Source organism: Ylistrum balloti, unplaced genomic scaffold (assembly GCF_031769215.1).
Source record: "Ylistrum balloti isolate Yb309-2 unplaced genomic scaffold, AGI_CSIRO_Ybal_v1 Utg370122, whole genome shotgun sequence".
In the NCBI taxonomy this organism is placed as follows: Eukaryota; Metazoa; Mollusca; class Bivalvia; order Pectinida; family Pectinidae; genus Ylistrum; species Ylistrum balloti.
In genome coordinates this window covers 569505-641593 of record NW_026782138.1, presented here as the reverse complement: position 1 = coordinate 641593, position 72089 = coordinate 569505, and the positions used below count along the sequence as shown (strand labels likewise).

Here is a 72089-nt window from a genome sequence, read left to right as displayed (position 1 = left end):
ATTGTTCATGTTGAATAGGTATTAAGGGGGTCAGTGATTGTCAAAGAAAGAAATTGTTTGAAGAAAGAAATGCTTTGTTACTCATTGAAATATGTGGTCGCTAACTACCATTCGATTTATGACTTTTAAGTCTGTTCAACTTTTCGTAACGCCATGTTCTTGGGCTCAGACTTGCATAGCATGATAGGCCTAGCTTAGCATAAGAGGTTTTAGTCCGCCTGATTGCATTAGTGGATCTGATCTGTGACATATGGCGCCTGCCAAAGGTTTCTTGTCGTGTTGAACATCTAATATTGTTTAATTAATATTGGTCCCACGCTTTGCTGAATGCTCTATAACCCGTGAGGCACAGGAGCAGAATTTCGAGGCGAACATGAATTATGTGTCGCCTTATACGTAGCAGAAACACCATAACTCTTCAATTTTGTCTCTGGTGTTATCATGTTGGTCACATTGTATTTATAATGATTACTGTGAGCATTGGTGATGGAGAATTTGGAAGACAAGTCCATATGCATATGTGTACCAAACTATTATGGTGCAAACAGAAAGAAAAGTTTTCAAATTTCCATTTGAAAATACCATTAATTAGTGAACCAAGTTTTGGTAAGCATACAAATACTGAAGAAGTCCGGATTCATCTGCAGTTAAGCAGCATCCAGTTAAATGTAATGTAGATTATCATGGACATCCTATTTACTGCTGATGATTATTACAGCCAATAGAAGTGCCCAAATTAATGTCCAAAAATGTGAACATGGAATAAAATGTTCAGAAGGTAATATTGATCAAAACATTATTTACACATAATAAATATTAATGAATTTTTAATCTCTTGTTTTATTCAGGTGTTCGATCAATACAGTCAGGAGATCAACAAACTAGCTTTATTATTGTTAAAATCACCAAATCCAGAGTATACTACAACTTTTAAAAGATGTGGGCCAATCCTTGGCCAGCTGCTCAGATGCAGCAAGTATTCCAAGGGGTTCCCCATGAACAGGGTAAGACAAAGTACCAGAGCATGTCTCTCTTTTGAGGGCACATTTTCATACATATCGATATTAAGGATATTTAAAGAGACTTAGTTAGGAGTAACGTGTTAATGTTAAATGGAATTAGATAATACCAATACTTTATGAAATTTCTTTTCAAAGTCTCAACCAAGGAAATCATGAACATTGTGCATGTGTAATAGTGAACAAATTAAGATATTGATATATCTGTATCATCCACTTGGAAATTTTATTTTGAAATTGTGATGGAATGCTTTTCAGTTGACTGGGCAGCACTAGCTAAACAATGGATACAACAGAAGGAAGCTGTTGGCACAGATAACACCTCTGTACCTCCTCCGCCAATACAACATGGAGGCATGCCACAGCAACCTCCCATACCAAGCATGATGATGCATGTGCACTCTGGTCCTCCGCCACCTCCACCTGTAGGACCTTCCAATGGAGGAGGTGGTGATGATATGGAGTTAGATGAAGGGGATCATGAAAATGGACCCAACCAAGCCAGTAATTTTAATAGTAAGCTTTACTTACATCGTTTTCTGGCTTTACTTCAATCTTAAACTGTAATATTTTAGTGATATTTTACTTCTGAAAGGTGTTGCAAATAAAATTTATGGCATGCTTGTTGTGCATATCAAGTAATCTTGATACACTTTAAGAAATTATTTTAATAGACATAGCTGAAGTATTTAGTGGAAAAAAACAGATAAGAGAGTACTATAATTTTGTTTCCATATAAGGAACATTGGAGAATTTTACAACTTATTTTTTGTTAAATTTTGTCAGATTTTGGTGGACAAGGAAGTCAGCCTCAAGGCTGGGAATGGGGATTACAACAGAATTGGAGTGTGCCCCCACCTAACTGGAACATGCCACAACCACCTGTTGAAGATGGAAAAATTGTAAGCAAAAAATACACATTTGTATTGATTCATTAAAGATTTGATAAAAAAGTAAGCTCTTCAGAAAAACTGATGACTATTGACAACAATAACCAGAATCCTGTAAATAGAATCTTCTTATCTTTTAGTGTCAGAATACAAAACAGGCCACATCATACAGATAAATGATTTGTGTTGATTAAAACGCACAACAAATCATTTGATATTTAAAGACTGATGTTAATATATTTCACTTAAGGAATCGCAGACCTATGAGTACAGTCATGGTGGTGGGTTCCAGCAGTCGTTTGATTACAATCATGGGGAGGAAAACTACGACTATCAACAAGTAAGTCTTTACAAATTAAACTTATCCTGTTGGAAGGAACAAATCATCTTACTGAGAATGTCCATTCCATTGTATGATCTTGTAGGGTATAGAGACCATACTTGTAAACTATGGTTTTGTTTATTAGGGCCATGTATCTGAGATAGGGTGCTCTGTAGTAATCACTGTACATTTGTCTACAGAATCATTTACTGGTGATTCACAATATCTGTTAACAATTCAAATAAATCTTGATTTATGAAAATAGACACTAAGGCAAAAACCCATGGCCAAGGCCATTAGGTCCACTGGTCAAGGTAAAAAATACCTTTTCACATATAAACATATTGATATGACATTAGGAAGCAAAGTTTGTTAGAATTTAAACAAGAAGTAAACTGACCAAAGACCAAGATCACTTGGTTAGATGTATGGGTGCCAAGTTCAAGTACAGAGCAGGTTGTTAAGGCCCTATATTAGACATACAGGTGCACTAATAGTAATCACTCTGTCAGACTGACCTCAAATTAAGTTCCCTGCCGATAACTTAAATACATTTGTCATATTCTTTCATTGATGGAGATTAGTAATTATGTTTTTCACTCAGAATTACATGAAACTTGCTATAAAGTATGTGATCTTGGTGTATGTTTAAGTATTCAAAAATTTGCTGAGGGCTGCAATAAGACTTAATATATTCCTAAACGTATGCTGTTGTGTAAATTTTAACCTACATGACAGATTTCCCATGTATTCAGAGATTGTATGTAGCTCAATGGTTTAGGCTGCAAACATCATAGCCAATCTGTATTTCTTTTGAAAATTGAGTTAAATCCTGTTTTATATTACTGATATAATCTCTGACCCAGGCACTTCACTCTGACCCTGGCTAATCATGGAGGACAGGGAAATTTAAAGTTCAAATGAATGAATGTTTAAATATGTGCAGCAGCAAATGTGATATAAAAAGGTAGAGGAAGGAAAGAAGACTCATTGTACTTATATATTTTACTTCCTTGTGATTGTCTTTGAAGTCCAAATTTAGATGGCCTTATGATAATTATGGTGGATGTAGAGCCACTTGACAGGGTCCTTTCTGATCTGCCATTGTTCTAGTCTATATTGATATTGTAGCTGTCAAATGGAGGTAAATTTCTAGCTCACCATCATCAGATGGCAGGCTATTCATATTGCCCTATGTCATGGTCTGTCTGTCCATCCATCCATAAACAATTGCTATTTCTTGAAAAGTACTGGATCCCTATGTAGATTCCCCTTCGTCCCTAGTTGTGCCCATTTGATTTTGACATTGCAAGTTTGTTATTGCAATTTCTCCAGATATTAGGCTGGATCTCTCTACATTTCCTTGGTAGGTTCCCATTTGTGCCTAGTTGTCCCCATTTAATTTTGGGACTGCTCAGGAAAACAAAATGGCTGACAGGCAGCCATCTTGGAATTTGTCTTTGCAAGTTTGTTATTTCTTAAGAAATATTGGCTGGATCTGTCATAAATTTCCTATGTAGTTTCCCTTGGTCCCTGGTTGTGCCCATTTGATTTTGGGTTTGATCTGAAAAACAAAATGGCTGACAGGTGGCCTTCTTGGATTTTGACTTTGCACAGTTGTTATCCTGAGTACAGCACCATAGATCTTTCTCAGATTTCATATTTATATTTCTCTTGATCCCTAGTTGTGCCTGTTTGAATTTGGTACTGATCAGAAAAAGAATATGGCCTACAGGCTTCCATCTTCGATTGTGACTTTGACAGTTTGTTATCCCCAAGAACTACACCATGTTTAATTCCTTCCCTGTCCCTGATTGTGCCTGTTAGAGTTCAGGACTAATCAGAGAATCAGAAAAACAGAATGGTCAACAAGCAGCCATCTTGGATTTCACTTAGTAAAGATTGTTATCCCTATGTCTGAAGAATGAATATCTCACAAATTTCATACATGTATTCCCTTTGGTCTCTACTGGTGCCCATTTGATATTGGGACTGATCAGAAGAAAAAAATGGGTTCCAGACAACCATTTTAGAATTGATGGGTAAAGATTATCATTGCTATTTCTGCAAAGGAATGTACAAATTTCTGATCATTAAAAGCAAAAAAAGAAAAGAAGGGAAAAGATCCAACTTTCAACGAGCAAATAAAGATAAAACAGGGCTGAATGCAAAGATCCCTCTGGGATCTCTTGTTTCAATGTGGTTTTGAAGATTAGAAATATTGAATATCAAGACAAGCGATGAGCTTAATGTCGACTAATTCTAGCATCACAATCACAAAATCAATAATGATTTTGCTCTGTTAATCCAAACATTGGTTAATCCCCAGGATGGTAACCAGGGTGACTACCAGTCGTACTGGGGATCTGAAGATCAGGAAAACCATGACAACCAAGGTTTCATCAATCGTCAAGGTCATAACAGGTTCTCTCTGCCTCAGGGAGAAGATAGTGGTATAGGTAAGTATCAACATATTGAGACAACAATACAGTCTGCTGGACACAGTTTAAGACATTTGTCATTAGTGGAAAGGCTTTGTTGGAGGATAGAAGATGTCTTTTGATTATACATAACAAAACTTTCTTTTGTCTTAAAGAAGATTCTCGACTGCAAATAACAGAACTATCACTAGTGTGTTCATTGAACTAAGAAATTCTTCAAAATCTTATGCATTTGTTAAGTAAGTTATAAAACATTGCTTCCAGATGCAGCCAAGAGGAAAAATTTGCCTGCTTGGATAAGAGAAGGACTTGAAAAGATGGAAAGGGAGAAAGTAAAGAAAATGGAAAAAGAAAAGAGAGAGAAAGAACTCCAGGAAGCAAAAGAGGCTCGAGAACAGGCAGAGAAGGAAGCTGCTGCTGAGATTCTGAAGGAGAGAGCAGGAGAGTCTGATGGAGAACCAAGCATGCCAAAGAAAAGCAGATTTGTATGCATGGAATGAAGTCTTAGTTTATTTGTTTTGATGAACAAACCTGTTATAGCAAATGATGTAGAATATAGGTATCAGTAGCTATACAACCAAACAAGATGCCTGAAGGGCATTGTGTAATAAAGAATTCTCTTTTTTAATATTAATTGATATAAAGAGTTGAATGGTTTTAATTCTTTTTATACTCATGATGTCCTGAGATGGTACAAAAAAGGACTCCCGTATCTTTCATGACAATCTTGACACATTGCAGTAAACATGCTTCTTTCCTTTGTGATGAGTTGGATCACATTTGTGTAATTGATGATGAGCAAAACAGAATAAAACTATTGAAAACTATTAAACACATACAATTTAGTACAGTTTATTGTCAAAATAAGACAGGAAACAAGTTGTGCATGCAACGAATAAAGTAGGTTATAAATGAGTGTTGAATCACATGCTAGTGACAAGATGTGTGCAAGAGTAGTCATACTTGCCATCATGTTACCAAATGGTTCTGCCTTTTTTCCAGTTGGATATTTGATAACAATGTTTTAACATCATTTTATATGTTTGATTGCAGTACATAAATGTCAAGGTACCAATATTATAAATACACAGTCATAAATCTTCCTTTTATTGAAGTGAGCACTACAGTCATCTTGTAGGATAAGCATTGTACTCAAAGGACCAAGTCACTTCCTGTAACAACCAGGAAATTTGCATTGAGTACAGGAAGAGTTAGCACTTGTGCAGAAGCTTCAAAGTTGATTAATGACCTAAAATGCCCTGTTCTGAAATTAGCTTTAGTTTATTTTATGTAAGGAAAGAGTAGGGTTCTTACAAAAATATTGACTGTGTGACAATAAAAATACTTTTGTTTTCCAGGATTCTGATAATGAGGAGGAAGGAGAAAGACAGCACAGTCGGAGCAAGTCCAAGTCGCCAAAACCTGAAATCAAACCAAAGAAGAGGAGTCCTTCACCTGAAGAATTCAAAACTGAGGAGGAAAAACAACTAGAAATGGTTAGAACACTTAAAAAAGTAGTAGTTAATACAATATATCAGAGTGTAAGAAAGGTGAGATAAATGTACAGAGAATAGATACTGACCAATAGGCCTTTCCAAGTTATTGTTTTCAAATATAATCAAACTTTTTCTACCACATTTAATATAACCAAATTCATATTACCACACAATGAAATGTTCCTTGCGGTTTTTACATGAGAATGCTCCCCAAGCCGTCTTTGGTACCCTGAAACCTAGATGTAGTCATGTAAACTGTAGGCAATGATTGTTTAACATGCTGGAGTGTTTTGTAAAAGAAAGTAAGAGTAATGTACCTGCAAAATGAAAAAACATATTTGCAAAGAACATGTTAGCGTTGCCTTTTTTGGAAAATTACATTTTAACTTTTGAGCAGAATATTTTTTACAACATATACAGTCTAACTTTACAAATCGGACTTTGATGATTCAAATTTCTCAATATGTTGAATTTTTTGTCTGGTTCCTGAATTTCATTCCTATATATTACTGCTACCTTACCCCATTATGAATCAGAGTTTTATGAATTGAACTTTTCACAGGCCATTAGCTTTGATAACAGTCATTAACACCTCATAATTCAAATAAAAACATTTACCTATAGTGTACAGGTATTTTTGCTCTGTTGCAAAATTTCACACATTTCGACGAAGAGTGCTACCTGACAATGGGATTAAACTAGCGCACTATTACTGGCTGTACTTACAAGCAACAACATTTGATAAAGATAATGAGACGTCATGTGATGTTCGCCGCTGCCTTTGCAGCAATAGCATAAAAAAGTAGTTAGGTCTAATTTGAGAATTGTGAAAACAATTGGAGGAAATCCTGAACACTTGTATTTCACTAATTCCTGCAACAGCCTTTTTCAGTTTTAAGCATTAAAGCATGAGAAACCATGGTTTATTTGTCAATCAATGTGTTCTGCTATTGATTAAGACAAGCCATTGTCAGAACATCAAGAAACACCCGTGTAATTTTTAATACCGGTGATGTGTGTTGTGTCTGCTGTCGTTTCTGGACAGGATGCATTATGATTATTGTAACACATGAGGTGACTTTAATGCTATGCATTCTTTCATTTAAAATTGATATGTAAAATACATAAACTTAATGACATGAAGGCACAAATGTAATTGTAGGGATTTTTTTTAAAAAAGAAAATGCTGCTTTTCATTTAAAACTGTGTTTTAGTGTTTGTGGTGTTTGTTCAGGTAGAAATTTTTGTCATTAACTATTCAATATAACTCACCACAAATGATTCAAAGTCTCAATGTATCAAAGTATTTTACTAGTTGCCTGAACTTTGAAACATCAAAGTTTGACTATAAATTGGATCAGTTATTAAGTGCTGCTTATTGAACAAGTGCATTTTTGCTTTCAGATTATGAAAACAAGGAAGATGCTGACTGAGGTTTTATTGGAGGTGACAACATCAGAAATGGAGGCTGTAGCTAAGGAAGTGTATTATAAGGAAAAGAACAGAGCTGCTAAAGGTAGCAAACATTTCAAAACATGTGTTTATTTTCAAACTGGTCCACCACATCGCACAGTAGTGGTTCCAAATAGTCTTTGTAATGGAGGATGAAAGATTGTTGATATTGATTATACATTGCCTTGCCATGTTCAGTGCAAAAAGGTGCTGACTAAGCTTGCCGAGCATTACTGTTATCTTTTCTTTGAACAAAAATGCTGTCAACACATGCAAAAAGATTCCATTGTTAATTAGTGTGAAGTTTGTATTCCGACTCGTGACTGAATTTGTGGTTATTGATATTACAGGTAAAAATTGTGCAATATCAATTTATAATGTTGATGCCAGTATTGTATTAACCGTTTATATTTCAGCTGGTGTCCTTTTGGTGTATATTTTTTTGTACATTTGTTATTGTTATGTTTATTTTTTTTAATAAAACAAACTTTTAAACCCTATTCCATTTTCCAGGGCAAAATTCTTAAGATATTTTAGTTTGAGATGCCACTCTTCGACACTTTAGGTAACACTGTTATGGAATTACCTTAACCTGTTTTCCAATGATAAGATAAATCACTCTCCTTGTGTGTTCTATCATATGTTGAACATTGACAAATCGGGATGAGGGGATAAATGTTTATCATTGTAGTGATAAATTGAAGTTTGCTGTTTAGCATAAGAATTCTGACCATTGATTTTTTTTTAATACATGGAGTTAATTCTTAAATCAGATTTTTGTATTCAAACAAAAATCAAGGTTTGTGAATGAAAAATTTCAGAAGACATTTGTATTAATTTGGGTAGTATTGAACCTCTGAAAGACAGTTTTTTATACTTGACCAAAGTTTAAGGTACTCTCATCCCTGATTACCCCTTAACATGATATATGTTTTAAAGTCAAAATTGTATTCACAGCAGAATTCTCAGATGGGGAAGAGAGAGTTGTCTCCCCTAGACAAGAAAGGAAGTGTCTACTTTTACTTTCGTTTTGCTGAGTACATCTGTACTAATCATGTCTATATAATTATACAAAAGCTCCGGCAAAGCAGCTATCCAAGTCCACTGCTTTAGCAACCTTGACGGGTCTTGGTAAGTATGCTACTTATTTCAGAGTCTCACGACGTGCTCATAAATATTTATGATCAGAAGTTTCAGACATCAGACATCTGTCTGCCTATCTGTCCTTTCTGTCAACATTTACATTGTCTATGTTTTCAACCTGATTTCTTCTGAAGGCCATTTGCTTATCAAAGTCATTTGATTAGGTCACATGCAAGCTTAAATTCCCTCACAATTACATTAGATTTAGTATGTATGTACACAACATTACCAGACTGTAACGTTGGTTGGCGTATCATACTATTTCATATAATACCTAATCAGAGTTAGTATTATTCGCTAAATATTGAACACAAAAGTGATAAAAAGCAAAGTTGGGTTTTTTCATGATTACTTGGAGTTTAAGCAGTGGTTTCAACCCATCATCATATTTCAAAAATTGAAGCATTTTTACACAGGAAAATCATTATGAAAATAAACAATACATAAACCTTTAAACTAACAGAAGTGAAATTGTCAGGAGTTTTAATTTATAAGTGACATCATATTATAAATTGTAAAAATTTTTATGAATAAAAAGCAAAATGGCCTGGTTGATATGATTCTTTGTTCACAATGGTGTCTGTTTCTTGGAGCTGATGTGTAAGCATTAGGCACTAAAAGGATCCAACAAGTTTAACATTCAGGATTTCTCTCAGAAATGTTGATAGTACATCAAGTTTCTTGTAGGGAAGGAAATTTAAAAAAAAGTATAGGTATTTGACACTGAAAGAAAAAAATTTAGTATTTGATTAAGAGGAAAAATGTATTTGACAATAAAACAACGAAGTTGTAGGAACAAGCAATTTAAACTATTATCATTTGTGATAAACGGTTTGAATTCTTGCAATCACAGACATTTAAAGTGACACTTTTTCAGCTGTATATACCATATTTACAGGTCTTGGTGGGTATGGGACAGACAGTGACTCAGATGCTGCAGATGCTGAAAGTCCAGATGAGGACGACTCTGACGTTGAGCTACAGGAGACCATCCGACGTAAAAAGAGAGATTTTGAAGAGCGAAGAAAGAGCCAGCCAATATATGAGGAGGACGAAATTGGTAGGAATCATATGATTACATGAAGAAAATCCAATTACAAGTGTTGCTTATTTATGTTGCTGAGTTTACAAATTTTTAGACTGTTATATTTTTTAGTAACAGCCAAGTTGAAAATAAAGGCTCTTTTAGTTATGACCCCCAGAAATTTTTTGAGTAGCATACACCCATACATTAGGTGTATACATTGGTCATACAAAGACGATATGTAGTGTACCAAAATCAAAGCCCACCACCCCTCAGAGTTTTTGTTCTTTGTTAAAAATTTACTGTCCAGAGCATAACTTTGCTTTCATTTTAGCTAGGATAATGAAACTTGGTGACCAGAAACCCTCAAATTTCAGAATTATTGCCCTTTGTTCAAATTTTGTGTCGCAGAGTATTCATCAGTTTCAATGATACTGTTGTTTATCAAACTTAATAGGTCGTAAATTTAACATTGAAATCAACATCAGATTGTTTTATGGAATGTACTTAAAAGTTGAAGGGCATACAAGGTTTTTGTTTCATAACAATTCTATCTTTTGCAGAACCAGAGACTCCAGCCTTTTTGAAAGAAGCAATATCTGAAAAGAAAGCAAGTTACCCTTTTGAGAACAAATATAATGGAATTCCTGGTTTGGATGTGAAACAAGAGGAAGCTAGGGATATGGGGGATGGGAGGGAGGGCAAAGTAAACCGAACAAAAAAGTCCTCAGACAAACAAAGGAAGTCAAGAAAAACTACTGACATTTCTAGTTCAAGTTCTTCAAGTGGTAGTGATAGTGATTCTGATTCTGGAAGTTCAAGTAGTTCTGTGTCCTCGGCCAGTTCCGGGTCATCTAGTTCCCCTGAAGGGAAAAGTTCTCATAAAAAGAAGTCTGCATCCAAAAAGAATGTATCTAGTAAATTATCTGGTGTAGGTAAGGTAAGCCGAGTGGATGACAGTAGTGTACCTGTGGACAAAGACAGGAGGAAAAGTCGAGAAGAGGAAAGTGTGAGGAAACGTAGGACTAGTAGACAGGACTCAAGAAAGTCTAGAGGGGAGGAGGACAGGGATAGGCGAGAGGAAAGGTCACATAGCCGGGATGGGTACAGGGACGATGGAGAGGGAAGTAGAGATAAATACAGGGAAGATAGTGGAAGTCGGGAGAGAGAATATGACCGACGACGCAGTAGACATAGTAGGGACCAGAGACGGCACAAAAGTAGGTCACGTTCATATGATAGAGATGACAGACGACATAAAAGTAGGTCACGTTCATATGATAGAGAAGATAGACGTTATAAAAGTAGGTCAAGATCATGGGAAAGGGATCGGGAAAAAAGGAGGCGGAAGGAGAGGAGTGTAAGTAGGGAAAAAAAGGAAAGGGATCGTGGGAGGTCACGAGATAGGCATGATGAATATCGAAGTAGCAAATCGAAGTCAAAATCTAAGAAAAGGAAACGATCTGTGACTGATGAAGATAGTGATGGTTATGCAAAGCACAGCAGCAGTAAGCACAAGAAATCCTCTGGAAAGTATTCAAGAAGAAGTGTATCACAAGACTCTCGTTCTAGCAACAGGAGGGCTCGTAGGGAAAAGTATGAGGATGATAAGTCTAGGAGAAGCAGCGGTAAGAAGTCCAGTCGCAAACAAAGGTCTAGATCCAGATCAAGGTGGGCTAATTTTCTCCATTTCCTTGTAATATTTCTAGCATGTAGATATACTTATTGTTTGTTTATTATTTCCATTATGCATGTTCAATATTTTATCAACTAGTTAAGTTATCTGCCACCATTGTAAAGAAGGCAAATTTCACACTTTCTGAAATGACCCATTTACACTTTCTCTCACACTAGGTAAATCACTTTGTCTTGACTGACCTTTCTACTCAATAATTGTTTTGAATTATCTGCTAAATTTCACAATAATTTTGTATATGGGAGTTCCATATTGTTTCTCCTGCTGACATGAAGAATGAGCATCCTTGGTTGACCAAAAACATCTTTAGTCAGCCTTTATATACAGCATAATCTAAATTTCAATCACATTTAAAACCACTTTTGTTTATATCAGACTCTGCAAGGACAGCCTGGGTACACACCATCTTTTTTTAACATGTTAGGTTTTTGCACTCTATCCTTTTTTTCATGCATTCCTTATTTGCCTCCAGTTATCAATGCAACAATTGAAATGGGGAGCAAATGAAATTTGAATATGATAAAAGAATACTTATTATTTAACCTCTTTATAATGGTTCAGTATGTTACCTTAACAATTACTCACATGAGATTTCTGATATTTTCCACTTAAATACAGAGGGGACCCACAAGCTTTATGGGCAGTGTTAGAGTCCCATCATTTTCAAGCATGAATGCTGTGGAATTTTATTGTACAAAATGAAACCAGTCTCAACTATCCCATCGTGCTGTCATTAAGATATTGATATAAGAGACATAAAAATAGTTAACTTGAGTTTGATTAACGAATGAATAACGATAAATTCTAAATCTCTTTTATTTCAACTGTGATTCAGGAACAGAAGTATTGATGATTATTTTGTTGTGTTCCAAGAAGATGAGTTTGAGAACCAGATCTTATTGTTTCTACTTCAACAAATGCTTGACCAGAGTTTTAATGTTTACTTTCAGGTCATACTAAATAGGATATACACAACGACGAAATAATGAATTCAGTGGATGGCATGAAATAGTGTAACAAGTTAATATTTTGTGTGCGGAGTAATAACAGTTCAATTCTTGGAGCACATGTAAGACTAAATCTATTTAAGTACAAGTGATGGAAGATTTGGACATCTTTACATCTTTTAGTCCATTGATAATTATCTTCAAATTTGATGTAAACATTTTATACTGGAATAAAATTCCTTATCACTACTTCAGCAGTTTTGTTTTACTTAACAGAGAGGTTTATTTCAAAAGTAGTTGGAATAAATCTCGGGTATGACAAGGGCCTTTAATGACAATATAATGTGATTACTGAGAATATTAACCATTAAATATTAGTTATCCTACCACCAACACATTTTAATTGAATTTCCCATTCTCATTTCTAGAATAAGCCTTCTTGATCTCCAGTACGAATATAAGAAACTCAAAAGATTATTTTCACTGAAAGTGTAGAAGAAAATTCAAAAGATTAAGTAATGAATATTCATTGAGTATAGATATTCCAGCATTTTAAATATTCATGAAGTATAGAGATCTCTGCAATAGTTCTTTGTGGAAAACAAAGAGGGAAAGTATTGCTTAAATGACCAAAAATTGCCACCACTGGCCACCTTGAATATCCAATCAACTTTAAAATGTTACTTGCACAACTTGGGTCCATATTGAAAATGATAAATTGTAGAATCCTTTCAGTAGGCCAGCTTGAACCTAAGAGAACTTAAAACTTGAATACGAAATCTGTACACTACATCTTGAGAAACTGCAGTACAAAACTTGAAAAAATCTTCAATTTCAAATGACTGCTGGCCACATTTTTGAATATCCAATGAAACTTAATGTGTGTTGTGTTGATATGAAGTTTCAAAATATCCCAAAGCTCTCAAGAAATTGTGGTTACAATTTTGACAAAATCTGAAATGGCACTTACCATTGTCTTGAATATTCTATGAAGTCTCCAATATGGTATGTAGATAAAGGCCCCACACTTCCCTTGTCACTGATGTTTCAAGATCTCCAAATAGTTCAGGAGAAATAGTGGTAAGCAAAAATTCATTGAATGGCAGACTAATAACAAAAACACTCAATGACCTGTTGACAGAATCTTAATACAAACTTGCAAAAAAAAAGAGGGCAAAATAAAAAAAGAAAGATTTACATTTACTCCAAGAAAAGCACAAGGAGAATTGGACCAGGTTTTCTGGAAGACACGGCCATGTAAATCTTTGTCAATCCAAGCAAGTAATATCATTAAGGTAAACAACAACAGAACCACCATAGATACTAATGAGTATGAAACGTGTCCAACTTTATATTGCAGAAGGAAATTATATATTTTCCTACAAGATCATTGCAACGGCCATATAACTTGCCCACAATCTTCATCAAACAGCAGCTCTTGAAGGTCTGTATATGAGTCGCCAACATCTTGTACAAAATTCATGTATTGGGAAGCACTTGAATTTTGAATCAACTGCACCAAGTAATCACCATAGGTTGGGTATGTCGCTATCCAGAAATGGGAAATTAAATTGTCTTGCTTTTACTGCTTAGTAGTAGCTGTCCCAATTGGTGTCATTGCAGAAGATATGGCAACTGTCTGATGTAGAAAATGATTGGAAAAGCCCACCATCATCTAATGTTTGGCAAATCAATAACTAGCAATGTAGTAGAAATAAGTTACATGACCAAGTCTTGCGTTGGCTCAAGGTCATAATGCAGAGTTCCATTGTTAGCTGATCAAAGCACTGAAGATTTACCAATATAAGACTTGATAAATGCCAACTTTTGTCAATATTTCAGCACAAATTTATTACAAGATTAAAACTGTTCTTTCATGATGAAATTGCATTGTGGTGAAAAGAACATCCAACCTCAAAATATGTGCTGAGGAAAAGTGTCCTGTCATCATCTCTGTGTGTTAATACAACAGAACCAAATTATAAGTGTCACTTGTGAAATTGGTATAACTTATATGTGAATCTAACATTTTAAGGTAGTTTCATATTCATCAAAATTTGATGTGTTTTTATACAAAAATGCAAACGAGTACTGCATACATGGACTAAGCTTATTGAAGGAATTTGTAGGAAGGTTCGCATAAGGGATGAACTCGCATAGAAATCATTCAAGACTGGAGATTTTCGAAAAATGGAAGTTATGGATGGACAGCACCATATCAAAATACAGTCAAAATTTTCTGCATATGAAAACAAAACAAAAACTATGAATCCTCTATTTTGTTATCATATTTCTTATTCACAGGGAAACAAAATCACAACATGTATCCATATCGAAACTTATCACAACAAACCTGTAACACTGATAGGTATAGGTCCCTAGTTGTGCCTGTGTGAGTTTGGAACTGATCAGAGAAACTAAATGGCTGACATGCAGCCATCTTGGATTTTGCTTAATAAAGATTGTTATTGCTATTTCGTAAGAAGTACTGAATGGATGTCTCTCAAATTTCAAATGTGTTTTCCCTTTGGTCTCCTTGTACTTGTTTGATTTTGGGACTGACCAGAAGAAAAAAAAAAGGCATCCATTTTGGATTTGGCAGAAGATTATCATTGGTATTTCTGCAAAGAAGTGTTCAAATGTCTTATCATTAAGAGCAAAAACGGAGAAAAGATGGGAAAAAATCCAACTTTCAAAGAGCATATAAAGATCAAACAATGGTTGGCACCAAGATCCCTCTGGGATCTCTTGTTTTTAAATGTGTCATGTAACAGTAAAATAAACACATCTTACAAATAAAATCAAACACTACATGTAAAACGTTTCTTTATTGCTGTGTTGTATCCAGCTGAAACTGTTTTCAGTTCATCCTCCACCAAAAGGGTTTATTTTTCAGATATGTTCCAACATTTTGGATTCAACACTTGGAAGTATCAAAAGTATAAAGATATATCCCAGACAAGATCATTCTCAAGCTGGCATACCCTGAAGGTTTTCACACTTGTTTACTGCCAAATGCACATATCCAGTGGAAAAATCCTGGTCTGAAAAAATCTGCATCTAAACAATATGAGAATACTTGGTACAGTTCTAGTATATTGAAAATGCAAATAGAACCTCTGTTTTTTCAGTTTAAAATCTTGGTAAATTAAGTTTTTATCTTATTTTCAAATCTATGAATTATGGTATACACAAATATAGTAAATGTCATTAAACAAATACATAATGTTAACAGGTTTAAACTACAAAATTAAAAAAAAACATTAGAGTAAGCATTTATGATCAATCACCCTGCATTTATTACTTAAACATACACATACCGGGTATACATTATTCTCGCACTATGTGTTAAATTGACATATTTCTGATTCTAAAACTACAGCCATAACAAGAGAAACAAAACAAAAAAAAACCTCAAAGCATCCATTACATAACTATAACAATGATAAATAACAATACTCTGAAAAGTTGACACTTCTGCTTCATCGATTCTGCCTCTGTATAATTAAATCTAAAATAAAACTGTTAACCAAGGTCACAAGTAATCAATGAACAAACATCTTGGTGATTCAGATGTACATGATATAAGCTTCTTGCCATGGAGGCCATATTGGTGTAAACTAAATCATTTCAAAAGGGAAATCACAAATATCACCTGTATAGTTATCACCTGTATATAGTTATCACCTGTATATACGTTATCACCTGTATATAAGTTATCACCTGTATATAAACTGATCCTAATTCTTTTTTACTTTTGCTGTATCATGACAAATTTCTGAGTATATTCAGATTATAATATTAAGATTATTATATTAAGATTATAATATTAAGATTATAATATTAAGATTATTATATTAAGATTATAATATTAAGATTATAATATTAAGATTATTATATTAAGATTATAATATTAAGATTATCTGAAGTTTTTTTTCAATTTACCTGAGAGTCAACAAAGCCTGTGCTATTGGAGCTTAGAGTGATATAATAACTATGTGTATGTATTTCTAAGATCCAGTATACTGTGCCTATTCCTACCAGAATTACCTGTTTTATTGAATTTTACCTGTAATATTAAAGTTTACAGATTACTTTCTTAACTTTTTATACATAAGATGTCATACCCGAGGATGATGTGGATCTTGTATGCCTCTCTTTATATAACCTAATCTATAATCCATATATTAACAAGGCATTTCACATTAAACAAATTCCCTTTCAGTTCTACCTAAACTTACATGAAAAGCTAAATATGCAAGTGAAATTATGATTCCTAAAGGAACGACATCATTCAGAGTGCTGACAAGGAATAACTTAAAATAATTACAGTGACCTTGACCCCACAACAGGAAACACAAACTTGTCCAAGAACTCTGGTCTTGGACATTCGTCACAAGGGGGTAAAATAAAGGCGGACAAGCTAGGTCATTCTGGTCTATATCAGGTGTATATAACTACTATACTGTCATTAATAAGTCGTTTATTTGAGCGTCATGGCCTGATTTAATCATATTGTTCTCCACTGCTATAGCACTGACCAGTCCTATCATCAAATCATTTTCTTAAGGTGTTAGGTTAAGGGTGAACAAATATTCCCTAAAAGGAATATTTTAAGATTTGAATTTTGAATGAACTTTTCAACACAAGGGCGGAGTAAATAGGTACAACCTTTAAATGGAGGTGACAAAATAATTAATGATATGCACTAGTAAACATTTGCCTAAAAGTTATAACATCAAGTAAAACAATGTATTAGTATTTGTGTCAGCCACTTTCTATACTATCTGTTCTACAGTAAAACAATGTATTAGTATTTGTGTCAGCCACTTTCTATACTACCTGTTCTACAGTAAAACAATGTAGTAGTATTTGTGTCAGCCACTTTCTATACTATCTGTTCTACAGTAAAACAATGTAGTAGTATTTGTGTCAGCTACTTTCTATACTACCTGTTCTACAGTAAAACAATGTTTTAGTATTTGTGTCAGCCACTTTCTTTACTACCTGTTCTACAGTAAAACAATGTAGTAGTATTTGTGTCAGCCACTTTCTATACTATCTGTTCTACAGTAAAACAATGTATCAGTATTTGTGTCAGCCACTTTCTATACTATCTGTTCTACAAATACAATATCTTATGAAACTGATGGAATTACGAATGCTTGAAAATCCCTTTTTAGAAACAAAATGGAAAATAAACAAAACAAAAACCAATATGAAATCAATTATAAAATGAAAATCAATCTTAGGACCATTCCATTAACAATCTGACAGGGACTTTCTATGTCCATTGGTCTAAAGGCATTTTAAAAATAATATCTACAAGATATATGGGAAGTATTAGCTGTATTTGTATTTTTGATTTTAGCACCAAAATCAAAATTGAATATTTCACCAGAGTGGATTTAAAAGAAAATTCTTTCATTCAGTCATAGAGATGAAATTGTATAAAAGTTATATAAACTATAAACTGAAATATCATTGGTTGTGGTATGTGAGAAAATAAATATCACACTTTATTTTCAACAAGATTAAAAATATCACACACATCAACATAATCTGTATAAAAATTTCCTGGTTAAAATCCAATTGATTTTAATTCTTATTCATAATCAGCAGAACAAACTAATCCATGACATCTTTTGAATATTATAAAATGTCACTGTCACTTATGTTTCTTTCTCCTTTTCATTTTCTGGCAACTGGTTTTGTTTTCTCCATAGGTCTGCATAAAGGCTGAGAGGATTGGAGAGCAGTCCAAAGTGTGTTCCACGTTCTGCCACAGTGCCTTGCCCAAGCACCAAGATCTCATCCGCATCTACAACTGATGACAGTCTGTGTGCAATCACAATTGTAGTGCGTCCCTTTGTTACCCTACGAAGAGCTTCCAGGATGTTCTGTAACAGCAACATTAGTTATAAATCTTTTGTAAAACCTACTATTCCTCAGCTCAGGACTGGGGATTTCTAATGGTGCATTTATATTGAATGACTGTTACATAATTTGTTAATTTGATCTGGCCTATAATTGTTAGTAAGGACCAGTTGTCTAAACTGGTTTTCTTACCTTTTCTCTAAACAGGTAAACTACATGTATAACTGTTTTGTGATTGATAAGGAATCTGTCTGTAATTTGGAAGGTATATGTTATGTGCCTGTATAAACGTCCTGTTCCGTGATTAGTAAACTGACCTCTTCCATGGTTGGTGTTGTACCTATTCTATGGATGGTGCTGTACTTGTTCTACGGGTGGTGCTGTACTTGTTAAAAAGTTGGTTCTGTACCAGATCTATAGACGGTGCTGTACTCATTCTAAGGGTGGTTCTGTACCTGTTTAATGCTTGGTTCTGTACCTAATCTATAGATGGTGCTGTACATAATCTATAGATGGTGCTGTACTTGTTCTAAGAGTGGTGCTGTACCTATTCTATGGATGGTGCTGTACTTGTTCTATGGATGGTGCTGTACCTATTCTATGGATGGTGTTGTACTTGTTAAAAAGTTGGTTCTGTACCAGATCTATAGACGGTGCTGTACTCATTCTAAGGGTGGTTCTGTACCTGTTTAATGCTTGGTTCTGTACCTAATCTATAGATGGTGCTGTACATAATCTATAGATGGTGCTGTACTTGTTTTATGGTTGATGCTGTACCTGTTCTGTGATTGGTAAACTGTCCTGATCTATGGTTGATGCTGTACCTGTTCTGTGTTTGGTAAACTGACCTGATCTCTGGTTGATGCTGTACCTGTTCTGTGATTGGTAAACTGACCTGATCTATGGTTGATGCTGTACCTGTTCTGTGATTGGTAAACTGTCTTGATCTATGGTTGATGCTGTACCTGTTCTGTGATTGGTAAACTGACCTGATCTATGGTTGATGCTGTACCTGTTCTGTGATTGGTAAACTGTCCTGATCTATGGTTGATGCTGTACCTGTTCTGTGATTGGTAAACTGTCCTGATCTATGGTTGATGCTGTACCTGTTCTGTGATTGGTAAACTGACCTGATCTATGGTTGATGCTGTACCTGTTCTGTGATTGGTAAACTGTCCTGATCTATGGTTGATGCTGTACCTGTTCTGTGATTGGTAAACTGTCCTGATCTATGGTTGATGCTGTACCTGTTCTGTGATTGGTAAACTGTCCTGATCTATGGTTGATGCTGTACCTGTTCTGTGATTGGTAAACTGTCCTGATTCTATGGTTATTGCTGTACTTGTTCTGTGTTTGGTAAACTGACCTGATCTATGGTTGATGCTGTACCTGTTCTGTGATTGGTAAACTGTCCTGATCTATGGTTATTGCTGTACTTGTTCTGTGTTTGGTAAACTGACCTGATCTATGGTTGATGCTGTACCTGTTCTGTGATTGGTAAACTGTCCTGATCTATGGTTATTGCTGTACTTGTTCTGTGTTTGGTAAACTGACCTGATCTATGGTTGATGCTGTACCTGTTCTGTGATTGGTAAACTGTCCTGATCTATGGTTGATGCTGTACCTGTTCTGTGTTTGGTAAACTGTCCTGATCTATGGTTGATGCTGTACCTGTTCTGTGATTGGTAAACTGTCCTGATCTATGGTTGATGCTGTACCTGTTCTGTGATTGGTAAACTGACCTGATCTATGGTTGATGCTGTACCTGTTCTGTGATTGGTAAACTGACCTGATCTATGGTTATTGCTGTACTTGTTCTGTGATTGGTAAACTGTCCTGATCTATGGTTATTGCTGTACCTGTTCTGTGATTGGTAAACTGACCTGATCTATGGTTATTGCTGTACCTGTTCTGTGATTGGTAAACTGTCCTGATCTATGGTTGATGCTGTACCTGTTCTGTGATTGGTAAACTGTCCTGATCTATGGTTGATGCTGTACCTGTTCTGTGATTGGTAAATGACGTGATCTATGGTTGATGCTGTACCTGTTCTGTGATTGGTAAACTGACCTGATCTATGGTTGATGCTGTACCTCTTCTATGACTGGTTAAAATGACTCTTTTTTTTGATTGGTTAAACTGACTTGTTCTGTGATTGGTTAAACCTTTCATTTTTCTCAGCGGTGCTGTTTCTCTCACATGATTTATTGAACTGACCTGTTCTGTTATAGTATCCAGTGAAGATGTAGCCTCATCATAGACAATGATCGGGGGATTCTTCAAAATAGTGCGAGCTATAGCTACTCTCTGCTTTTCTCCTCCTGCAGATGAAAATCATGGAAACGTGATCTATCTTGGATGAAATTGATGGATTACTTCATAGACTCAGTTTTGAAAAAGTTATAATTACCGATGTCTTCACTGAGTTTGGATTTATCAACTTTTCCAAGACTGTGATCAATGAGATCAAAAAAAATATTATGAAACTTGATTAAAAAGCAGGCACCCATTTTCAACTTAATGTTACTCATCAGCAATTGTAAATGAATGACAGTCAGTATTACCTGATAGTTTAAGTCCTCGTTCTCCCACCTGGGTTTGGTACTGAGCTGGAAACCTGTGCATAATGGAGTCATGAAGTCTTGCCATCTTAGCTGCATCCTCTACCTCCTGCTCGCTTTTAGTGAGATCCCCATACAGAATATTGTTGTAGACGGTGTCATGGAACAGCACACAGTCCTAAAAAACAGACATATTCTGACATACAGTATGCAGTGAAACATTCACAGCAGTTCAACTTCCACCCCTTTCACCCTTTTGCCAATAAGGTAGAAATAAAACAGTGGGTTAAGTTTTACATTAAAGCTGAAATCCAAATTATCATACTTTCATGGTGAAATTAACACTGGATAAAGAGATGAGGCATTTGTTTCCTGATACTCAATATTCTAACCTATTAACGGCAGAACTTTTTTTTACCACAACACAAGTCCTTCAAAGTAAGGCACAGAAGTCTGATACATGAAAAAAGCATTTATAAAGTGTAACGATACACAACTTTTCTTCACAAGAAAAGTTTAATACTGTGATTATATGATATCTGTTATTTAACTTCTTTCTACTCCATAATCAATTGTTTATTCAAAATAAATAGCAGATTCTGAGAAAACAACTCGGCCATCAGTACTAACATTTTTATTATTTCATTGAATCTAAACTACTTTTACTGTGTCACAGTTTCCAACCTATTATTACTATTTCTGACAAGCAAGTTTCCTGAGAAATGACATTAATCATAACGGTCATGCATGTAGAGTGATAACAGACATTTTGGGTTCAGTATTGGGCCCAATTTCCAATGGAAAAATGTTCTGTATTTCAGCAAATTTCACTTTAATTTCCCCAACATCAATCAGCATTTTGTAGAAAGAAACGTAAAAGTCAAGCAAGGGGGAATTTTCCTGTCATCTGGTCCTATGCTGAAGCCAGTGTTCCGTATCTATCCCAAACGACATTTAAAATCACCTCAAATTGGTGAAATTCAAGATGTGTATCCGTGGTTACCTGAAGTTCTAAAATCCAAGGGGAACATTGGGAAACATAATTGAATCAATTAAAACTGATAGTATAGGCTACTTTTATTGAGTTTTGATATCTTGTCACTTGTATACAAGAGTCATAAAATGGAAGCTATTGTCCCCATTTGTTGTAAAATGTTAACAAAGTTTCCCAATGTTAAAACTGTGTTCCATTCCCAAAATAGCTGGTAAAATCCCTGGATATATTTACTATATCTAGCAATATTCAAATAGTTTGCTGATCAATATGTCCCTTAATTCAAATACCTGTTAATTGTTACCAATTTACTTTTGATAAAGGACAATTTGCGCTCATAATCCAACATATTTACTGAGAAAAAGAAGTCAGTCTGACATGTTGTATTCTATCTCTGATATGTCTAAGATATAGACGTTCTGTTTACTTATCAAATTCTGATTTTTACATTGATTTCCATTTTTTCCATTATTGTGACACTGATGTCAATACCTGAGGTACGACCCCTATGGCCTTTCGCACACTGTCAAGGTTTAACTCCTGTATGCTTTGGTTGTTGATTGTGATGCTGCCTTGCTGAGGATCATAGAAACGATACAACAATCGTACTATGGTAGATTTCCTGAAAGGTACAGATCGTAGACCAGATTTGAAATATCCTTTTTTTTTTTTGATAGTATCCATGACAGAATGTCTAAATATTTACAGTGATTCAAATTAGGATTCTACATTTCTGAGTATTTATCTACTGATCATGGGGATTCCACCATGTTAATGCTTGTACAGTATATAGCACAACAACACTCAACTGCACCAGATAGGAATGCCAACATCTTCGTAGGTTCTTATTTGAAATGTAGAATTACAGGTTTCAATTGAAAGAGTGACCAAGGAAAAAACAGTTTGCTGTTAATGGTTTACCCAGATCCACTGCCACCCACAATGGCTACTTTCTTGCCGGACGGTACATCAAAAGTTAATCCATTCAGAATGCTGCGGCCTGGGGTGTATTCGAAGTGGACATTATCAAAGGAAATAGCTGAGTGCTGTGGGGAAGCCTGAAGCATGGGAGCATTAGGCAAGGTCTGCAACAGCCAATTCACAGAGGTAAATACACATAGTCTGTTTCTTAATCGAATACAGGTGATATCTCATGAACAACTTATCCAGAAGTTATTATCATTGTTACTTATATATAGAATGAAAGAGGAAGCATCAATCTACCGGTAATTGGTTTTTTTGACAAATCAGACTTGTAAAGGATTGCAAACATTCTCATAAAGAAAAAAGGAATAAGATATATGATTTTGTATTTCAGACGAATTTCTGTCATGAAAAAGGAAGTGCATACCTTCACAACATGAATATGATATGTATGTGCAAATTGTCACATTAAATGACAGAAAGGTTAAATCTAAAAACATGCTTTGTACATTCAAAATATTATGAAGGGACACCATTTCCCAAACTTTTTTTGAAAGACAGTTGCAAGGAACCTACCTGCACACCACTTTTGATTTTTAGTAAACTGAACATGGTATGCATGTCTACGATTGCCTGATTGACATCTCTGTACACAGATCCCAGGAAATTCAAAGGAACTGACAATTGGAACAACAGCCCATTTACCATCACCAGGTCTCCCACTGTCATTGTACCTACAAACAGAACAAATGTTAGACTGAAAACAGGCTTCTGACCATCACTAGGTCTCTCACTGTCATTGTACCTACAAACAGGCTGAAAGCAGGCTTCTGACCATCACTAGGTCTCCCACTGTCATCGTACCTACAAACAAGCTGAAAACAGGCTTCTGACCATCACTAGGTCTCCCACTGTCATTGTACCTACAAACAGAACAAATGTTAGACTGAAAACAGGCTTCTGACCATCACTAGGTCTTTCACTGTCATCGTACCTACAAACAGGCTGAAAACAGGCTTCTGACCATCACTAGGTCTCTCACTGTCATTGTACCTACAAACAGAACAAATGTTAGTCTGAAAACAGGCTTCTGACCATCACTAGGTCTCTCACTGTCATCGTACCTACAAACAGGCTGAAAACAGGCTTCTGAACATCACTAGGTCTCTCACTGTCATCGTACCTACAAACAGGCTGAAAACAGGCTACTGACTATCACCAGGTCTCTCACTGTCATAGTACCTACGAACAAAACAAATGTAATGCTAAAAATAGGCCACAGACCATCACCAAGTTTCCCTCTTTTATACAATCAGAGGACAAATAATGGTCTGAAAACAGTCTGATGACCATCATGAGATCTCTAATTAGAATTGTACCTACAGACAGAACAAAACAAAAGGTTTGACAGCAGACTACTAGCAATCACTAGGTCTCCCATAGTCATCAAATGTACAGCTAGAACAAATATAGGTCTGAAAATAGGCTAGTGACCAGCTCAAGGTCTCCCAGTCATCAGATAATATTCAATATTATAACAACTGTAGGTGACATATTTAAGGAAACAAGAAATCCCAGGAGCAATATTTAAATCCACTTTTGTTTTATTTTTATTTGTTCTTTTCCTCTTTTTTCTCCTCTTTTCTTTCCTCTGTTTTAATCTTTAATTATGTGATATGTGAGAATTCCTCTTCAGAAAAAGCAATAAAATTCTTTAACGGTCAAATCAGAAGTTTATTTTTTCTGTCATCCCAAAATAGACTATGCACAACAACTAGGGTTATAGCAGAACCTACATACGGAATTTGACAGTGATCTATTTATTGCTTCTCCTGAAATAGCAATAACAGAAATTCTTCAAAGGACAGTTATATAGACAACAAATGGAGACTAATATGCATTTGACAAAATGACACACAGTACACAATGGGTTATTATCTGAATATAGCACTAGAGTATATGACTCTACCATTGAAAAGGTGAACCAAGGACTGGCAGATTGAAAGCCTACCGATACAACTGTACTGGTGTGGGATTAATATTGTTGGTTTTCACTATTTATTAAGGTAGGAATTACCTGCTGTGATGTCTTGGCTACACAGAATCATCATTGTTGTTAGACCAACACTGAAAATGAAGTTCTGGCCGAAATTCAGAGCAGCAAGGCTGGTAGTGATTTTAAGTGATGCCTTCTCGTACCTGGCAAGGACTTTGTCATACCTGTCTGCCTCATATGTCTCATTGTTAAAGTACTGAAATAACAATTCTGATACTTAACCAAGACATGTAAGATATGCTATGTCACCATCAGTAATATACAATGTGTCACTGATGCGTCAATATTAACAGGCATGATTTTGCATGGTCTGGTTTTGGCAAATTAATGATCCTATCTCTGTCTAAACAATGATGATCAGTAGTTATAGCTATTTTACGTAAGGGCACCATTTGATTTAATATCAAAATATTGGTATCATAACATATTGTAAGATTATATAACGGGCATCACAGCGGAAATTTAAAAGAAAAATAAGTGAACACCTGGGAATATATTTAACAGTAAATTGAAAGGCAAATAATGAAAGGAAGAACGCCTGTTTTACTGTTAATTTAAAGCTCCTGATACCTGGTAAATTCTGGTGTAACATTCTAAATTTAACTGATAAATGGTAAATTCAGGTGTAACATCCTAAATTTAACTGATACATGGTAAATTCAGTTGTAAAATCATGTATTTAACTGATAAATCATAAATTTAGGTGCTATATCCTAAATTTAACTGTTAAATATTAAATTTAGGTGTTACATCCTAAATTTTACCGTTAAAAAGTAAATTTAGGTGTTACATCCTAAATTTAATCTTATGTGATAAATCCAGGTGTTATATCTTACGTTAAACAAACATGTGGTAAATTCAGTGCAACATCCTTGGTGTATCATCTTACCTTGACAGTCTCGTAGTTTATAAGAGAATCAATAGCCATATTGCCAGCATCAGAATCAGCTGCATTCATCTGCTTTCTAAACTTTGTTCTGAATGCAAAATACAAGTTTCCACAGTAATCCTGTACAATGTATCCCAGATGTTACCAACATGTTTCGATAAGTAATTCATCAACGATAGAATTGAAACAGAGGATTCAGCAAAAATATCCAATATATTTGAAAAAACATTTTTAAAGAAGTAAGTCAATACCAAAATCTTATCTATGAAAAACAAGTATATAGTTTGAACTTCTGATAGGTTTCAGGCTTTCTCAAAGCTGACAACATTATGAGTTTCCCTAGATTTGAAGTTTTCTGTTTCTGTGACTTTCCTATCATTTGGAGAAATACATCTTATATAACTAATGGATCTCATGTTTTTGAATGTATAAGACCTGAGAACTGCCATATAAATTATGATACGAAACAGGTTCCTACCTCCACTGTGTAAATGAGAGTGTGAAAGTAGCATACACAGATATACATCCAATTGCCACGCCAGCGTAGTAAAGTCCACAGTTGTAGTACTACAAACACAAACAGGTTTGTACAGAATCAATATCCAATGGGCAGACACTAGTAAGAAGATTGGTGTGTTGAGCAATCTATGGAGATCTTTCCTGTTATAAGACTCATTCTTACATAAACTTGTTTAGCTAGTAATAAGCCCACAACTGATTTTAAGCCTGCCCATATCTATTACAGTTGTTGCAATACAAATGCCAAGGATCTCTTGTGTGAAAAGGGGTTGGATTTAATGTTCTGTTTATCAAGTATTTACAAATTAAGATCATGTTATATCATAACTAATTATACTTGAAACATGTGGCATAAAACAAGTACAAAACACTGTTTACATTACTGAGGATAAAGGCTTCAAGTGGAGAAACACACCAGTAGAGAAGTCACCAGGAGGCATTCCAAAGCTGTGGGTCCTAGGTTGAATACCAGTGCTGTCAGTGTAGTATTTATACCCCTATTAAAAATTCATATAACAGTTATAAAAAACACTCAGATAAATATAATAGTAATCTGGTTTGATCATGTTGTTTTAGATACTACCAGTAGCACTATCTATTTTATTGTAAACCAAAAGGTAGGATTGTGTGAATCAGTTTTAATCTATTACTTTAAAATGGCTATACATTCAGTTAACTGGTTGAAGACGAAGCTGACAACTTTATGTCAGAATTGTATACCAAATTATCTCTTTAGTTTAATTATGTGAAATCATTTGTTATTCTGGTAGTAGCTACATAAAACAATGATGTGAGACAAGTCAGCAGAAACAGGCTGCTATTGAATATGGTGTTTTAACATAAAACTGAACTGTGAACATAAAAATTTCCAGTCTTGTTGTCTGTTTGAGATTTACATGTCATAATCTTCATTTATATCTAAAACTAAATCCATTATATTACTGAAACATAATTAACCAGACTAAAAACAGCATTCAGTCAGGCAGATGGGGAGTCTAATGATTGATTAATTCACATTTATATTGTCTTATATGAAAAAAAGACTACCTCGTGCCTCTGTCAATAGCCTTGGACAGAGCTCCAGTCTGCCGCTGGAGATGGTAGGACAAATCTAAACTGTGTAAGTGTAGAAAAACCTTCCTCGCCACACGTCTGATGGAATCCTGTGCAACTTTCCCAAATAAGGCATTACGTAGCTCATGAAAGGCTTGGGCAGTGCTTCTGGCTATTCCATCTAAAAATATTCAATTTGATTTTTACATCAATAATATCTCCCTGAATAAACTGAAAGTTTAAGTGGCTTTCTCATGTGTAAATGCTTGTGAAAACAGAGAATGACTTTATCCTGAACAAAAGCTATCATTAGTATGGTAAATTTTATAATTGATTAAAAACTGAGAACTCAATGACTTTTGTATTATACTTAGTGTAATACATTGTAAAAAGTCACACTTACAACCAAGAAGAATTGCTGTAGCTGAAGTAACCACAGTAGCTGGTGCTGAATCCATATTCAATAAATTACTAGGTTCATTAAGAAAGTCTATGGCATACTTAAATATAAATGGTACTTGTACATTCACAGCCTGCAAAGAAACAAAGAAAGTTTGATAAGATTTGACAACTGAGAACTGTATTTGATATTGGGTTGACAGAATTTGTTTAAAAATTGTGTGAACTCCTGAATGTGAAAGGTGAAAAACAAGAAAGACATAGCTCCTAAATCATTACTTTGAGATCTATTGGTGAAATTCTGTGTAATGTTTTAAAATTTGCTTTTAAGACAACTGAGCATGAACAAAAAAATACTTTGTAAATATGTGATGGAAATTTTCCTCACTATTCTTAATCAGGCAAAGATGGACTGCTATGATAGTCTTAAAATAGGCAATTTTGTTTTAACGACTACTTCAGTTTGTTATGAAACGTGTATGTCTCTAGATAAACACTTTTAAGCAAGAGTGAAAAGGTCTGTTTTTGGCTGAAAACAGCAAAAAACTCTGATAAAGAAGTAGATGAAAGAATCAAGAAAAGGAGAAAAGATGTTACAATATATATCTTAAGTTCAAATGCAAAATATTATTGGTGTTCAAGCTAAAATGTAAAGCTTGAGAACAATATAGAAGAGATTATGCTAATGCTTAGTTACTTATTATACGATTGGTCATCGGAAAGCTAATATACTACATGCTAGACTAAGAAATAATTCTAGTACAGTACTTTAAACAATGACCTATTCAGATCCAATTTAATATATTACTATCACTGACAATGCAGACATCTCTCAAAGACACTTACCATTACTTCTCTTCTTGTAATAATTATGCAAACCATAGAGTAATTTTATACCCAGAAATAAATGATTTGATCCCACTAGACCTGCAGTTACTACTACATGGTATTGATAACTAACTGAATGAAGATAATGTAAAAATATGTCAAATCACTCTGCAATATATTGTTAACTCAAACAGATTTTGATCTTTCTCCTTTTCTCTAAAATAAAATATGTCTCTGCTGACTTCGGCACACTACTGGTGAGAATTACAAGAAGGACCAGATGAAAGGAGAAAGTGGAATAAGGAACAGGATGTGATGAACTTTAGAAAAGCTGGAAAGTATTGAAAAGTGTACAGCATATCAGAGAGTAATTTAATATCAAGAATTAAATGATTTTATCCCACTAGACCTGCAGTTACTACTACATGGTAGTGATGACTGCTCGAATAAAGATATGTAAAATATATGCCAAATCTCTCAGCGTTATACATTTAACTCCATAAGATTTTGATCTGTGTGTGTGTAATTTTGTTGTTAAAATGTCATTTTGCCTTGTCCATATGTCTTTTGTCGAACTTTATAGGGAAAGGGCTTAACATCAGTTGGAAAACTTGTGCCCAATCCCTTTGTAATTGTTACAATGAAGTATGCTTAAATCAAATCAATTTCTATGTACTGAAAAATACATAATATAATTCAAATTTCTTCATCTTGGATATTGTTATATAGAGTATTTCATTATCTTCCAGCATAGAATTTCCACATAAGAATGCAGGCAACCTAAAAAATGTACTATAACTGACCTTTGACCCAATAAGAAGTGCCATGGCTGCTACCACTCGGATCCTAATGCTGGGTTTATCCTTTGGCCAGACATATCCCAGCATGGCCCGAGTGATGTCCCAGGCCTTCACTTCATCCTTTACATGTTTAGTGTTGTCATCTGTAATGCTCGATGTGAAAGAAGATGGGTTGTGACTAAAACAGGTCCTCTTGAAAAAGCCATTTCTGGTACTTGTACTCTAAAGAGAAACAAAGAACTGTAAGTTGATTTACTGGTATGTTAGAAATCAATCTCAACATTGTATCTGAAAACAATTTCATTTCTCACAAAAAAAATATCTTTCATTGGATATGAATAAAATTTCATACTGTACAGCTGTTTTATACTTTCAATCAAGGTAGCTCAACTGGTAGAGCATCCATCTAGAGGTCGGACTGTGGGAGGTTCTAACCCTGGTCAGGCCATGCATTTACCTGCTCCTTGTTGGCTTGTTAATAGTTGTGTCTTTGGGGGCTAAGACTTCAAAAAAAGGAGGGAAGGAATGTAGCAGAATTGGACTGGCTTGATTGTTGGCAAGCAGGTAGCTAATTGGTAGAACATGTAGAGTTCAGAAGGTCATTAGTTTCAGTTTAAGTTTCTGTTAATCATTGGGTTGTGAATAGTTGTCTTTGGGGGTGAAGACTTCGAAAAAGGAGTCAGGGTTGCAGTAGAACTGGAATGAGTCAATCCTTATGTGACAAGGTAGCTCAATGTGTACAGCATCTATCTAAGAGTTTGGGGTGTTCCAGGTGTGAACCCAGGTCTGGCCATATATTTTTCTGCTCCTATTACACTAGAACTGTGCCCCTATCCATCAAATTTAGATGAAGCATGCAAGGTCTCTGACACAATTTATGTTCAATATTTTGACACCTTAGTCAGCTGTCAATCCTAAAATTATCAACAACAATATTTTAAGGCTCTATAGTTCACAGAAGCCGACTCCATTTTCTGAATAAAAAGATGTCTGTTTGAAGTAATGTGTACAAGCCACAGTGACTAGCTTGTTTGATCTATGATAAATACAATATGTATAAACTACCCTAAACATTAGAGAGATTCTTACACAAGTTTTCATCTAATATGAAATAGAAACTCAGAAACTGTGATGCAGTTTATCACAAAAGATTGATACTATTTTCAGTATTTGTCAAAACAAACCTTTGGTATCAAAATATAAAATCTATATTGGTGATATTCCCATTTATATATATTTCTCATCATGAAGTTATGACATCACAAATGAATTAAAAACAATGTGAATCTTCTGCCAATCACTGCTGCTTGATCTTAATACAGGTGTACATTGTATGCAATCATTGCAAACTTTATGTAAATGAGGGTAGTTATGTGATTAATATCATTACCTGTCCAAAAATTGGCCGAGCTCCCGTTTTAAATGAAGATGCTCTAAATTTTGCTGAACACGGACATCTACAAAGATGTGGCCTTCCATTTGCTGGCTGAAATATAAATAGCACACAATGTGATACAGAGTTCAAACTGCAATAGGACACAATTTGATACAGAGTTCAAACTGCTACAGCACACAATGTGATACCAGAGTTCCAACTGCTATAGGACAAAATGTAATACAGAGTTCAAACTGCTGTAGGACAATGTGATACCAGAGTTCAAACTGCTATAGGACACAATGTGATACCAGAGTTCCAACTGCTACAGCACACAATGTAATACAGAGTTCAAACTGCTGTAGGACACAATGTGATACCAGAGTTCCAACTGCTACAGCACACAATGTGATACAGAGTTCATACCGCTGTAGGACACAATGTGATACCAGAGTTCCAACTGCTACAGCACACAATGTAATACAGAGTTCAAACTGCTGTAGGACACAATGTGATACCAGAGTTCCAACTGCTACAGCACACAATGTGATACAGAGTTCATACTGCTGTAGGACACAATGTGATACCAGAGTTCCAACTGCTACAGCACACAATTTGATACCCGAGTTGTTACTGCTATAGCACACAATTTGATACCATGCTTTTCATGAGCATCAAACAGGCTATCATACCCATTTTATTGGTTAAATGTCAGTACATAGTCCGAGTTACAAAGACCATATTTTGTATATCTATACAACAAAACTGAATAGAAATATACTTTGAATCCTATATTATCTCCTGTTACACTTCCAAACAGATGCTATGAATGATGGCACAGAGATTTTCCGTTGTAGACAATCAATATAAACGCTATTAGACAGGATGTTGTAATTTCAAACAATAAATTCTAAATAGATGATGCAAGTAAGCGACGATATTTTGCAGTAAAATCTTCTACAGAGAAATATTTTCTATTCAATGAATGAAATCACATTGGCAAGAAATCAATGACTGCTCCCTCACGTTCACCTCTATACCTTAAGAGTAATGAAGACAAACTGTCTCGCCTTATTACACTTACTAGAAGCTTTGTCCAAGCAGTTTGACGCCTTAACAATAAACTTTTACTGCATATTGGATTGACTGAATGTATTAAACGTAAAGTTTGGGTGTAAAATGGGGTAAAACAGCAAATATTTTCAACGCGTTGACAGCCCGACCGCAACGCACTGGCCATACCAAACAGGAAGCGGTGCAGAGGATTGAGAATCAAGACTTCAACTTTGATTGACCCTAGATTGACTTTATTCTTCCGCATAGATGTAAACAAATAGACGTTTCGGTAAAATAAGATAAAATGGTGTTTACATAATTACACCTATTAAGAAATATAGATAGCAATGAAAACACTATTCATTTATTCGATGTCAGTGACAAACACTTGAGTCTACAACATTTTTACTTTCGAACTATTTTTTGTGGTTGTAATAATGCAGAACAAAAGTGGTAAATAGACAAATTTTGTGTCTTGCGTGAATGGTGGGATATTTGGTCCGATGTGAGATGGAACCAGATCTAATTCAAGATTCTCTACACCAAAACAGCTACGAAGATTATGATTTTGGTCCTAAATTTAAAAAACTCCGAATCACTGACAATGTTCGTGAGCTTCAGACCGTTTTAAGATCGAAGTAAGTGTTGTTTATAAACATGTGCGCCAAGAAAGAAAAGAAAAAAATATCGCCACGTGCATTTGCAGATGTTTGTTTTGCTTAAAATATTTTATTCGGAATTAGCTTATTAAAAAACACAAGTGATTATAGAAACAAGAAATCCAATCTTCCATTTTGTCTGAAAAACTGCACCTAAAAATGTACTGGTATCGACAGACTGTCTGCTCTCTCTGAACCCCATGTTTGTATGCATTGAATCGAAATCGAAAATAATGAATGCTCCCTCGAACTCTTTCACTCATTTCCTTTCTCTTGCAAGGATGAAAGTTAAGCTAAGTCACATGTTGTTAAAATAGAGTTAGGATATGTACAAGTAATGTAGATTAATGTGTGTAAATGAAAGTGGTATTTCACAATCACACTAGATGTTCATAATTTCTTTTTCAGATTAACTTCAAGAGGAGATTTCATATTTTATGCTGACAGATTGGTAAGTTGCAGTTGTTACTATTGTTATGATATACATGAATGGTCTGTCTAAAAAAGTGTCAACAAACAATAACAACATCATAAATGCCTTTGGAAAATATTTTTGAAATACTCTTAATGAAGTTTATTGGCACAGTCGAAAGATTCACTGTTTATATGGTCAAATTTATACACCTATGTACCAAAGTTTCACATTGATGTTTGTAAAATATTGGTTGAGTTTTGAACATATTTTCTTTGAATGCCAACAGTACAGGTGTGTATCACTCGTCTTCAAACGATATACCTGAAGATACTTATAGTTAGCGACATTGAAAGAGATATTGTTATTATGACCATAATAGATTAACATACCAAGTGGCCATCATTTGCAAGAAAAATAAACTCAATGTAGAGGTTAATGTAATACTATAGTTCAAATAACTTAGGAATAAGCCAACTGAGGACATTGTTTTTGTATTTGTAAAAAACATTTGTGGTTACGCCCTAGACCTTGAAAGGTGTGTATAATTACTGTCACATACACATGGCTTTTATCAGTAAATTTACCATAATATATTACGTACTCTATATTTTAGTTTTAATTTTTGAGGTTTTTCGGCCGTCATATCTATAACGTTATTTTCGATCATTTAGCTTGAAGGATTATAAAATGTAAAAGAAAATCTGGAAACTAAAGGGAGGTGTCAGACACGATATTAAAAAAAGTTATTTTTCAGTTGTCAAAAATGTGCAGCTTTTCTACCTGCAATTCTGGATCAGTGCCTGATTTATATAAATAAAAGTTTATGAATTGATTTATGATTAATTTGCAAGTTCATTGCAGTTATATAGTTTTATGATATATCAGATTGTTGAAATTGATTGATATATAATTTAAGATCTTAAGTGCATTGCAAGAGATTATAGAAATGTGCCGTTTTTTTTTAAAAGTTCCATCGGCCATTACATGGATTCCTTGTAGTTATATAGAAGTGGTTGGTTTTTCCAATGTTGATTAAGGTTGGATTTAAAAGTTTGTGCAGATCTTCCTATGAGCTTCTTGTGTTTAGGCGAGTTCTTTTGTTTATAAAGTTTCAGTTTGTATCCCCCTAGTGGTGGTGTTTTCAATGCTAGAAATTACAGGAAAGTTTATACCTCAAGATCATATTTTCCCACCATAATTTTTGAAATCAATCTTACCTCCCCTAGCTCTTTTATAGCAACCAAACATTGGTTATTCCAGGGGGTGCAGTCCCACTGTGAAAGATAGATTGGTATTCCTGGTATCTCCCCATCTCGAGTGCTGTTCAAGTTGTCACTTTTACCTATCTGCATTGCAAAGCTTTTCATATTTGTCAGGGTGGGAGAATAGTGGCCACTTCTTACTGGCTGCCAAATATGGCATGATAGAATTCTTGATCATCTGTGAATAGGGAAGTTTTTGGTTAGGTCACCTGAGACAAGTCTCACTCAGGTGACTGTTCAGGCCCCTTGGCCTCTTGTTTCAATATCATTTACATACCAGGGTGTTGTTATTTTATCAGTAAAACCATGTAACACATCATACTAATTTTATGGATAAGTTGTTGATGGGGTAGGGGACCTTCTCAGAAGCTCTCAAGAAATCACTTCAAGTTACTTAAGAACAAAGTTCTTAACCCATTCATTTGAAAACATCATTCAGACGTCTTTTTCATATTTACTTGGTAACTAAAGATGGTTTTACCATATAATTCATACGTTTTCTATGATTGGGCAAAATGATTGGTTTTCTTACAACTAAACATATGATCACCAAAGTGAAGGCTGACAGAGTTATACAACCAGCTTAGTTAAAATATAAATGTGTTATCAGATTGTTATAAAATTTAATTGACACATACACAATTGTCAATCATTATTACAGGTTTATATCTTTATTTTGCTGTTCAGTTAGTGGTGAATAGTAAGTAATATGTATGCAAAATGTTGCTCAAAATGAGCTAGGGAAATGAGTCCTATAATTAAAAAATTGCTAGGACTCCTGCAGAAATTTTTCTTAGGATCCTGAGGAGATAAATATAGGTTATTTTAAAAGTGTCAAATGATGTTTATCTAATATGATTTCCAGAACATATTATACTTGTACATTTAATCAGAACTTGCAAGAAAATTTCATTATTCACTATACTGTGTAAAACTATGGAGAAATCTTGCACTTCTGAAATGACGTTATAATCTTTTTAAAAAAATGTTATTATCTTTTTAAAAAATGTTTTTTTAATTTGAGAAATTCTAATTGTGTATTAGTTCAGATGGGTATATCATGTTTTATTCCAATAGAGCTCTGATTTTGTGCTATTTTTTCAGATCAGATTAGTTGTAGAAGAATGTCTGAATCAGCTGCCCTATCGCCATTGCCAAGTCACCACCCCTACAGGTTGGTATCTTGCTCATTCAAAATGCCCATAGAGTATGCCATTGTCTGTAACACTATTCTACAATGCAGGATCTACATTTTTATGAGGTATTCTGTAAATCATTCTGCTCAAATTACAATACTCTTGTTATTGTTATTCAAATCTGTTTATCTTGTTGAGATCTTTAACATTTTCTTATTGCAAAGATTATACACTTAACATTAGAGGCACAGACAGACCTGGAGAGAGGTTATAGGAAACTGTTTTGCATGAAGTAAATAAAATGCAATACAAAGATGTGCTTATTCTTAAGCTGTAAGATGTAAATTTTATATCAAAACCTTCAGCTAACTGGCACAATTATACACTATTACTATGTACAGGACAAATCTACGATGGACTGCGATACGAGAAAGGAAACTGTGGCGTCAGTATCATGAGAAGTGGTAAGTAAATTAAACTGTGGCATCAGTATCATGAAACGCTATAAGTTAATTAAATGGTGGCATCAGTATCGTTAAAAGTGGTAAGTTTAACTGTGGCATCAGTATCATGAAAAGTGGTAAGTTTAACTGTGGCATCAGTATCGTGAAAAGTGATCAGTTTAACTGTGGCATCTGTATCGTGAAAAGTGGTCAGTTTAACTGTGGCATCTGTATCGTGAAAAGTGGTAAGTTTAACTGTGGCATCAGTATCGTGAAAAGTGGTCAGTTTAACTGTGGCATCTGTTATGAGAGGTGATGAGTAATCTGTAGAAATAATCATGATTCATGATGACTCTTGGTGTTTTGGTAATGGAGAAGTTGTTTGTAGATTTCAACACATTTGGTTCCTCTGACAATGTATTAATTGGTATTAAACAGTGACATTTTCATATCGTGGCATAAGAAATATTGCTGACAGTAATGATGAAGATCATGGTTTCAAAAAATTGCAAAAAATTTTGTTTAAGGATTATGAACAATATAAAGAAGTTGACAAAGTATGATTGAATTCAATTGAGAATTGTAGATTAATCTATTATCTTAAAAGTCTATATTATGAACTTCATACATAACTTTTTAAGTGTTCAGATGAACATGTGTATTATCTAGACTTGTATCTGATATCCTGCTTTCTTTGCTACAGCATGATATAACATAACTTGTCTTATATCCCAGGTGAAGCCATGGAGCAGGGATTACGAGATTGTTGTCGATCAATACGAATTGGTAAAATCCTTATACAGAGTGATGAAGACACACATGAAGCCAAAGTTGTCTATGCTAAACTCCCCCCTGACATTGCTACACGCAAAGTCCTCCTCATGTATCCCATTATGGGTAAGATGCTTGTTCCTCTGCAATGTACATGCAATTGAATACAGATTTGCATATTTGATCAGCATGTTTTCTTAATTGAAGAGCTTGTGCAAGGATTAAAAATTTTTATTCAATATTGAAATAAGAGCTTTTTTTCTGACATGTATTTTTATTGCAAAACAAATACAGCCGAACTTCGATGTTTTAGAAGTTAAGGGAATACCAAAAAAACTTCTGATACATTGAAACTTTGAATCATTCATGGTGAGTTAATATAGAAGTTTTCATGTTCATGGCTATGTATAATTGATGACAGGATATTTCCACGGAAATAAACACAACAAATACCAAAACAGTACTGTAAATGTTTTGTTAGAATCATGTGGTGTCATAGTTTACTGTTTGTGAAAAAAAATGGTTACATCAAAAAGTTTGATTTATGAAACTGTGATTCATAAAGGAGTAAGTTAGAAGTAATATATAAGAATAAAATTTGGGACTAGACAAAAACTTTGATACATTGATAAATTTCAATGTTTGATTCATAGAAGTTTGACTGTACATTTTTAAGTGATTTATAGAAATAAATTTTGCATGTTTTAGGAACCGGAAATACTGTGATAAAAGCTGTAAATATACTCAAGGACCATAAAGTGCAGGAGGAAAATATCATCTTAATGAATCTCTTCACAACACCGTCAGGTAAAGAGGTTTCCAACATCACTGTCATTGTCATGTAATGCAGACATAATTTAATGGTCTTTTCATCCAAAAGATTGCATTACTGTGTAGTGTGTTCAGTATAACCAAATGACTGCTAATGGGTACTTCTAATGTCCAGACTAACTAGTTCCTAAAGTGATAAAATCTTGTCAGATAGCAGATTTAATTTTTTTAAAGACTGGCTGAGTGAGAAATTATATGTATTTATCACTATCCAATATCTAATTTCTTTATTTATCCAACAGACCTAACTTCATTTTTCCCTAAATTTCAATATTCTCGTGATCAGGTGGTAACATTTGTAGTTTCCTTGTATTAAAATAAATTGTTTTAAATATATATATATATATGAAAGAAGTTTAATTATGTAATGGTATAACATAAACAATTTTCTAGTTTACTTGATGATGGTAATTTTGAATAGGCATAAAATTAAAAATAACCCAGAGATGCAAATGTACTTACTTGTATGATATGCGCCATTTATGTTATCCATAGCTGCCAAAGCTGTGCGGAACGCCTTCCCGGAGATGAATGTGTTTACATCAGAAGTCCATCCTGTGGCACCCAACCACTTTGGCCAGAAATATTTTGGTACAGAGTAGATATTAACCATTACAGATCTTTAAGCATCATCCAGTATCCATGAGCATATGATTCCAACGCCTCACAACCTACTTTACTGATGACACAACAATCCCTTCTAGTCCAGCTTTAACATGGTTTTACCTCGTATGTTGAGAGTATGTAACAACTGATGGTGGGAAGCTTATTTCAAGCAATTGAATTTGTCTCAGTTTTAATAAAATTTTCATCATGTACTGCTATTACAGTAACATTCTTATGTGTAAATGCTGTTTTGAAAATTTGTGAACAGCCTGGTTGTTGTTTTTGAAATTTTGGCATGTTGAGTCAGAGATATTATATGAATTTTTTTTTTTTTTTTTTTAATTTGCTGAAGTGAGCTATGTCTTTTATTTACTTCAGAGCTGTGAATTCTGAACAAAATCAGTGGTGATATATGAAGAAAAAGCTATCTCATTGATGTCTCTTGTGTAAGGTTAATACTGGATCTGGAATGTTACTTAATAAATGTATGACAGCAAATCAGAAAGGTGCTAAATTCAGTTTGAAGGTCAATTGTTTTTATTGTCCACAGAATTTCTTTTGAAGTGCGTGTTTACATCCATATCTCCATTTCCTTCCCATGTGCCACACTTGTGTTTGTTAACTTCGTACAATCACATTCTGTATGTAAGAAAAGTGTCATTCCGATCTTAGTGTTTACATAGTCATGGTTACAAGGAATGCTCAAGACAAGAATTCCAAACATTTCCTGTTGTCTCAGGTCTAAATATTATCATTCAACTGCATGTATGGCTGCTTAAGACCAAGAATATGTCATTTATGTAAAGATTGAATGTTGTTTAATATTTTGAATGAATCTTCCATGTTTAAACACTCTGAAAGTTAAGTAGTCATGTTAAGTTTAACTCATATGTACCATAATTGCATGTGTATTTTTCATTTCGTATGTTACAGTTGAAATGATGGGTAAAGGTTATACAAATTTTGTTATCCACAATGTATGGAAATACATAGCTAGATATCACTGTAATAGTTTTATCATGTTTTTGTCTGGTAAGTTATATCACTTTATATAAGTTACTGATGATTGTTTCTTGACAAATCTGTCATGTTTCAGTAATGGAACTGTGTATCAACTTCGATAAATACAAAAGCATGTCTACACAGTGACAGTCATTGATGTTTTAATGCAAACTTAACAAGTTCACATAATGTTTAAATAGCTGAATTTACGACTAGAGTACTGGAATCCATTTACAAAATCTCACATCATTCAGTTGTACATATGTTAATATTTTGCTGTCTTGCTAGTCAGTGATTAAATCAAAACAATTGGTATAAGTATGTTCTAGTTAAGTCTTCATTTGAAATTAGCATTAAAATAATTTACTTTGCAGGAAGCTATGGTCACACAGAAAATCTTTCAAAAATAATCCAAATTAAAGTGATTTAATGTGTCTCAGAAATGCAGGTGTATTAAGGAATGGTCCTGTGTTTTCTGAACTATTTTGTCTATTAACATTGAAATTGCAGTATCTGCATTTCTTTATGAATTTTCTTCTCATATCACAATCTGAAACAGAGTTTAAATTCCTTAAATTGTAGACAGTTGTATTATTGTTTTTTGGGGGAAAAGCATCATTTGCAGGAAAGTACTTACACATTTTTAATGAAACTCAGGTTTTCAGGAAATCAAGTTGAATTTTTAAGGTTGATGGGTTGAAAGATAGGCGACTGTGATGATTTCTTTCAAATTTACATACTGTATTTATTGTCAGTGAATACATGCCCTGTATGAAGTCCACCCATGTCTTGCTACTCAACAATACTAACAAATCTTTAGTAAGCCTACCTCCTACTTCAAGTCAAAGTTGATGTGTTGAATCTCTTGGACGATTACAAGATAGTTATGGCAACATTTTGGTGTTGGATGGAGTTCACATCTCACAATCATTCAAGGTCACTGCTACTATCTTTAGAAACTATGAAAAAAATGTCTACAGCTTTGTTGAAGAAGGTTTAGTATTTTAAGTTGTTAAATTTTACATGTCATTTTAATCACATTATGACTATACACGTGTTAAAATAACCACTTTTCTCTCACTTTAACACGCTTTAGCTCTAGTAGTTTTCTGCCTTTTATCTCTATGCTTATTAAGAATGTTGTTTATTTGTCACTGGCATCTACAGAAGTCTTTGATATTTATATTCTTATCACTTTCAGTGACCTCATTAGTTAATGCTGAAGAGAGCATTATCCTGTGTATGTTTAGAGTCCATATTGGTAAAAATTATACAAGTACAAATGTAGTATTAACAACATGGAAAGGGTTGGTGCATAAGTATCTAAAGGTTAGTTAAAAGGATTGGCATGTTTTCGGGCAATGAACAATGAACAATTCATGCTGAAATGTGACAATGGCTAGATTTTAGTTAGAAATAGTTACCCAGCACCATGACTTGCGATTAATGAAGTTAAAGCTATAGATATTCACACATTAATTCTCAGATTTGCTGTTATAGAATGGCCATTGGTTCTTCTGAATAAATATAAATAGCACTATTCTAAAATGTGTCAAACATGTACACATTTAACACTGTAAACATATTTCAGAGACAACATATTCAAATTCTCATTGATGGTTGTGTTGTCTTGGGTTTGGGCTCTGATGATGCTATTTCTTTCTCATGGAAAGAACTTAATTGAACATTTGACTGAATTCTAATTTTGATTTCCATCAAATTGACTTTTGAGAAACATTAAACAGTACTTATATGTCTCCTGTGCTGTATTTAATGCTATGTGACATTCGACCAACATGCAGTACAAGTAAATAAACCCATTCAAAAGCTGACCAAAGTAATGTAATACATATATGGTGATGATTTTTGCTAAGTATTGTAGAAATATCTCCTAACTTACATCAAAAAGGGATTCAAAAGGTATTCGTAGACCAGAATTTTGATGGAATGTACTGGGGCCAATCTTTTGACAAAAGAACTATCAAGTTTGTGCTTAATATCAGTAATTGTATTTGCATTATTCTTTATATCACAAGTTTTTTCTGTCTTTTTCTATAATGATGTATTTTTTACTTCATCTTAATTGTATGATATGGATTTAGAAATGAAAGTGCATGTATAACTGTGAGAACACTTTGATGTAAGACTTTAGTTGACAAGTTTTTGCAGCTCAGCTTACTTTCTGGCCATTTGTAACAAATGGCTTGGATGTGAATTAAGAATTAAACAAACATGAATTGTGCAATAGATTTTGAAAAGTGTATATTATTACTCCTGCAGTGCAGATGAAATTTTTTCAACATTGTTATTTAATTTTTGAATTCTTCTTCTCTCTCACCCTGCCCCCAAAGAAATAAATGTTTTTATTTTGAGATTTTAAAATGAATTTAATTAACAGGTAAATGTTGATAAATATTGATTGAGTAACATATCAATGACCCGATGTCATATTTGTCTATTTCACTGAAATAAAATTTAAACCCCCAATTCATAAAACAACTTCAGAAATCTTAAGTTTTGTCCATTTGTTTTTTGTTAGAGTAGAATTGTTTTAAATCTGTATAATCATGTACATTTGTGAAATATGACGGTTTGAATTTTCACTTTCCAGCATCAGTTTCTTTTTGAAAGACATGGTTCTTTGTTATGAAAGTTTTCTTGTGCTATGTCTGTTGAAGTGAGCACCCTGAACTATCAGATCCATTCCTTCTTGCATCATCTGACCTCCATTTATTTTCCTTGTACGTAGGCAGTCTTACTTTGAAAAATCTTTGATACTTTGGATAAACAAGGTTTTATATCCAAGAAAGAGAAAAGATATTGTAAAACAATTTTCGTCTTTGCAGCACTGCTTGCAAATGGCAAAAGAAGTTAGTATTTGTATATCTAGGACACAGCAACAAGAGTTGCATTACAAATAGTTCACATATTTCATTTCCTCGGGTGATATTAAATTATACTAATTTGGCATTTTAAATATTTTTTAGTGATATTTGATAGATTAGTTTTTTATTTTGATTTAATATATTCAACAATATTACACATACATATGCATGGGAAAATAAGCTTAATTAAAGTCCCCTTACCCATTTTGATCTGTTTGCATGCTGTCAGTTCCGCATGGATTTAAAAGCATTTCATCTTTAGCTGTTTTTTTTGGTTATCATAATTCAGCATTTTCTGTTTGGAATGTTTCCAAATGTTTTGATAGAGTAGTCACCAACCTTTTACACTAAGCAGCATTTTGCCTGTTTTGAATGTTTCATTTCTCTATAAATTAGTTCTAAATTAAGAAAGTTGGGGTATGTTTATCAAATTCATACATATCAAGACGATAACTTCCATACACATGATTATTATGTATTGAATCTTTATGTATGGTACTATAAAAAGACCACTTATACCAATAGACCACTGCTAGTGTTCCCCATTGTAGTGATTTTTTTCTGGAAATCTGTACCAAGACCACTTTTAGGACTCCTAGACAATGTTGTTGTTTGGAAAAAAATAACTAGCATGATCAATTCCAAATTTTTGAATAATGATTCCAAACATGTTTTTTCCTGGATCGGGAAACCTCAACACCTGCCTTAAATGCATTATGATAAAACTGTGTAATTTGTCATGTCCTTTATATAAATGTCGTTGGAATGCACTTTATTTTTTGCCACCCCACACACTGGTCCTTTTTTGCAGTTCCTCAAACCTTGTTATATTTTGATGTAGCACAAATTTATTTAAAAATATTGAATTTTTTCTGGGCAAAGAAGTTATTGTATAATAATAAAAGTGAGTGTATTGCATTATTCATAAGAGGAATTATGAATAATCATAACAGGAATTCAAAGGTAATACCTGTAATGGATCATCATCAAAGTTTCAGTTGCCAAAATCTTACAGGTGTAAGAACTTCCCAAAGATATATGTATCTGTACATGGTACACTTTGGTTGTTTTAATATAGAAGTTGCTGTTTTATTTCTAACAGATATAATCAATGCGTAGACAGTTTAATACTGGGGTCAGATTTTTGTATTGTATCTCCAGTCAACTTTTTTTTGATGGTATTCTGTATATATCTTTTGTCCTTTCTAGATCTTAGCAATTTAAATAAGCTTTGACCTTAAGCAATGAAACTGCTTAACTATGTTTTGGTGAACAAGTATTGTATGTAAGCATCATTACATTGTAAATGTTATTGATGTGTTGCCTGTTGATAATGGTGACAATAAAGTATTGTCCAATATATATGCTCCTTGTGTTGTGTTTGGATTCTTCAGTTTACTCGTAGGACTTAAAATTTGGAATGAGGCTGCTGTTTTTTATGTCATATGACCCGAAAGGTGAGGATGATCTATAGCCATTGTGTTTCGACTTTGTCATGCATTGTCTGCTGTGCATTAATTTTCCATTCAAATGACTTTTTCTTAATAACCAAAAGGGCCTGGGTGCTGATATTGTACCTGTAGCCTGTTGGGATGAATGGAAACCAAGTTTGTTAATATGAATGACTGATTAACTATTAAGGTCACAGGGGTCAAATTTATTAAAATCTTTTAAACAACTTCTTGATAACCAAAAGGTCTATGGTGCTGATATTTGGTCTGTAGCATGCTGGGATGGAGGACCTTGACCCACTTTCAAGGTCATAGAGGTTAAAGGTGTTGAAATATTTAAACATCTTAATAACCAAAAGGACCAGGGTGATGATATTGGGCCTATAAAATGCTGAGATGAAGAGCTACCACATTTGTTTATATTGATCTTGACCTACTTGCAAGGTCACAGAAGTCAAATATGTCAAGATCTTTAAACAGCTTCTCAATAACCAAAAGGCCCAAGGTGCTGATACTGGGATTAGTATGCTGGGATGAAGGGTTACAAAGTTTGTTCATATTATTGACCTTGACCCACTTTCAAGGTCAGAGATGTGAAATGTGTCAAAATCTTCACAGGTTTAAAGACTTAGGGTACTGATATTGGGTCTGTGGCATGTTGGGATGAACTTTGTACATGTGACTGACCTCTCTTTTTAAAGGTCACAATGGTCAAATGTGCTAAAATCTTCAAACCACCTCTTCTCAATAATAAAACAGTCCAAGCTGTTGATATTGGTTCTTCAACACAAGTGGATGAAGAGCTACTAATTCATCCAAATAATTGACCTTGATCTATAATCAAGATATCTTTGGTCTTGAGATTCCTTTTACAACCAGCAAAAGATATGTAGTAATTAAACAAATTTGTAGTAGCATGTGTAAAGAATATGATTTCAAGTTTTCAGAAAATGTTTTTATGAACCAACTATGTATTCTTTGTAAGCTGTAGAGTAGTTGAGCAATTTATTTCAGCCATGTTTGGCCTCTTCCATATATAGGTCTTTATAGTCAGATGACTATTGAGGCCCCTGGGCTGTTTGAGCTGATTAATGTAAAACATCACGCAATACTTTTTTTAACAGAAGTTCTTATTTGATACTCTTATGTCTTGTATGAGACAATAATATTCAATTTAAGTCATCATAAGTTTCCTTATCATCAATTTTTGCTTACAGTGGTGAACCCACACATATCCAACGCTCCTATAGGTATTCTTGTATATTTTGTAAACAGCTGTAGTCAGTGTGTAAGATAGCAAATGAGATGGTCATTTAGAAACATAGAATCAATGTAGCTGCAAGGACTTGTCTCCACCAACAAGTTCTTCGCTGAATTTGCTGGACTTTTTAGCCCACCATCATGAGATGGTGGGGTATTCAAATCACCCTGTGTCCGTGGTCCGTAAACAATTCTTGTTACCGCTATTTCCGAGAAAGTACTGGATGGATCTTTCTCAAATTTCATATGCAGGTTCTGTTTGGTCCCTAGTTGTGCATTTTACCTTTTTGGACTGATCCGAATTCAAGATGGCTGCTTGTCGGCCATCTTTTATTTTGAAAGTAAAAGTTTGTTACCGCTATTTCCAGGAAAGTACTGGATGGATCTTTCTCAAATTTCATATGCAGGTTCCGTTTGGTCCCTAGTTGTGCATTTTACCTTTTTGGACTGATCCGAATTCAAGATGGCTGCTTGTCGGCCATCTTTTATTTTGAAAGTAAAAGTTTGTTACCGCTATTTCCAGGAAAGTACTGGATGGATCTTTCTCAAATTTCATATGCAGGTTCCGTTTGTACCTTTTTTGGACTGATTTGAAATCAAGATGGCCAACAGGCAGCCATCTTGGATGTCGACAGTAATACAGTAGTTTGTTATCGCTGTGACAGGATCTTTCTCAAATTTCATATTTAGCTTCCTCTTGGTACCTAGTTCAGCATTGTCCCATATTTAAAATTATCGGTGGAAAAAAAATGGCCATAATTGTTTTATGGCTATTACTTACCTACATGATCAGTCATTCTCAAGTATAAGATTTTCAAAATTAAGTAAACATTGATATATACACTGTTTAGGGTATGATTACTAAACCATGCAATGAACTGAGTTAATGGCATAGGGGTTGACACATGAGAAGTAACAGAAGAATTGATTTATTAAAAATGTCAATAATTCCTAATATTTAAATGTTGGTGTTACAAAAACATTAATGTAATAAAATAAAATGTAAAATTTTAAATCAAAAAAAAGTTTTAAAAAACTTTGAACTTTTATTATACTTGTTGCGCTCTTGTACATGGGCATCATTTCATTATCATCATCATCACCATTATCATCCATTTTGAATTTAATAAGTATACAACTTAATAAAGGGTGTTCATTTTATCACTGTATCCCTATAAAAATACCTTGTGCCATCATTGAGTACATTCAATGAAGACCAGTTCATGAACATTTACAACACCTGACCAGTTCATGAACATTTACAACACCTGCAACAAAAAAAAAAACAAAACAAAAAAAACAACTCTTCAAGAACTGAAAACAGATCATCAAATGGTGGGCGCCAAGATCCCACTGAGATCTCTTGTTAAGAAAAGCATTTTGCTTTCTGATGCACAATACAAATTTATCATGATAAACTATTGCCGTTTTGACTTTTAGTGTAAATTTGACATCAGTTTTCATAGCACTAAGATTAATTCTGTGCTCACAACAGCTGAAATTTAAAGGTTCTGAGGATGATGCGTATGGACTGCCTTTTCACTTTGGCTTTTTGTTTGAGTCCATAAATGCATCCTTTCCATACAAATTCTTCAAAATCATTTGCTAGAACAAGGAATGCATTTAACAGGTAACAGAGTGAGGAGTTCCATGAATATCAGGCCATGATGTTAATGAGGATATTGAGATCTTTGTATACAAATAAGGGAAACATCAAATGCTGCTTTCTGGAATTTTATTTTAAAATTAATGCATGTTAAAGTTACTAACAAATTTCAAATCATCTCACACATAAAATACAAACATCATATTCATTTGAAAACAGAATTCTCGCTTCACATACTGATGCAAATCCTAAAAGTATGACATCCAATAAATAAATACATAGTTAAATAAATCTAGTAGCATTCAACCATCATTATTGTTACAAGACTTTAAACAACACAAGCTTAATTCATCAAAAAAACACTGGTATATCAATCACTGTTCAACCTAACATAGCGTTACTTCACTTCCTTTGGTATGCTTTTTATTTAGCCAACCGAAACATGTAAACTAATAAATTCTTAACCTACAGAATCCTTGGCCTTGATGCTCCATCCTTAATCAAGTTGTTACCTATCGTCTATGGAGCTCTGCTAGAATACTCCTGTATCCACCTAGGATTCCTCCACCGACACATCTAGCGAACATTACCACCCACGGGACGTTGGACTCTTCCACCCCCCTATCCCCCTTTTTATTTTTTCTCTATATTGCAACTCGTTCACCAATCACAAGTAAGTTGGTTTGTATTGTTGTCTCTGGTGAGCATGATTAACACTGATTGCTCCTGTTATTAAATGTTATTTTTTTCTTTTTCTGACGAAAAAAAGCTACAAAGGATCTTGAGAGGAAAGTGATAGCATTTCAACAGTTGAATTTACATGTTATCTGCATATCTTATGCAATATTCTTAATATAACTGCTAATATACAAGGTATGTATAAAAGCCTTGATTTATGTTCAAGTCTATTTTCATGTCATTTTTCAGTATATTGCTTGCAATAATGGTATAGAAAGGTATATGTGAAGATTGATATCTTTAAATGACAGGAAAACATAACATGTTGCATGTTATATTTCACAAATCTGAAATATTTTTGGCATATTGTTTATTGAAATAGTTCTTTTATAATTACCAGATGAAGATTGATATTGTAAATGAAAGAATACCTATAAATAAAAGATTTGTATTGTAGTGGTTCTGTAATGTCTTTCCTGTGCCAGTGTAGAGAACTCAATCCACTGCACATATATGTGGAATCTTACAAAAGAATCTACAACCCATTCTGTAATAATCATCCCACTGTATATCCGATCATATCTCAGATAGGCAGCTGCACGGAAAAAATATCATTCCTTGTGGACTACCACCTTAGACCGTTAGCCACAAAAACTGCATCGTATATCCAAGATACCACTGATTTTCTTAAAAGAATCCACGAATTAGGCTGACTTCCGCCGGGAAGTTTGTTGTGTACAGCTGATGTATCGTCTCTCTACACATCAATTCCTCACTCAGACGGAATATGCAAGGTAAAAGTAGCCTTAGACAACAGACCCAACCCTACACCAATCACTTTGATCTTATTGAGAATGATAGCGATAATTTTAACTAATAACTGTTTTAGATTTAATCAGGAATTCTACTTACAAACCCAGGGAATGGCGATGGGAACTAAAATGGCCCCAAGCTATGCTATAATATTTATGGACTTTTTAGAACAAAGATTCCTATCTAACCGCATGAAAACATCTATGATCTGGTGGAGATACATTGATGATATATTTTTATATGGCCCCACACCCGAGAGGAACTAACCTCCTTCCTAGAGGCACTCAACTCATACCATCTTACTGTCAAGTTTACGTCGGAAATCAGCGAGATTTCTGTAAACTTCCTAGATACTACTATCTATTTGAGAGAAGATGGGACATTAGGAAGCCATATATATAACAAACCTACTAATGCCTTCCTGTATCTACACTATAGAAGTAGCCACCCGAAACATCAAAAAGAGAACATACCCTATTCACAAGCCCTTCGAATATGGAAAATATGTAGCTCCGATATTGACTTCACAGCCGAAATTTAGAATCTCCTGGAGAGATTCTTAAACAGAGGGTATCCCCTATCAATTATCGAAAAAAGCTATCACGAAAGCCAGTCTCGTCAACAGAGAAAGCCTTCTCATCAAAAAAGAAAAAAACCAAGGGAACACAGTTTTACCATTTGTATTACCTTATAATCCTTACAACCCGCCGGTTGAAAAGATTTTCAGAAAATATCAACACATATTAAACTACAATCCGGAGACACAGAGTATACTTAAATCCAAAATGTTAGTAGCATATACAAAAACTCAGAGTTTCAGAAACTACCTAGTATGCAGTGATATAGCCGAAGACACTAAACCCACGGGCAATGGACCATGTGGAAGAAACTGCAAAGTGTGTAAATATATGACTAAATCAACCTATTTCGAGAGCAACACTAAAAAGAGCCGTCACAAGATCACACAAAATATTGACTATCAAAGCATCAATGCAATATATCTTATTACTTGTAAAAAATGTAATATCCAATACGTAGGACAAACTTCTAACAGCATTAATACCAGAATCAGAAATCACTTATATGATATATACCATCCAGATCTAAACACACTGGTCGCGGAACACTTCAACTCCAGCGGCCACAATGCAGATGACGTCACTATCACCGGAATAACGTCGAGCATCAGTGACGTCAACAAGCGGTTAAGAACCGAGGAGAGTTGGATCTATATTCTTCAAACGCAACGTCCGTGAGGCATGAACATCACGTAAAAGATGGAAAAGAAAACGAAAAGCAAACCCGAACAGAAACTGAGAATACTATGTATACTTTGTGGGAAGTCCTATTCTTCGTTAGGAAATCTTCGAATGCACATCAATAATGTACATGGAAGCAAATGGACGTGGTACAGATGTAAGATATGTAAAACAGCACTTGGCCGATAAGATAACTATCAGAAACATCTCTCCAGGATGCACCCTTTTTACACAGTAGAACCAGAGATATTTGAGGACACTACAAGACGAGAGGCAAGAGCTCCTGAAAAATGGCAAAGACCTATTGAGTGTTTAACTAAAACACAACTACAAGCAGCAAATTTTTGGGTACGTCCTGCCTCTGGAGTCACCATCACCAGACCCGCCAGCCGATTCAGACCAGTTCTGGAGGAAGCTATGGAGCGAATCAAGGAGGACTTCTACCTCAGCGAGTCATCAGACTCAGCAGCTCAACAGATTCTAGCAGCGCATCATACAGAATAAACTACAAGGACCTGGCATATGTATCGGAATCGTCACACACCATTTGTAAAGATGAGAGTACACCAGGTACCGTAGGACAATAATGAACTTGGTTAAAGTTTTAACAGTCAGAATTAATCAATAATGCTAACTATGATATATTTATAAGTCACAGTATTGCCCATTGTATATTACGTCACAATTGAAAGTTTTCCTCCCGGAGAGTAATTCAGGAGATAAATTCATCAAAAATTTTGTCCTGATGAAGCGTCAACTTCAGAGGCAAAACTAGTCGACCATAATAAAGGAAACACCCTCTTATTGGTAACGCATGAGTATGTTGTGATTAATATCCGTTTTGCACACACTATTTAGTTTTTGTATAATCACCCTGCATACCCTCTGGTATCCATACTTACAGTGAAGTACCCCACTAAACAACCACATATCCAGACCTGACATTGGCTCCTTCCTTTTGAAGAAACTAATTTTATTTGGTAAAGTGGAACATTTTGCGCTTTACATCAATATATATCAAGGCGAACATGTGAACCAAACACCCATTAAAATGAGGATATAGTTTGTTTTGTCATTTCTCTCACTTTTTAATGCCTATGACTTCTTGCTTGGCAAAAGAAGAATCAGATGAGAAAACATTTCCTATTGTATGTTCGTTCTTCATTTATGAAATTGAATCTAGAGTTTCTTTCATTTTTACTTTCAATCTTTACATTAGAAGGGTCATAATTTTTGTCACTGGAGTAAAACTGCATATAATTATACTTAAGTCGCTAGGAAAATACATCAATAATTGCGGAACAAAAGCCACAAGTTATGACACCACAGACTGTCCATCTGGTGAAACGTTTGCGGGTGTCTGGAGTTGGCGGCAAGCATGTCCACTTACTTATGAGTAAAAATATCTATCAATATGGGATGAAAACCACAAGTAATGACAGTCTGTCAATATGAGATAAATCTGTCTGTCAATGTGGGTTGAAATCTAAAAGTAATAACACAGAGTCTGTCAATATGACGAGTCTGAAATGTTAAGTTCCTGACTTCAAATCAAATTTAATTAAAAATTCTGCCACAATTTTTCCAGTTCTGTAGCTTCGACTTGTGTTCTGAATTTATCTCTGAAAACTGTACATCTAGCTGAAAAATAATAATGATAGTAAAACATTCTATTATTAGAAAAACATTTTATCAATAGTAAAACATTTTGGGTTTTTTTTTCAGCATCTTGAATTCACCTTTTAAAAAAAATATATGATGACAATATTTCCCACACATGCACAATGTACTTGCATAATTAGTGGTACCCATAATGTACAGACTAAAAAAATGAACAATAGCCATTTGTACCCACACAAAATATTTCCCCAAACCGTATATTTATCGTCATGAAAATATCTACATAATGAACAGAAAGGCATATCCCCATGGTGTATATTATGTTGGTCTGTCTGTCTATGACCATCACAGTGGATATTAGGACTTTCATCACAGCTATTTCTGGGCCAGGTTAATACAAGTCTGTAAGGGGTAACACCAGATCTTGTTACAAATTCAGAAACAAGAAATCAACCACCCAAGTTACAAACCTACTGGAAGAAGATTTATATCTATCCACAGACGAAGATGAGACTGACACAAAACATTATAGACATCCTGATCAACATATTTATGTAACTGAAAACAACTTTTTTAAAGTTATACCAGAAATTATTTAAATGAAACCTTCTGTCACCATCAAGCACGGTGAGGCACAGGCCAAACGCCTTGACCACCACCTCCAGACAGTGAACCAACTTGCACCAACATCAGCATCCAAATGTGCCAGGAAAGCAGTCTTTTACAAAGTTCAAGATAAGAACATTATGATGATGACTAGCTTTTCGACACAAATGTTGCATTTGGGCAGAAAGACAAGTGTCGAAGACGTGGCGGCACCTGCTACGAGCAGATTCGAAAATTACCAACAGCACCCGATTCTCTCGGGGTTTTATCATTTTTTGATGGGCATCAACAGATGAAAAGACGAGAAAGTAGCAACGCAGCATGCATCACAAGTATATAAAATCTGGAAAAGCATTGATGCCAACATGGAGATGGCAGCAATACAAGATCAAACACTCATCTCAACTTATTGCCTAACTTCCGAACAGGAAACTTTGCAACCAGGAACAATTAAGACTTATCTGTCTTCACTGAGAGAACTCTGCTGTGTTTTGAAAGATCGCCGTCCTAGAGGCACTGACTTTTCCAAAGTGGCTCTTCTGAAGTTTGCAATACAGAGATGGAGTAATACCATCACCAAATCTGCCAGAAAAAGGATGGCTGAGTGGCAGGTTAAAGATTCAGAAGAGCGAGTTTCTCCCCAAGACATCACGAAGCTGATGACTTCTTCAGTTGTTGTGCGTGCAACTAAATACCTACAAAGTGTCAAGAACGGTGATGTTAGAAAGTTGCAAACCGAGACCTACTGTTTGATGAGAAATTATCTCATTTTCCACAGCCTCTGCACTAACGCCCAACGGGTTGGGGCCATTGCAAATCTGACACTGGCTTCCTTCCAGTGCGCCATAGAAGCTGATGATATGGCGTTGTTATTTCCGTTGTGAACCACAAGACAGGATTCAGGACCCTAGTGATGCTTGGGGTCCCAAGAGATCTTTATTCAAGGCTGAAAATATACTTGCAAATCAGAAGGATCCTGCCACAGTTCTCAAAGGAACTTGACGATAACAGCACTCCTTTTTTCTTGACATTGCCAGCACCAAACCAGACATCAACAGCAATGTCTGGAAGCAGAATAAATGCGGCAATACAGGCTTTATGGTCTAATGTGCTGCCATTAGCCCTTACAGTGACCGCAACCAAAATCAGAAAAATTACCATTACCCATTTGCGGGAAGTAAACCCTGAAACCAGAGAGCAGATGTGTATTACCAGCTGCAATCCAGAGAGGGGGAATCTATGGACATAGTTCAAATTATCTCAAAAATTATCACAAATGCAACTAGAAAAGACATGGATGATTAAGCGTTGATACCAACATGTATCAAGATGATGAGATACAAACCGTCGACTCCGAACTGAGGAGAGCTGGATACGCATCCTGCAAACCACCACTCCCGACGGTCTTAACATTATCTCGTGATGGCAAACACTAAAACCACAACTAGGATACAGGCGAACATGAATACGTCAACTACAACGCCAAGGAAGAAGCCTACGGAAAGAGTGCAAATCCCCTGCATAAATTGTGGAAAAACTTATTCGAGTATTAGGAACTTACGGAGGCATGTGGACACATCGCACAGCCTCATAAAAACTTGGTATAAATGCAAGATGCGTAAACGAACCTAAGGAAGGAAGGAAACCTACAACTCTCATCTTAGAAAGAAGCACCCGGGTTACTGCGTAGAATCAGAACTGTTTGAGGATTGGTCCAAAATTAATGCAGTTAAACCCAGGGAGAAAAGACTGTTTGAATCGTTAACCAAAAAACTATTGGAACTGGAAAAATTTTGAGTAAAACCAGGAAGTACCGTTGGCCCGCAAAGCAAACAGTTCAGACCTGTCCTGGACGAGACTATGGAATTACTCAAGAAGGATTTGGAACTTTCTGACACGGAGAGTGATGACACCGCGTCCTCTCCTAATTCGTCTGAAGTCAACATACAGAATTACAAGGCATTGGGATACCAGTCAATGTGCACCACTGAAATAGTAGGAAGTAGCCACCAGCACAAGTCACAATCGGGCTCCACCATTTGTTTGGATGAGCGAATCTGTTAAGAACTTTATTCCATTAACTTTGTAACAGTTTTATTTCATTAACTTTGTAACAGTTTTATTTCATTAACTTTGTAACAGTTTTATTTCATTAACTTTGTAACAGTTTTATTCCATTAACTTTGTAACAGTTTTATTTCATCAACTTTGTAACAGTTCTATTTCATTAACTTTGTAACAGTTTTAACGGTAATATTTCTAACTGCTCTACCGGGCATGACACCTGAGTGAATAACACTGTAATTTTCTATAATCACACTTAAGATAAAAAATGACCTGTAGTAACCGTGATGGAATCTATAGAAGATCATCGAAAGGTCACGTACATGACCTTTATTATTGTGTATACGTCATAATGTAATGTGCCTGTATTTTTAGTACTTTAGGGGAAAATTTTCAATATTTCGATGTCCTGATGAAGCCCAAATAGTTCGGGCGAAACCGGTCGGCGTAGATCGAATAAACCTTATACCCACTTATCCTGAGCTTGTTGCGATTGATACTTGCTTTGTTTTAAGATGATGAGATAGATATTAAAAACCCAGAGGTTGAACAGTAGGTTGGAGATAGTAGTGAATTCCAGACAGAAGAGGTACGTCGGGAACAAGTCTTACATCCTACTCCTGAACAACTAACCGAGACTAGAGCCAACGAATCCAGACGGTCTCAATATAATCTCGTAGAATTCAGATGGCGAAGACAAAAACAACTCAACGCTAGGACCGACTGGGGGGTCACCACTAAGGTACAGATACCGTGCATCAAATGTGGAAAGTCATATTCTTCATTAAGAAATTTACGGCGGCATGCTAACACAATTCACGCAGATGTAAAAACTTGGTATAAGTGCAAGATATGTAAACGTACATACGGGAGGAAGGACATTCACACAAAACATATGAAAAAAGAACACCCAGGATATATAGTAGAACCGGAACTGATCGAAGACACAACCAGGAAGAATGCAGAAAAACCAGATAACAAACGTCCATTTGAGGCACTAACTAAAGACCAATTGGAATTGGTGAAATTCAGAATCCAACCAAATAAAACAGTTGGTCCTCCAAGCGGACAATTCAAACCAGTGTTAAACCAAGCAATGGAACTTTTAAAAGAGGATTTGGCTCTATCAGATAGCAGCAGCCAACACACGGCTTCAACAGCAAATTCATCGAATTTCACAACGGAATATAGTGATCACAGACTCCTAGGTTACCAATCAGTCTCAACAACCCAGCTTCATGTAGGAGAATCGGCTTCAACATCAACCTTCTGCCAGGATGAGAGAGTGGTATAGACAAACTTATATATTTATGAATTGGCATTGTCTCATTAATTTTCATTTTGATTTAAGTTAAATTCATAATGGCACCATGTATAAGATAGGAACGTTAATATCCACATATGAACTTATAGCCGTTATGGATCTATTAATAGTCACGGTACGCATATTACGTGACTCTACTGTTTATGTCGTGATATAAGGGTGCCCACTTTTTTAGTACTTTAGGCCTAAATTTATCAAGGTAGTCGGTCTACTGGTTCCTAGGGATGGACATCTTAATCCTAGTAGGGATCCTTCCGGTAAAAAACTATTACCGTTTATCGTCACTCATAACCCCGATAATCCTCCAATTGCACAATACATCAAGAAATATGTACACATTCTACGTCAAAACCCACCTACAGAAAAAAATAATTGTAGAATTTGTAGAAACATGACTACAAACTCTTCATTCACCAGCAATTTCACCGGTGAAAGTTTTAAGATGAAGCATCAGACTGACTGTCAAAGCGTAAATGCTGTATACTTAATCTCATGCAGAGTATGTAGTATCCAATATGTTGGTCAAACCTCTACAACTATCAACACCAGAATTGGGAACCACATCTATGATATTTTGAGCGGCAATCAGGAGAAACCCGTAGTGCGGCATTTTAGCATGCTGCAACACAATGCCGATGACGTCAGCGTTACCGGCATAGTTACCAATATCAACAACATTAACCTTTGCTTACAGACGGAAGAGAGTTGGATCTGCATTTTACGTACAAGGCATGCGGAAGGACTGAACCTAATTTCATAATGCCAAATATTAAGAAAACTGCCGTCAAGTCACACACATCTATCAGGATACCATGTATCATCTGTGGAAAATCTTATGCGAACTTGAGGAATCTAAGAAGGCATGTCAACGTTGCCCATGCGGCAGTGAAAACGTGGCAGAAGTGCAAAATTTGTAAGAGGACATTTGGTCGTGACAGCGACTACAAAAGGCATCTAAATAAGTTCCACCCAGGATACAATGTAGAACCAGAGATTTATGAGGATATAGTAAGAGCAGAAGCTAAGAAACCGGACAACAAGAGGCCATTTGAAGCACTTACAAAAAAGCAACTAGAAACTGTTACGTTTAGGACAAGGCCAGCTACCAGCATAATCGCCGGTGGGCCTCCTCAAGCATCTAGACCAGTGTTGGAAGAAACTATGGAGTTACTGAAGCAGGATTTGGCACTAAGTGACTCAAACAGCACAGCGTCAACCCCTAACTCATCAGAGTATGCAGGGCATGTGGACTATAGAAAACTTAATTACCAATCGCAGTCATCGTCAACGATTCGCCAAGATGAACACCAACAGACATTTTAATTATTTCACAGTTTTATTAAATCACAGATTATACTTAGTATAATAACAATAGCCGTTATGGACTGTTCTCGAAATCTCTATAGACATTATAGAGTTATCATTATTTAAAGTTTTACGTCATAATGAACAAGTGTAAATCTGCCTGCCTTAATTGTACATTAGGGTAAGAATTTCATGGTTTGGTTGTCCTGATAAAGCCCAACTAAGTGGGCGAAACCGGTAGACCGACTACCTTAATAAATTTTGAGGAACCTGCCCCCTGACCTGTTGGATTGAGTTATCATTACTCTAAGTTTTCCCTTTCTCCTTAATCCCCTGCATAACTTCGGGTATCCAGGTGGGCGGCGAAGATACTGTAATCCACTACTAAAGACTACAGCGTTGGCTCTATATCTTCATAGATTACCCTGAGCTTGTTGCGATTGATATTTGTCATTGACTACTCCTGAACAAATGCATGAACAACTCGAAAAGTAGTAAACAGATTGCTGACCGTGTCAGGACCACAAGGCGACAAAATGCCAAGAAACCATGTTAAAACATTCAGAAATGTAGTAATAAAAAAGTGCATCCAATATTCTACTGACTGCACAATAACGCTACATATTTGGGTATCTGTTTGTTCAGAAGTTTGTTTGGAACCTAGGAGGATCTCGGTTTGATTAACTGTTATTTCATTTAGCCTTAATTGAAAACACTGACTATGTTGGAAAATATATTATATTCACATCCTGCAAAATTATAATTTTCATTTTACGATGCACCCAAGCAGGTGCAAAATAGTTAAAAACTACTAAGCATATTTCAGATAATGTCAGGGCAGTCGGACGATAAAAGGTAAAGAAACTGTTTGAAATGTAGATTTCAAAATCTGAATGCACTATTACTGCCTATACTATAATGTTACATAGTTTGATATCTTTTGATTAAGACTTGTGCTAAAATTTATTTTAATTAAGTGTAAAACCTAAGAGGTTATCAGTTTAAATCTTATTTGATTTATTCTCTTTCAAAAGAAAAACAACAATTAAGTTGTGTGCAAACATTCAAACAGATTTGTATTTTGTAATGAAAATAAATAAATTTGAGCTTAAACAAAAAACAAACAAAAAAATAGATGAGCTTATTTGAGCAGGGTCCCCTCCCAAGCCCGACAGGGAGTATGTCAGGTCGTGTTGTGATTGCACCTCCTTGTTCTTATGTCTAAGTCATATGCAATCACCCTGCATACTTAAACACGGGGAGTAATCCCGTGACTTGTAATGATCACGCTTTCACCAGAAGCGGCTCGCCTCGGAGGTAAGTTGACCTTAGGCTGATATGATAGCTTGTAAATTTGAAAATTAGACATAGCCCACTGAAGATGTACATATTCCTTTAGTTTTTTCCCCAAAGGACAGCATTCAAACACGTGTAGTTTCTGCAAACACTTTGACAAAGTGTCGAGTGAGTTATAATTTTGTGTTGATCACACCTACACTTTTATCCTATCGCTGGCGAATTTGTCACAAAATTAACGTGTTTCATATGCAATTTTCCATCGTCCACTTGATGTTGTTTGCAAAAGATTATCAATCCAACAGTGAATATGTCTGTAAAACCTGTAAATTGACGGATCTGGTCAAATTACGTAAAATGATCACGCTTACACTATGTCTGTTGGTTGATCAAGCTTACACAAAAAAGTAAAGTTTCACTTTGTGCCTTTGTACTTTTGCCAAAAACCTCAAATGTATACTATTAAATATGATCCCTTAAATGGGGGAATGACGGATTGACGGTTAAAATAATATTAATTTACCAGCATTAATGAAACTTGCATGAATTAGTTGAAGTTGTAAAGGAATATGTACATCTTCCGTGGGCTATGTCTTATTTTCAAATTCACAAGCTATCAAATCAAACTAGGGTCAACTTACCTCCGAGGCGAGCCGCTTCTGGTGAAAGCGTGATCATTACAAGTCACGTGATTACTCCCCGTAACTTAAAGGTATCCACTCCTAGACAAAAAGCCTGATACACCACCACAAAGAAGCAAGGCGTTGGCTCCTCTCTCTTCCCATTACTTATTATTAGAGGGGCGATAAATATGAATTACTGATGTAAAATATGGTGTAGAACTACTTACTACTATCTGACAACCTGACTTGGTATTCGTTTTTGGAATCCCCCAGAGGGAGACTGCGGAACTTGACGAACTGGGTCGCCGAACATTGGATATCATTTTCTATGAATTGTCTACACCTTTTAGGAGATCCCGTGCATCCTTTTAGCACCTGTCCCTACAGACTGCGCCAAACTATATGGCCAACCGTGAGACCAACTATTCTGCCAAAGTGAACTTTGATATGTCCAATATCAACAACGACAGTCAGCTGAAGAAAAGATCTCGACCTGACGAAAAGGATGAGGAAAACTCTTCAACAGTGAAAATCTAAGAAGGGAATGAAGCTTTCTTTAGGACACTCAGGAAATTACACATCAAATTGGCTAGAACAGAAAACCAACTTGAATCCCTCAAACACTGTGTGAAAACCGATTAGGTACCCAAAACCCTTTGTACTAACATACGACCACAAATTCCGGATACTAATTCCGCATTCCTCTACAAATGGGAGGAAGCACATTTGAACTTTTGCAGATCTCTGCTAATAATACTCTTAGGAGATTACTGGAAAAACAGAGTGACCACTTTCAACTCAGAGATTGATTCCACAAAGGAAATACTACCGCTATCTATGCCCGAGGACGAAATCTCACACATAACGATCTACTAGCCTCAACTAAATTATCTGTACAGAATGAATTCAAGAAACAACACAGCTCCAGCAAATAGGTAACACGGGTGATACTACAACCCTTACTGTGAGTATAAAACTTTTACTTATTCCTTCTCTGCAATGCACCCATCACCCAGGAAACATAGGCTATGGGAACAAAAATGGCGCCAAACTATGCAATAATATCCATGGATTTCAATATTGACTACCATCACAAAACGAGACTGGTAGTGGATTTGGCGATGGAGAGGCTAAAAAAATATCTCGAACTGAGTGACAGCGAATCCATCTGAAGGAGAACTATGCACAGTGGATTATAAAGAACTTGGATACCAGAGTGAGGGAGCAGACTGCCAAGGTGAGTTATTCTAAGAATGAACAATGATCCAACATTTTATTTTATTATCTCATACATGTAACACACAGCTAATTATTTTAACATCTCTTCTCAGTACTAAGTTATCATTTTGATTGTTTTAATTGTAAAATTGACATTGAGTTATCAAACAATAATGTCACGTGCAAGAAGGTACCACATTTAGGGTACCTTAGGGGCTGAAAATGGTTGTATCTTTGCCCTGACGTGCTGTAAGTGACGAAACCGGTCGGCAAGAATAAAAGTATTCCACCTACTTAACCTTTTGAAGCTTGTTGATGTTGAGTTCACTTCTACTACAATGTTTTAGTAAAACATTTTGAGGGTTTTTTTTCAGCATCTTGAATTCACCTATTAAAAAAAATATATGATGACAATATTTCCAACACATAAACAATGTACTTGCATAATTAATGGTACCCATAATGTACAGACAAAAAAATGCACAATAGCCATTTGTACCAACACAAAATATTTCCCCAAACTGTATATTTATCGTCATGAAAATATCTCCATAATGAACAGAAAGGCATATCCCCATGGTGTATATTATGTTGGTCTGTCTGTCTGTCTATGACCATCACAGTGGATATTAGGACTTTCATCACAGCTATTTCTGGGCCAGGTTAATACAAGCCTGTAAGGGGTAACACCAGATCTTGTTACAAATTCAGAAACAAGAAATCAACCACCCAAGTTACAAACCTACTGGAAGAAGATTTATATCTAACCACAGACGAAGATGAAACTGACACATAACATTATAGACATCCTGATCAACATAACTATGTAACTGAAAACAACTTTTTTAAAGTTATGCCTGAAATTATCTAAATGAAACGTCCTGTCTAGATGAAAAACCTGAACAGTTATACCAATGACCTATTTGTATCCACAGCTTTTATGAAATATTTAAATCTACTTCATAAACTTTCTCCTAAAAAATTTCACAAGAACTGTAAAATTAACATCAGTATAAGAATTGTTGTGTCTGTCCATTATTAAGTCACAATTATCTTTATAACCGCAAATTTATACTTTATACTTAATAAACATACACAAAACTTGGAAACTTACGGTTTCGTGCGGGTACATACCACTCACTCTTCACCAGGAAACAGCTAGAATTTGTAAAATTTAGGACAAGGCCAGCCACAATTGTCATCCTTGACGCATCTCCAGTACGACCAATATTAGAAGAGACCATTGAACTGCTGAAAAAGGATCTAGCTTTAAGCGACTCCGATAGTACCGCTTCCATCCCCTTCTCATCAGAGGAGGAGGAATTTGTGGACTACTTGAAGCTACAGTACAAGTCAGAGTCAACCTCGGCAGTATGCCTGGATGAACATTAACTGTTTTACCTATCAAACTTACTCATTAACTGCTTTTTTATCCAATTTTTAACCACTGATATTTTATTTGATTACCTAAATGTGAAGGAATTCTATTTCTAACCTAGTACCATTGAATGAACATTTCTCACTAGGTTAGTTACCGTACTGAGCATTGTTAAATGGACTCTTAACTATTATCAGAGTTATCGTTCGTCACTAATGACGTCACTACTAACAATGGTTAATCTGCCCTCTTTTAGTGTACTTTAGGTGTAATTTGGAAGGTAATGTTGTCCTGATGAAGCCCAACTTGTAGGGCAAAACCGGTAGACAAACTACCCAATAAATAATTGAATTACCCGGAAGAGGTATTTAACCACATAACTAGGGTTAGAAATTGCATTTTGCAACTCGACTTTTGATCCCACACCACTATTCTTCGAAGTTTTAAAAACTAGATTTCTAAAATATTTTTCAACCTATTCACTTGAATTTTACATCTGATGTACCAAAACGACAATTTCTATTGATTTATAGAGGCAGATTTTTTGCTTTTATGTTGAGAACATTTTCCACTTGTTTTTAAATAAGCGTTATTAATTTTTGCAACTTTTCTTTCTATTATCGCTTTTTTGGCCTGAAAAAATCTAGAAAATACTTGAAATTGTCGAAAATATGTTTTTCTTAAGAAACAAGTGCAATATCGACCTAAGTCTTTTCATTTAACTTTTTTCTTCTTCTTTCAATAGCATAAATTTTGGTAAATAAATGACATTTTTCCTATTTATCACTTCATAATTTTTTTTTCAATCATTTTCCCAATTTATATATGTCTCTCTCCTGAAAAGCGCTTACCTTAAAGCCACCTGGATGAGCCTACCAAAGATCACTGAACTACAGTGTCTACAGTTTACCATCCTTCAAGATGACTATTCCTGAATTCCAACTATACACAAGGGGAAAACCTACATGGCTACTGTCCAGAGTTGATACACTCCACACCAAGGATGAAAAATATTTATATGGGTACAGAAAGTCCACCTCACTCTGACAGCAGTCACATACCTAATGAGATGGTTACAGAAAGGCAATCTCATTCTGAAAGCGGTCACATACCTAAGTACAGAAAGGCCATCTCACTCTGACAGCGGTCACGTACCTAAAGAGAAGGGTACAGAAAGGCCATCTCACTCTGACAGTGGTCACGTACCTAAAGATAAGGGTACAGAAAGGCCATCTCACTCTGACAGCGGTCACGTACCTAAAGATAAGGGAGCAGAAAGGCCATCTCACTCTGACAGTGACGACTTAAGTCAAAGTAAGACATCTGATGACTCCTGGCCCCATTCCAAGGAGGCATTGAAAGAACTTAAACAAAAACAGATCATGGGATCATTTGCAAAATTCCAGGCATTGAACAAGAGTTGTTGAAAGCCCTGAAATAAAACAGAGGGCTGTGGTTTTCCAGTTTTCCCATTACAAAATCTCAAAAGTCACTGAAAAGATCGTACTCGAGAACAGTCAGCAGATGACAGATGTCCTCGAAACCAAGAAAGAGGCGGCCGTGTGAGTTTTGTAATATATCAGTGATTGATTTAGCCCAACATTTCAGATATGTCCATAGTAAAACCATGGACGAATCGTGAAAGGGGGTTGCAGATATGAAGTTGGGCAGGAGTGGAAGTAGAAAGGAAATATAAAGACTACCCCATCAAGCACTGTGAGGCACAAGCCAAACGCCTTGACCACCACCTCCATACAGTGAACCAACTTGCACCAACATCAGCATCCAAATGTGCCAGGAAAGCAGTCTTTTCCAAAGTTCAAGATAAGAACATTGATGATGACTAGCTTTTCGACACAAATGTTGCATTGAGCAGAAAGACAAGTGTCGAAGACGTGGCGGCACCTGCTACAAGCAGATTCGAAAATTACCAACAGCACCCGATTCTCTTGGGGTTTTATCGTTTTTGTGATGGGCATCAACAGATGAAAAGACGAGAAAGTAGCAATGCAGCATGCATCACAAGTATATAAAATCTGGAAAAGCATTGATGCCAACATGGAGATGGCAGCAATACAAGATCAAACACTCATCTCAACCTATTACCTAACTTCCGAACAGGAAACTTTGCAACCAGGAACAATTAAGACTTATCTGTCTTCACTGAGAGAACTCTGCTGTGTTTTGGAAGATCGCCGTCCTAGAGGCACTGACTTTTCCAAAGTGGCTCTTCTGAAGTTTGCAATACAGAGATGGAGTAATACCATCACAAAATCTGCCAGAAAAAGGATGGCTGAGTGGCAGGTTAAAGATTCAGAAGAACGTAGTTTCTCCCCAAGACATCACGAAGCTGATGACTTCTTCAGTTGTTGTGCTTGCAACTGAATACCTACAAAGTGTCAAGAACGGTGATGTTAGAAAGTTGCAAACCGAGACCTACTGTTTGATGAGAAATTATCTCATTTTCCACAGCCTCTGCACTAATGCCCAACAGGTTGGGGCCATTGCAAATCTCACACTGCGTTCCTTCCAGTGCCCCATAGAATGCTGAAGATGGCATTGTTATTTCTGTTGGGATTCAGGACCCTAGCGATGCTTGGGGTCCCAAGAGATCTTTATTCGAGGCTGAAAATATACTTGCAAATCAGAAGGATGCTGCCACAGTTCTCACAGGAACTTGAAGATAACAGCACTCCTTTTTTCTTGACATGGCCAGCACCAAACCAGACACCAACGGCAATGTCTGAAAGCCGAATAAATGCGGCAATAAAGGCTTTATGGTCAACTTTGCTGCCATTAGCTGATAGGCTAATTGGTGGAGGACCACCCGAAAAATCTAGACCGATTATGGATCAGGTGATAGACTTGCTTAAGGAGGACCTCGCTCTAAGCGACAATACTTCAGTAGCATCTGGATCTACGCCCAACACGTCTGAGAACGAAGATGGAAACACAGAAAGGGATTATAAAGACTATAATTATGTGTCTGAATTGATGTCAACCTTATGTCAGGATGAACGTTAACTGTTTAAACACTAATGAGAATTAGTTAACCGTGATGGATATCTTGTAGTAAATGCCTAATACGACCTAACCGGGATGTAATTACTGTTAGATAAAATACAAACATTTAGAGATAGAATATGGACTATTATTCTGTTGAATACGGTAGGCATAACAGAGTATCTGAACATACTATTGTATTACGTAATAATCAGCTATGTACTAATTTTAGATAGGGAGCCGCATTTATAGTACTTTAGGGGTCTGAAAATTGTCTTGAGGAAGCCTGAGAGGGTGAAACCGGTAGACAAACAACACAATAAAGACTGAAGAACCACACACTCCGAGACCATTGTGATTGATATATTTAATTTGAGTCTTATTTTATGATACATCCAAGCAGGTGCAAAATAGTTAAAAACTACTTAGCATATTTCAGATAGTGTCAGGACAGATGGGATACAAGGTAAAAAGCCCCTGCAGTGACCGCAACCAAAATCAGAGAAATTACCGTTACCCATGTGCGGGAAGTAAACCCTGAAACCAGAGAGAAACTTGCATCCCATATGACACATAGAGCCAACACAGCAGATGTGTATTACTGTGCATTTTGATTTAATTAAAGACTAGGACAATGGTTCGAAATATTATATTCAAAAATCATGACAAATGCAAAACAGAAAAACCATATTATAAATTAATAGGGAAGCTGTTTATTTAGAAGTTCGTTTTTAACATGAGATTTCTGTTTGATTAACTGTGATTTCATTTGATTTAATTAAAGACAGAGGCTAATGAAGGAAAAAATAGGGATATTCACATTCAGCAAAATTTTACTGTTGTAATTTAACAAAACAACAAAACCATTATTATAACTACATATAATAGGGAAGCTGTTTATTTAGAAGTTCGTTTTTAACCTAGGAGATTTCTGTTTGATTAACTGTGATTTCATTTGGATTTAATTAAAGACAGCGACTAATGAAGGAAAAAATATTATATTCACATTCTGAAAAATTATACTGTTGTAATTTAACAAAACAACAAAACCATTATTATAACTACATATAATAGGGAAGCTGTTTATTTAGAAGTTCGTTTTTAACCTAGGAGGATTTCTGTTTGATTAACTGTTATTTCATTTAGCCTTAATTGAAAGCACTGACTAATGAAGGAAAATATATTATATTCACATCCTGCAAAATTATAATTTTCATTTTACAATGCACCCAAGCAGGTGCAAAATAGTTATTAACAACTTAGCATATTTAAGAAAGTGTCAGGACAGTCGGACGATAGAAGATAAAGAAACTGTGTTTGAAATAAATAATTCAAAAACAGAATGCGCGATTTTTGTCCGTACTATAATGTTACATGATTTGATATCTTTTGATTAAGACTAGAATGAGATCAGCTTAGTTGATTTATTCTCTTTCAAAAGAAAAACAACAATTAAGTTGTGTGCAAACATTCAAACAGATTTGTATTTTGTAATGGGTACTGCTGAGAATGAGAGCGATATTCTTAACAAAAAATTTGTTTTAGATTCGGGGACCAACATTACCTACAAAAACAAGGAACAGCAATGGGGACAAAAATGGTGCCTAATTACGCTAAAATTTTCATGGACTACATTGAAACTCGTTTCTTAGCCAGTCAAGCAAAGAAGTCCTTAGTATGGTGGAGATACATAGATGGCATTTTTTTCATTTGGCCACGTTCCAGAGATGAGCTTTCATAATTTTTGCAGGCCTTGAACGAATTTCACGGTGCCATAAAATTTCACATGGGAAATAAACGAGCAGGCTATTAATTTCTTGGATACCACAGTCTACGTTAACAAAGAAGGCAACTTAGGAACCAAAATTTACAACAAACCCACTAACGCCTACCTGTACCTGCACTACAAAAGTAACCACCTGAATCACTAAATAAGAAACATCCCTGCATCGTTAGTGTTGCGGGCACGCAGGATTTGCAGCAACACAAAGGACTTCGAAACAGAAGCGGAAAATTTACATGTGAGATTACTAAATACCCATGTAAACTCATACTTAAAAGCAATTGAACAGGCAAGAAAGTGCAACAGAGAACTTTTGTTAAAACCAAAAAACAACAAGGAACAATCAGTAACAATTCCATTTATAATACTGTTCAACAATCACAATCCGGAGATTATAATCAAAGAATAAAAACCGCAACATACTCAAGCTTATATCATTAAGTAGAAACTTTACTGTCTACTAGTTTCGACCTTATCGCAAGGTCTTCATCAGGACAATATTTTCAGTAAACATACCCCCTGAAGTACTCTTCGGGAGGATAACTTAGAATTATGACGTATGTACAAAGATAGAAATAGAACGGGTAGATAACTGCCTTGAATATAATTGCTTTTAACCAGTCTTTGTTGCTAAATAAATTGTAATGTAATAACAGTGTTCATTTCTCCTAGTACTCTTTCTCGTCTAAACAGATAGTGTGGGTTGAACTGGATAAATAGGCTAGGTCTCGGTGGTTCATGGAGACCATCTATCCCGTGCATACTCTGTGGAAAATGCTACACCACAATGGGTAACTTACGCCGTCATGTCAATAACATACACGGAAATAGATCTACGTTTTATCGATGCAAAATATGCAAAACAACGTTTGGCAGAATGGACAACTATGAGAAACATTTACGTAATATGCACCCATTCTACAAAGTAGAGCCAGAAATTATGAAAGATGTCACCAGGGAACAGGCAAAACCACCAGCCAAATGGAACAGACCGGCAGAAAGTTTGACCAAGAAACAGTTGGAACTAGCCAAATTTAAAGTAAAACCAGCCACGGGCGTAACCTCCTCTGGACCAGCCAGTAGGTTCAGACCGGTTCTTGAGGAGGCAGTTGATTTACTTAAACAAGATCTTTTTCTGAGTGATTCATCTGATTCGGAGTCAGAAGCAGAAGGAAAGCAGGGGAGTCGGAACCACCGAGACCTAGCCTATTTATCCAGTTCAACCCACACTATCTGTTTAGACGAGAAAGAGTACTAGGAGAAATGAACACTGTTATTACATTACAATTTATTTAGCAACAAAGACTGGTTAAAAGCAATTATATTCAAGGCAGTTATCTACCCGTTCTATTTCTATCTTTGTACATACGTCATAATTCTAAGTTATCCTCCCGAAGAGTACTTCAGGGGGTATGTTTACTGAAAATATTGTCCTGATGAAGACCTTGCGATAAGGTCGAAACTAGTAGACAGTAAAGTTTCTACTTAATGATATAAGCTTGAGTATGTTGCGGTTTTTATTCTTTGATTATAATTAGTTTATTTGTCTATAACTGCCCTGCATACCTCAGGTATCCATACTCAACGCGAACTACCCATCCAAAATACCCTCCGAGATCCACCTGACGTTGGCTCCTCCGCTATAGTTTCATCCGGAGATTAGGAACATCATCCAAAAATACAAACCAATCCTAGCCAACAGCCCAGAAACCTTGAAACTACACCAAGCTAGGATAGTAGTAGCTTTTACAAAACCAGTCTTTGAGGAACATATTGGTAAAAAGTGACTTGAACATGTCTATGCATCCCCCGAGGTGTAAACCATGTGGAAAAAAAAAGCAGGATTTGCAAACACGTAAAAACAACAAACACTTTTGAAAATTTCAAGACAAAAATGAAATTCAGAATCAAGAAAATGATAACATGTCAATTGGTCAACGTAATATATTCAATTGACAGTAAAAAATGTGAAAAATGTCAGTCAATCATCAAACACTTTGAACACCCACATAAGAAATCACCTGTACGGAATACTAAATAAAGACCCAACAAAACCGGTCTCGGAACATTATTCGGGAGAAGGACACAATAACAATGACGTCATAGTCACTGGTATTGTCTCATTAATCAGTGGCGTCAACAATAGAATATGGGAAGAGGAGTCCTGGATACGCATATTACAAACAATGTCACCATGGGGTCTAAACCTAATACAGTAATGGCAAAGAAAAAGATGAAGGAAGGAAGCACAAAGAACAAGATACCATGCATACTATGTGGAAAAACTTATTCATGTCTAAGTACCCTAAGAAGACACGTTAATACGGCACATAATTTAACGAGAATGCTATAATAAATGCAAAATATGCAAAAAAACTTTCGGCAGAAAATATCGATTACAACAGACATGAGGAAAAACAACACCCAGGATTACATGTGGAGAGCAAAACAATCGTAGACCAAGTGAAAAAACAAACAGAAAAGCAGGAGAAATACATCCGCCCAAAAGAATTCTGGACAAAAGAACAACTCAGACAAGCCAAATTTCGCATTGTAATGGCAAGAACTCTTACTAAAGTAGGCCTGGCATCAAAAGTAACCCTGATTGTCGATACAGCGCTAATGATGCTCAATGATTCAGACAGCACAGAAACTTCATCGGAAACCTCACTTACAGATCATGAGAAACTGGGATATTTTAACTGCACTTCAGAAACGTCGACGATTTGCCAGGATGAAGTAAAACACAAACACCAGTGATGATTGACAGAGTATACAGGATTTTTAAAACAGACTAAAAACTTTCATTAATTAACTGTAAAATATGAACTATAACTCGTTTATTGTTCTTCTGTGTGTATGTATATTATGACGTCACAGCCAAAAAGTAACCGCCGATGATGTACTTTAAGGCTTAATTTTTAAAAAAAAAGTTGTCCTGATGAAGCCCTAATTAAAGGGCGAAACTGGTTGACACAGTAGCAATGTAATCCACGCTTCTTGTTATTTCCTGAACATATGACCCTTATTGTGTTGCGATTGATTCTTCAATGTTTATTTATTAATCCATTTCAATCTCCCTGAATACCTAAGGTATCCACAACGGGGTCAGACCAACCAAAAAAGAGCAACTTTTAGCTCTTAGAGGCGTTGGTTCCAGCAGTATTATTGTTAGTTACTTTAATCTGGAGCCCCTGCATCCTTGGATCTGCCCAGTTATCTAATGGTCATAACTCAAAAAGTATTTTGCTTAGAACTCTCAAACCCAGAGATTTGGATATAGTTTAATCTCTATATTTAAAAACCGATACGGTTAAATAAAAATTTGACAAATTTTATGTCAACATAACGCATACCAGTCCTAAAAAACTGACCGCTTTATGTGGCATCCTACCCGAAATGGATTCAACTAAAAAAATTTCAACATACATTTTGGCCGCAATTTGGCCTTATGCAATGTAACTTTGGCTTTCTGCAACAAATCAAGATTTTTTTTCCATTTTCAACATACATTTAAAAAAAAATTGTCAACATTTTTGGGGGGGTTTATGTTGCAAAATACCAACTTTGAAAATCATTGTTTCCTGAAAAATCTAGAAGAGGGTTAGAATTTTTTTCGGTTGGCATTTACCTCAAATTATTTCAGAATTATGGCGAAAGAAAAACTTTTTAAATATCTCAATTACTTTTCAAAATAAGACTACTTTTCTGAAGTTGGAATTCTGCAACATAATGCTAACCCTGGAGGTATTTTTCAATAATTGCTTTTTTGTTAATTGCTTTATCTAAAAACTAATTGCATCGATCATTTGAGCTTTTCATATGAAATCATGTGACAAAAGAAAAAATTCTAAAGTTGTTAAATGTCATCGTAGTAAGCTTTTGAAATTTTGCTTAAAAATCGTAAAAATTACACATTTTAGTTTTTTCGAGATTAAAAATATAAAGACTTTTCCTTTTCACTTTTTATTGCTCAAATAATGTTTTTGATATGTTTTCCTAAATTTTGACACCCGATAGACTTTTGTAGAGGTTTTTTTGCAAAACTAGCCCAAGTCAAAGTTTGCAGTTCATGAAAAAATCGACTTTTTTATCTAAAGGATTTCAATACTTTTGTTGGCATAATTCACTAGAATAAAGTTATTTTAGATCGGCAAGTGTGAAATTGGGCGAAAAATTTCGCTTAGAAGCGAAAAATAAATCTTTAAATATTTTTTATGTTGCAATATACCAGTGCTGTGATTAGAAATAGAAAAATAAATATATGGCAAACATATGTTTTTTATTTGTGATTCAAACATTTTTCATGTGTATTTATTAATCATATAGTCATTTATAATAAATTGTGCAGATTTCACTTTGAATTTTTATAAAACATTTATTCTATCATGCTGTTTTCAGCTTTTCATTTATGTTGTAAACGTCCATACGGTTAGGGTTAGGTTATGTTGCATTCATCAATTTGTTATGTTGCATAATGCTGGGGTTAGGGTTTGTTTATGTTGCATAAGGCCTTAGTTATGTTGCAAAAGGTCTATATTAACCCTGGGATTAGATTATGTTGCATTAAGACAAACGCATCCCCTAAGCAACATAATCAAACCCTGGGGTTAGATTATGTTGCAATCGACTTAAAAATTCTAACCCTTTGCAACATAACCAAACCCTGGGGTTAGGTTATGTTGCAATCGGCTTACGCATTCTAACCCTTTGCAACATAACCAAACCCTGGGTGCTGTTACATTTTCTTTTGCATAAGCGACAGAGTAAAACAGGAAGTTGATGATGGCGGACACGAATTTACTGTTGTCAAGCTAAAAAGAGTTAAAACTGAGGTAAGAGTTATATTTGTAATATTTCAATGCTACATTTATGTTAAAGAAAGCTCCCAGACTGTAAATATCTATTAATTTCAATCCTAACACGGCAATCGGGTTTTAAATTCTAACGTTTGCAACGTAACCAAACCCTGGGGTTAGATTATGTTGCAATCAGCTCATAACTTTAACCCTTTGCAACATAACCAAACCCTGGGGTTAGATTATGTTGCAATCGGCCTATAAATTCAACCTTTTGCAACATAACTAAACCCTGGGGTTCGGTTAGGTTGCAATCGGCCTATAAATTCAACCTTTTGCAACGTAATCAAACCCTAGGGTTAGATTATGTTGCATACATCAAACCCCGTAGCAACATAACCTAACCCTGGGGTTTGATTATGTTGCATCAAGAAAAACTGACCCCTTTAGCAACATAACCCAACCCTGGGGTTAGATTATGTTGCAAAAGGTTAGAATTTATAAGCCGATTGCAACATAACCCAACCCTGGGGTTAGATTATGTTGCAATCGGCTTATAAATTCTAACCTTTTGCAACATAATCAAACCCTATAGCCAAACCCTGGGGTTTGATTATGTTGCATCTTACGCAAGTAGTACTTTAGTTGAACTTGCACTTACAGATTTTCATATTTGTTTTTACTTTTCTAACTAGAAATTTAGAGTAAATCATGTTTGCTTCACTGACTTCTCTTTATGATATATAGTCTAAACCAATGAGTACATAGTAAATACATTGTTCTACTTTCCTACACAAAAAAACACAACACAGGTAATTATAGAACCACATTTTATTATTTCAGAATGCCGCGAAGAAAGAAAACACGTAAAGCCGCGAAGGCTACATATACAAACGAGGACAGCAATGACTCAAACATTACACAGCTGCCATTAGACAGGAACGAACAACATTCCAGTCAACAGATGAGTGAAAACGAGTACTTAGGAGTCAGCACAGAAAATCAGGACAGTAAATTACCACAAGATCGGACCTGATTTCGACTGATGTCCTTTAGAATAAAAAGTATAATTAGTATCGTCTTTTCTTGTTTTTAGTTCACAATATGCCGTGTTAATGCGTCCATCGTCTGTCCATTAGTCTAGCGCCAACATTTCCATTTAAACGAATACTTCGAAATACCTAATTAGCTAAAAGTCAAGAAGAATATTCAGCTTTAATTTTTCTTGGAGAAAGCTCGACAAACTTTGTGAAAAGAAAGAACTTGATTCATATTCAAGGTCACTGGTTCAAATCTGTTGTACTGTTGTTATCTTTTTTTGTAATGAAAACCAGATAACAGCTGAGCGATACTTGATCTAATATTTAAAACAATTGAACTATAATCTAAGAACTGGAATAAAAAGACAAACTAATCCCATTAACAACATAACCTAACCCTGGGGTTAGATTATGTTGCATTTACCATGCCCTGTAGCAACATATTTTAACCCTGGGGTTTGATTATGTTGCATACACATCTACCGGTTGCAACATAATCTGACCACAAGGTCGCTCATATCATGACAAAATAGGCATTTTACAACATAATCTTAAGCCATATGCAACTTAAACAAACCCTAACCGTGCAACTCCGCGTTTTGCAACTTAACAGTATAGGTGTCACTACACAAATATCTTAAACTGAGAAATTGGTGTTTTTCCCATGAAAAACAGTTCTTTTCTGCCTGAACGTCATAGATGTATTACACAAAGGATATCTGAATAGAAGAATTCAAATAAAAAAAGATATTGAATCAACAACAACATTTTTAATGATTTTCCATGCTATTGATGGATTTTTCATACATGAAATTATCTTCTGAGGAAATCAGGGTAGATATACCACCCAAAAATTAGTAATATGTAGAAAATTGTAAAAACTATAAATACACCTAATTTTGAAGCTCTACATTTACGAAAAAGATAAATATGCATAATTATAAATGCATGCCAATTTGCAACTTAACAAAATGGGTCAAAAATTTGTTTGCCACATATATATATAAGTTATATGAGTTATAGAGGGTTAGAAAGCTTTTGAAAAGCTTAATCACGTCAACAAAGAAAAAAAATTGATTATTTCTGAAAAAAACATCAAAACAAATAACAACTTAAAGTGCCAATGGTCTATCAGTTATGTTGCAAAAAACAACGAATTTGGCATTTAAGTTGAATGTTTTGGCACTTGTGA

The 72089-nt window shown here is 35.2% G+C and overlaps 3 protein-coding genes across 3 annotated transcripts in view; 2 read left to right on the top strand and 1 right to left on the bottom strand.

The window, feature by feature from the left end:
* The window catches only part of LOC132550384 (arginine/serine-rich protein PNISR-like), a 12901-nt gene extending 222 nt beyond the window's left edge, over positions 1-12679 (top strand). The window contains exons 2-13 of the mRNA XM_060214444.1: positions 849-1004; positions 1278-1535; positions 1806-1921; positions 2160-2249; positions 4561-4690; positions 4937-5157; positions 6031-6168; positions 7573-7684; positions 8698-8751; positions 9662-9823; positions 10351-11458; positions 12434-12679. Of these exons, the coding sequence (XP_060070427.1) occupies positions 938-1004; positions 1278-1535; positions 1806-1921; positions 2160-2249; positions 4561-4690; positions 4937-5157; positions 6031-6168; positions 7573-7684; positions 8698-8751; positions 9662-9823; positions 10351-11458; positions 12434-12443 (2466 nt within the window). The 5' untranslated portion in view covers positions 849-937 and the 3' untranslated portion in view covers positions 12444-12679. The remainder of the gene's footprint in view (positions 1-848; positions 1005-1277; positions 1536-1805; positions 1922-2159; positions 2250-4560; positions 4691-4936; positions 5158-6030; positions 6169-7572; positions 7685-8697; positions 8752-9661; positions 9824-10350; positions 11459-12433) is intronic.
* Positions 12680-17926: 5247 nt separating this feature from the next.
* On the bottom strand, positions 17927-31945 carry LOC132550392 (iron-sulfur clusters transporter ABCB7, mitochondrial-like). The gene is made up of 15 exons (XM_060214453.1): positions 31790-31945; positions 30721-30816; positions 29334-29552; positions 27707-27836; positions 27298-27484; positions 26666-26747; positions 26210-26298; positions 25732-25819; positions 24864-25038; positions 23363-23520; positions 22784-22947; positions 22355-22484; positions 20872-21046; positions 20525-20628; positions 17927-18330 (listed from the first exon to the last, which is right to left on the bottom strand). The coding sequence occupies exons 1-15, from the start codon at positions 31943-31945 to the stop codon at positions 18103-18105; spliced, it is 2181 nt and encodes a 726-aa protein (XP_060070436.1). The 3' UTR covers positions 17927-18102.
* Positions 31946-32271: 326 nt separating this feature from the next.
* LOC132550385 (uracil phosphoribosyltransferase homolog) lies at positions 32272-43131 on the top strand. Its single transcript, XM_060214446.1, has 7 exons — positions 32272-32399; positions 32829-32871; positions 35202-35271; positions 35635-35697; positions 36412-36573; positions 37156-37254; positions 37774-43131. The coding sequence occupies exons 1-7, from the start codon at positions 32272-32274 to the stop codon at positions 37878-37880; spliced, it is 672 nt and encodes a 223-aa protein (XP_060070429.1). The 3' UTR covers positions 37881-43131.
* Positions 43132-72089: the final 28958 nt, after the last annotated feature.

Excerpts from the sequence above, each read along its gene's own strand:
- LOC132550392 (XM_060214453.1), bottom strand. The coding sequence starts at position 31,945 with ATGGCCAGTGCGTTGCGGTCGGGCTGTCAACGCGTTGAAAATATTTGC. Across the intron at positions 30,817-31,789 it reads CTGCTTGGACAAAGCTTCTA|CCAGCAAATGGAAGGCCACA; the intron begins GTAAGTGTAATA and ends TTTATATTTCAG. Across the intron at positions 20,629-20,871 it reads ACGAGGACTTAAACTATCAG|GAGGAGAAAAGCAGAGAGTA; the intron begins GTAATACTGACT and ends TTTCATCTGCAG.
- LOC132550385 (XM_060214446.1), top strand. The coding sequence starts at position 32,272 with ATGGAACCAGATCTAATTCAAGATTCTCTACACCAAAACAGCTACGAA. Across the intron at positions 32,400-32,828 it reads CAGACCGTTTTAAGATCGAA|ATTAACTTCAAGAGGAGATT; the intron begins GTAAGTGTTGTT and ends TTTCTTTTTCAG. Across the intron at positions 35,272-35,634 it reads CCAAGTCACCACCCCTACAG|GACAAATCTACGATGGACTG; the intron begins GTTGGTATCTTG and ends TACTATGTACAG.